Genomic DNA, 72089 nt, shown 5'->3' with positions numbered 1-72089 from the left:
CTTAATTGATTTTTTTTTAAAAATGAATTGCCCTTGTAAACATAGTGAAATAGTTAGTGTACGATTGACATGCCAATAGGGATTAGTGTACACATATTGCGTTAAAAGACAAAATTTTGTTTGAAGACAACAAGTTATGCCTTATGGCATAGCATTTATTAGCATAATCAGGGCCTTGTTCGGTGTGATGGTTGGATTGCACTTTTAGTGCAATAAATGTATGGTGTTTGGTTGGAATCCCAAGTATTTGAGTATTATTTTGCTAGCGTTTACTAAGTGTTAAAATTAATAATAATTGAACTTATAAATTGCAATATGTGTGTCAAATGCACATGAATAAAGTGGCATAATTTAAAGAAAAGTGATGAAGTGTATAATTGACTAAGAATGGACCTAAGTGTGAAAGTGATGTTCCAAATAAGTGAAGTTAGTGAAATAAGAACTTAACATTGAAGTGCTTTATGATTAACAAGTGAAATGAAGTTGAATGAAAAGTTTATAGGATCATAACCAGAGAAATTTGTAAGCATTAGTGAATAAAATGCTTAATCTGACTAAAGGGACTAATGATTAAATGATTTTTGTAGAATACTTAAAAGTGAGAAAATGAGCTATCAAATGGTAGTTACCTTAAGACTGTAAAGTGATTAACTTAACGGATGCACCCTTGAGTCTTAAAGAATGAACCAATAAGTGAAAAGAACCATACTCTCATTAATGAGTTGCTTATACAAAGTGAAGATATTGATTTATATAAGACTCAACACTAAGTGTAAGGGATGAAAATGTAGGATGTCCTAATGTACTTACTAAACTCTTCAAGCTTAACTTGTTAGTGGTTTATATGCTAAAGTGGAAGCCCTTTTTAGAGACCATGTCAATGAAGGATTACATTCCTACACAAGATTTGAAGAGAATAAAGAATTTAGTTTTGTATCATTTGCATTAGAAGAGTTTGAAATGGTATGTACATAGAATAAGTGTATTGTCTACTAAATTTGCAAGTTTTATGATGTGTATTAATGCTTTTTGTAATGGCCCAATATTGCCCGACCCAATAAATAATAAAAAAACCAAATACCACAGTTTATTAAACAGTACAAATTACAAACAATTTCACCAAACCCAATTTGCCTAGACTCTAGCCCAAACCTAAACCTGATTCTAAGCCCAGCAAACCACTTAGCCCAACAAGCCCAAACCCAATTAAAGCCTAAACTAAACGACCCGAATCCCAGAAACCCCTAGGGTTTCTAAAATGCTTTCGCGCCTCAGCTGCAGCAGCTTTCTGCCCTCGCGTCGCAACAAAGTCAGATCCTCGCGCGTGCTGTGCCTTCGCGCCAGGTCCACGCGCGCCTTCTCCAGCTATACTTGTAACCGATTCACATGAACAAACAGCAAACAATAGCAGCGAAATAACAGAAAAAAAGAACGGATTGGGTTTTTATTTTTCTATTTTGATTATTTTATTTATTTATTATTTTCTTCTGTAAATCTGGATATAAAAGAGCCATTGGAATACTATAAATGGGTACACATGCGAACCTAGAGATTATTGAATACATATACCATAATAAAAGCAGAAAGTTTGAGCGAAAGGTGATTTCCTTTGTTTTTTTCTTTTATTTCTTTGATTTTTTTTTGGTTCTCTTCTTTTGGATATCAAAAGAAAATAAAAAGAGGGAAAGAAGAAGCGTCTTACCAAAATAGACGCCATTGGAACCTGGTTTGCTCCGTCTAAATCGGAGATCAGATCGGGTTCGCGACTGGAGATCAGCGGGGAGAAAAAGATTAGGTTGCTGGTCTGTTTTAGGATAGCAGAGCAGCTTATTAGGGTTTTTTATTTAGTTTTTTTCTAATAACGAAATGGTGTCGTTTAAGCCTGATTTAATGGCTTCAAAATGTCACCGAATTGGTCAACCCGATGATCCGATTTGATTCGGGGAGGATCCGCGTTTTAAATGAAGGGGAAATTTTCGCAATAGATCATTCGGCATTGATTTTCATTTCAATTGAGTTTTCTTTCAAATCTTTTAAATTGTTATCACATTTCTATTTTGATTTCCAATTTGGTCCACAGTTGGACGGCGTCGTTTCCGTTTTGTGAGTTTGAATGCTTGCATTTGTGTGTTTAATTGCAGCTTTAGTCCTTTGGTTTTGAATTGGCTGCGAATTTAATCCTTCGAACATTGCAATCTTTAAATAATTTTTTTCTTATTTTTAGTTATTCTTACTATTTTTTAGTATTTCTTTTAATCTTGTAATTTTATTGTTTTAAATTATACCTGTTATCATTTTTTATTTATTATTATATCTCACGATTTCAAATCTTTTGTAGATGATAATACTCAATTTTGTTTATATATTTCTATTTGTATATTAAAATTCATTGCCTTAGTATTTTAAATTTATTATCATACATTTGTTTTTTTTTAATTTATTATATATTATTGCTAAATTGTGGTTTTATTGTAATACATTTTTTTCTTTTTTATGTATTTGTATGGTATAATATTATTTTTATAATACTTTATTTTGTAAAATCTATCAATAATTTTAAATTATATTCTTGTACACCAATTTCTATATATATTCTACGTATTCGAAATATTCCAATGATGCGTTCATTCCTATATATATTATTACATATTATTATTTACGATACGTTCATGAAATGTTTATTCTAGATCCATGCTTATACATCTTTTAATCATCGTTTCAAATTTCATTAAAATAACTTATTTTTATTTAACATTTTTTATTTTTATTTTTAATCTATTTCCAAGCACATATCTATATAACTATATATATATATTTTTAAACCATTGTAGAGATAATATTTTTAGGTTATTTTTTTACCTTAATGTGTCTTTTGAAATTGATTACCAATTCTTTTAACTTTCAATTATTTATATTGGTATTTGTATAATGTGATTAAAATTATTGTTGCCATTTATTTATTTTTTATTTATTTTTTACATTTGGTATTGCTATTCAATCACATTTTACTTGTAAAAATGGTATTTCGTTAAAACACCAAAATCATTTTTAGTTCATAATTTCCAAAAGGGCCCGGTATTCATAGTTCTCGAGAGAATTGTGCCCTAACTTACCGGGCTTCAATTTTTTCTCGATGAATTTGGATAGCCAAGTGTTTATTTTGGTAAAACCATACCACTTTAAGATAAAGCTTTTGAGACTTCAAAATGTTGAATCCTAACTTACTGGATACGGAATTTTGTTATCTCGATTTTGAAATAAAGGCAATGTTTGATGTTTATGAATTTTGAGAAATTGAACCCTAACTTACGAGATTCTAATTTCTCAATTGACTTAAATAATCGAATAACCTTCTTAAAACATATGATTTTCCTAAAAAAGGGACAACTCTAATTTCAAAGATTGAATTGCTGCACCCTAACTCACTGAGTGTGGCAATTTATTTCTGTGAAATAAGTGCGTCTTATCATTCAATGTAGTTTATTCAAGTTTTCTCACCAAAGGATCGTATTTTAAAATCTTTTCAAAATTTTGACATTAAGACATCAAACAATTAATTCGGTACCAATTTTGGGCGTGCGAGGGTGCTAACCCTTCCTCGTGCGTAATTGACTCCCGAATCTATTTTCTCGAAATTTAACAGACCAAATTCATTTTTTAACGGTGAACCGGTCACACCTTAATAAAAGATCGGTGGCGACTCCAATTTTCATTTTCAAAATCGATCCTTTTTTTGAAATAAAAAAAATGGTTTCGACACTTTTAACTCTATCAAAGTAGCCTTGAGTATGATTATGATTTTGATAATGTTTTACGATGATTTTGTGCTCAAATGTGTTTTAATATTATTCTAAAATAAATTGAAACTTATTGGTATGTTTTGCTGATGTTTGGTATTGATTTAAAGTGTTTTGGGCTATTACTCTACAACGTCTCAACATCGTTCATCGCCATGTCGCAACATTAGGCACGCAGAGAGTGAAGTCGTGATGGCAGACAATAAAATTTCGTGGCATTATACAATGTTACAATGTTAAAATGTTATGCAACACAATGTCAACCACTACATTGTTTTAGGCTTTTTAAGCCCTCCAAGTCCCATTCTTGGCCCACAGCACCTCCAATCTCTCGCATTTGATTACTAAATGTGTTTTAAATTATTTTAAAGCTTGTAAATTAATTTTTACTTGTTCCAAAATTATTTATTATGTATAAGATTAAAAGAATATATTAACATAATTACGATAAATTAATGAGGTAATATTTTTAAAGGTAAACTAACATCAGTAGAATTTATAATTATCTTTTATTGAATATTTTTATATTAATATAAAAATATAAGAAGTTTAATTCAATTTCTATTGATTTGACTAATTATCAATTATTTTAGATTCAATGAGTATAGTTTAGGAGTAGATGGTAAAATTTTTCTTAAAAAATATTGTCAAACATATTATTTTTCAAACAATAAAAAAATGTTTCCATTGTTGTAAAAAATAGGAATTACAATTTTCTTTATAAGAAATACAAATTTGTAGGCTGTCAAATTAAAATTGAAAAAAGAATTCGCATATACATTTACTTTATACCAAAAATAAAGCAAACAAAATTATTGTTAAAAATTTATATACATCGATAACTAGTAGTATACCTGTGGATTATTTTAATATTAATAGCGATGACATCATAACTTGAGGTCTCTACATAGGATTGTTTCCAAAAATACTTGTGTAACGTTACTTTATAATATATATGATTTGATAAAAGATATTGATGCAAGCATCAAGGTCATTCGGGTGCCTAACATAGTCATTGACTTAATCTCCTTAAAAGGTCCAATCATTTACACAATATCGAAGTAGATTAGAGTGAAGATGAGTTTGATCATACAAGAGTTTATGATAAAAAAAATTAACAAGTTTCAAAGAGATAAGATTGAGCTTAAAGAAAATCATAAATTCGTTTTTGAGATTTTAGTTTGAAATTGAGAAGCGTGATGTGAACATACTTGAAAGATTTTATTCAGCGTCATATACGAATGGAGAGAAATTAATTCAATTCAAATTGTTATTTATCTTGTTTATGCTCATACGAGTCCTTTTTCTAATGCCTTATCTTCTTGAATAATTTCAGGTTTCAAGATGGCTCCAAGAACATTGTCTCCAATCAATATCCAACTCTCACCTACTCTAAATCATTCGGATCTTTATTTTTTACGTTCTTTAATTCCTTATTTTATTAGTTTTTCTTGCTGCTGATTCGCCCTAATCTCCCTTGGCTTCTCTTTGCATTTCAGGTGACTCGGTTGCTACGATAGGGTTCAATCCACTTCGATTTGGTTTCTCTTGCCTCGAATAAATTAAATTCGATCCTATCTTCTGGACTTACGAGGTTCACCTCTTATCAGATATACAATAAACATTTGCTAACTAAAGATATTTCTAGTTTAATTAAGTACTTGAATTTGATTTTAAGGTTTAATTTGGTAGTTAAAATTTATTTTGATCCAATACCTGGACTTGACTTTTGATCCAAATTAGTAAATACAATAAATGACTTATTTAAACCAATTTAAACTATAAAACCAAGTTCAAGTACTAATTTAAACAAAAAAAAATTAAACTCAGTACCGAAATCGATAAAAAAGAAAAGTAATACTTAACATAAACATATTCAAACTTTGATATATAAAAATTAAATTTTTTTTAAATTACTCTTTCTAAACAAAACTACTTATAAAATTCAAATGAATATGTAACAAGGTATTTATATTGGCTTAAACATTTTAAATTTGATCCTCATAAATTTCTAAATACATATAAATCGATTTAGATTTAAAATATTTAAATTTAAATAATATTAAACTCTAAATACAACCAAGTAGATGTTAATTTGGTTATAAGTTTGAGGGCATGAGAATTTACTATCTTTAAGTTCAAGTATACATTCTAATCATCAATCCAATTGTACTTTGTAGTTATAATTAATTTGATATTTGTAATTGAATTTATAACCTCTTAAAAAACTAAATGCATTTGAGTGAAAGTCTAAATTTGTAAATAATTAAATTCATATAAATTAAAATTAAATCCAATTTTTAATATGAGAGTATTAAAATAAAAATTAATTAATACAAATCAGACGATTAAATGTCCAATTTATTACGGAGGTTTGTAATTGTCAACGTCCATTTTAAATAAAAATATAAATAAAGATAAAATTCAATGATGGTGATTTCATCAACTTTAGCCTTTTTCAATTTTCCTAGGCTCTGCAGTCATAAACCAACCATGACTCTTGTCATCACTTCCCATTTTCTCCTAACTTACTAAGAAAATTTGGCAGATATAGTTAATTAAATTCCTTATGAAAATCGCTGCAGTCATAAATTTTCTTCTAATATAAATTCATTTAAGTTTGATTTATTATATTATATTTTAACTTCGTGATTTAATTACGGTCACAAGTTAATTGAACACCAAATTAATTAGAGTATGATTAAAAATTCATTCTTTTTACAAAACAACAAATATTATAATAAAAATGTTTTTATCTTTTTTATATTTTTATATAAAATCCATATTAAATATTTAAATATGTTATACCTATATCTTGCAAGCCTATCTCACATCCTGCTGACCTTGCAAGCCCATAACCCCATGAGCACAATATATTGTGAGCTCGTACCATGTAGAGCTATTCAAGGGTTGGGCTACCTAGCCAAGCTCGAAGGTCCACTTGAAATTTGAAAGGGTTTGGTAAAAAAATTAAGCTCGAAAAAGAGGTTTCAGGAAAACAAACAATTTAAAATATGGATTGGGTTCAAGCTTGAACATCTAAGACCTGACAAACTTTGGCTCATTTTTAAAGTTTGTAATATATTAATTATGTTATGTTATTTTTACATATTACGTAACTTATAACAAATAAATTTTAAATTACAGTAATATATAAAACTATAATATAAACATTAAAAATATATAAAATTACCTATATAAAGTTTTAATAAATGAAAAATATATAATATTATTAAATTGATAGGTGCTAAAAGTAACATGTTTTTAGCCTCATTCTTAATGCATTTTTTGGAGATTATTCGATGTTAATGGTGAATTTTATGCTCCTAATCCTTTAAATTCGTGTTTTTATACTTATGAGAGCATTTGGGGAGCAAAATGAGCGAAAAAAGCGAGCGAAAGTTGGAAAACCAAAGCAAGGTATAGGGGCTACACGGCTAGGCCACATGGGCTGCTACATGGCCATGTGGCAGGTTGTGTCAATTTTGCAAATTTGGACCCCAAGCAACAGAAAAATATGATTTTTAGGTTTTTCGAGCATTCTAAGACCTATATATGACAAAAATAAGAAGATAGGAGTGAGCCGTCATAGAATAGTCAATAAAACAACTCGAAAAACACCATTGAAGCCGACTCTAAAGCAGATTTTCATCAAGATTGAAGATTGCCATTTGATTTCTGTTGAGATTGTAAAGTTAATTTAGCTTATTGTTAACTTTGTCACATTAGGGACCAAATTGAATAAATGTAAAACTTGGTATGAAATTATTATAGAAATAGATAAAATAAGGTCCCTAATGGGGATATATGAAATCAAATTTAATCCGAATCTAGGAATTGAAATTTCAATTGATCCTGAGTTTAGGGACTAAATAAAATAAAATATAAATATAAGAGGAATTGAAAAATAGAATTTCATGAAATCATGCATATCATGGTATAGTATGGAAATATTTGATATTAATTGTTGACATCAAATAATTGTATAGATCAAGAATCAGATCGAAGTGGAGTTGATTGGGGAAAAGCAGAATTTATCGATTAGCCCCTAAAGAGTCAACTCGTTTTGGTGTTTCCAATAGGTAAGTTCATATGAAACTTACTATTTCATTTTATATCGGGTGTAATTTGTGTTGATTATATATGTATACATAATTAGACATAACTTGAGAACTAATTATATTGACATGTAATGGGCTAAATTGTAATGTTATATGATTATTGGTTATTATGTATTAGTACATGGTATAAATGTGAAAGTTGTTTGATTATAAGGCAAGTGAATGAAAATGTGATATTCTACAGGATATGATTGATTTGTGAATATTTAGAGAGATCGATAATGACATATATACGGAAATGATGCCCGTGTGAACTTAGTAAAATGTTAGGATACATATAGCATGTCATTAGGGTTATACGTGTGCTTGATCAGGGGTTTTACATGTTATAACAAGGTCTAGTATTTGTTGTAGATTCTCGAGTTATATATATATCGTAGGTTTAGCCTGGATGGGTAATCTCGATATAATGTCAGCTTATGTAAGCAACTCTGTTACAATGTCAGCTTGTGTGAGCAACCCTGAAATATTGTCAGCTTGTGTGAGCAACTTATTCTCGTGTATCCAAGTCCGTTTTACTATAGTTCTTTGGACGATAATCAATTGAATGGAAAATAAAATTTTAAATGTGAATTGGAAATGAGATAGCATGCATTGATATTTGATATGTAATAGGTATGAAATTGCATTTAAGTAGTGATCTTATTCATGATATGAGAAGATGAGTAACACATTTGTTTGGTAAATTTTGACATATGAATAGTTATTCCATTATGTGCCAAGGATAGCCATGTTAAATGCCACCATGAATAGTTTAATTATGCTTTAAATAATCAAGGTATGTTCAATGTTTCCATTTGAACTTACTAAGCATTTCTAATGCTTACTCTAGTTGATTTCCTTCCTTGTAGATTGTCATCTTGTGGAACTTGCCAAGCCAAATCAATGAAGGAGAACACAATATCTAAGACAATAGTTATACGTTCAATTTGGTGTCTAGCCTATGTGGCATGTACATAAGGGCTCTTAGTGTGCAAATGGTCATTTTTTGGAGATGATAATCTTATGCAATTTGTGGTGATGTTTGGTTATAGATATACCATTTGGTATAAAACTTAGTAGTGCATATTTTGATTAAGCTTGATGTTATGTGATTGTTCATGTTGCTCTTGAATGGTTTGGTATGTTTAGCCTATAATCTAGTCTATATGAATTGGTTAAATTGAGTTTATGATTTGGAAAGGGTAAGTTAAATGTTAAACATGCTAATTGGCTTAGAGTATGCTTAGTTTGAATTATATTAATCCTATTGTTTTGTTTTGTTTCCAGTTGGTGTAATGGATATGTTTTGAGACTGAAATTGAAAGCATTTGGCATGGATAGGTAAAATGGAGTTGAATATGTTTAAATGTCGAAGTCTTAGGGTATGTTTTGGCAGATCCGTTTATCCAATAAGTATATATATAGTCTTAGGGTGTGTTTTGTAACACCCCTTACCTGAGACCGTTGCTGGAGTCGAGCATGAGGCATTACTTGACTTAACTTAAAAGTTCGGGGCATAAAAATTTACTTTTAAAAGTTATTTCACTGTTCATAACAAATCTGTCCACCTGCGCAGCAGTTACTAAATTAATTATAACTTGAGATAAAAAAACTCAAAATTTATATCCGTAATTTTTTCCTGAAACTAGACTCATATATATTTTTACCATAAATTTTTCATAATTTTTGGTTTAGTCAATTAGTACATTTTATTAGTTAAAGTCTCCCCTATTTCACTAATTGACTGTCCTGACCTCTTGTCACTAAAATTTAATTATCTCATTGTAAATAATTCATATGGTGTTCTCACTTGTTTCTACAGAAAATAGACTCAATAAGAAATCTATACATATAAATTACAACTCATAAATATTTTTCACAATTTTTAATGATTTTCCAAAGTCAGAACAGGGGATTCCGAAAACCACATTGACCTTGTCTAACTAAAATGCAAATATCTCAGAATACATAATTCCTTTGTCTACACTATTATTTTTCTATGAAAATAGACTCAATAATATTTAATTCTATATCTCATCCACCCTCTAATTCATTTTCTACTATCCTTGGTGATTTTTAAAAATCACGTCACTACTGTTGTCTCAAAACTGATTCACTACCAATTTTTACTTTTTCATGATTTCTAGGCATAATTTATCACCTAGACTTTTATAACAACAAACACCTTCATACTTAGCCATTTTAATAACTATTCATCATCAAATATTTACATATCATCTTTTGGTCATAATTTAAGAATATACATTCAAAATGACTAAGTCCCTATACATGCCATAGTTCAACATTGATCATCATAAAATATCGAGCTGTTGTGGTTGATAGTGTGGACGCTCTCCGACGTCTTTAAGATCCCTGAAGTAGCTTTACAATACCATAAAGGAAAAAAATAAAAGAGGTAAGCATAAAACTTAGTAAGTTTACAAGTAAATAAATAACAACATTTATCATAAACCATCATACTCATAAATTTTCATCAAGCACTAGGATCTTTACTTTCTTCTTTACTTACTCACTTACTTGTTTACTTATTTGCTTGTTTAAATAACTCAAGATTATAACTTACTCTTCACTTACTGAAATTTTTTGTTCTCAACTGATAACTGAGATACTCTTAATCTTATTAACTCACCTGAACTTGTCTATTAGGCTTTTACCTGAACTTTCATGTAACATCGTCTATTTACTAGCCCGTTGAATCACTTGGAATACTAAGGATACTCGGGTCTCCTGTCTGAATATAACATGCCAAAGCTATGTCCCAGACATAGTCTTACATGGGATGTTTCTTGTACTGCTAATGTCATATCCCAGATATGGTCTTACATGGGAGTTCTCATATAGGTGTCCATGCCATATCCCATACATGGTCTTACGGGGGACCTCTCATCTCGGTGCCAACGCCATGTCCCAGACATGGTCTTACATGAGACTTCTCATCTCGGTGCCAATGTCATGTCCCAAACATGGTCTTACATGGGACCTCTCATAATCTTAATGATGCCAATGCCATATCCCAAACATGGTCTTACATGGGAGTTCTCATATAGGTGCCTATGCCATGTCCCAGACATAGTCTTACGGGAGACCTCTCATCTCAGTGCCAACGCCATGTCCTAGACATGGTCTTACATGAGACCTCTCATCTCGGTGCCAACGCCATGTCCCAGACATGGTCTTACATGGGACCTTTCATAATCTCAATGATGCCAATGCCATGTCCCAGACATGGTCTTACATGGTATCTCATCCTCTTAATGTCATGACATTTGTATCCGATACATTCCTCATGTTTCAACGGGGCCTTTTAACACAAATTCTCTGTCATCTCATACTTGAGTTAACATTAGATATTTTCATGAAATAAATACATAGTTTCTGAAAAATAACAGCATTAATAATAATTATCAAAATATTGTATTTATTTACTGTAAACTTACCTCGGTACAAAATTTGACCAAATCTAGCAACTTAGTCCTCTATCTTTTTCTTTCCCCGGTCTAACTTCAAATTTCGTTCTTCTTGATCTATAATAGAAAATTTAGTTTATTTAATACTCAAATTCATCAAAACAATCATTGACTCGAACTTTGGAAAAATTACAATTTTGCCCTTAAACTTTTGCATAATTACACTTTTGCCCCAAAGCTCAGAAATTAAACTTCATCTCTTATTCTTATGTTTTATGACATGCTGAACATTTTTTCCTTCTATGACAATATCAAATTCCCACTCTAGCGTGTACTTATGAACATTAGGTATTTTTACCGATTATGTCGTTTTACTCGTTTTCACTTAAAATCGCTTAGCAAAAGTTGTTTAACATAATTTAAAGCTTCATATTCTACCATAAAACATCAAAATAAACACATTTTACCTATGGGTATTTTTCCAAATATAAACCCTAGGTTAAATTATTGCTAGAATAAGCTAAATCAAGTTACCGGGACTACAAAAACGTAAAGAACATTAAAAATGGGGCTTGGAATCACTTATTATGGAGCTTGGAAGCTTGAAAACCCTAAATATGGCTTCCCCCTTGCTATTTTCGTTCACCATGAAGAAGATGAGCACATTTTTCCATCTTTTTCCCTTTTTAATTCTTTTTATTACTAAATTACCAAATTGTCCCTAACTCAAAAATTTCCTATTTCACTTATCTCATGTTCATTTTTGTCTAAAAACTTAACCAATGGTTTAATTACCATATAAGGACCTCCAATTTAAATTTTCATAACAATTGGACACCTCTAACATGTAGAACTCAACTTTTGCACTTTTTACAATTTAGTTCTTTTGACTAAATTGAGTGCCCAAACGTCGAAATTTTTGAACGAAATTTTCATAAAATCATTTCGTGAAATCGTAGACCATAAAAATATAAGAAAAATAAAATTTTCCTCATCGGATTTGTGGTCCCAAAACCACTGTTCTGACTAGACCCAAAATCGGGATGTTACATGTTTTGGGAGATCCATTTATCAAATGAGTATACTATTTAATTGTTTCCTTTTCACGAATTCCCAATATATCACTAAAATAAACGGGGTTGATTATATGTGAACTAATGACATGCGAACTGATTGTATGCAAATCACTTGCATGTAAAATTGTTTATGTGCAGATTGTTATATGTGATATGTCTGTAAGTCAGTTGTTTAGTATGTGAATTATTGATGTGTTTTCTTGTGTTGTACGCATGTGTATTCACTGAACTTTCCCAAGCTCATCCTTTTATTTTCTTTCCCCTTTCAGATAAGTAGTGCGCGAAATAGCGAGGAGGGTGGTAGTTTAGTGATCCATCACACAAACTTTCTTTCTACAGTATGTGCATTGAGCTTATAAAACCCCTCAAGAAGGCAAGGTGGGACATTCCCGGGCTAGAGACTTAGAATGGGACTTAGATAGTTTTGGAAAATTTATAAATATTTTTTTTCAAGGGTTGTAAATGGACTTTTTGGACTGTTTAATTTTTGAGACTTTTTTTTAATCTCCGTGTTTGTTTGTTTGGTTGGTTGAAACAGCTGCTTGAATTATATAATACTACTTATATTAACTAACAAGACATTTTACAGCTAATAGAGCCTGCAGTTATTGCTTGATTTAGAAAAGTATGCTCTTAGGACTATTTGCTTGCATGAATTCTTCTGTATATGTATGGTGAGTATGATTGGTTCGTGTGGTTTGTGGTAGTTTTTCGGAGAGTTACCTCGGTGGCTAATGTGTCACTAGAAATTCGGGTTGGACCATCCCGGTTGGGTTTGAGGTGTCACAACTCTTTCAACGAGTCTAGCTCATCGGTGTGTCCCTTAACTACCTCCATTGTTTTCCTTCACACAAACCATGGATTCCTTAAGATTAATCACTCGAATTTCCAAAGCCAACAACATATCCCTCAATTTACTTGTTTTCTTGTCCCCTATATATCTCCCTAGTCTCAATATGGTTGTTTACTCTTTTCATCATCTCAACTAGAGGCTTGCCGAACATTGGTTCAAATACCAATTGTCACGAAGCTAGAACTTTAGTTTAACAAGCCATGTAGCCTTAGGCGATTCCTTTGCTTCAAATCTGCCTAAGTCAAACATCTCTTAAAAAAGTGAGATTTTCAAGGGAAATTTTCTAAGGCATTGAAAATAAAACGGAAGCAAACTCTCAAGCGAAAAGCAAACAGAAAAGTCATAAGAAAACTAAGCACACCAAGTGTTTGAGTAAATGCTCTCGAAGTATTCTATTACTTTGAAGAATTACAACTAAGTGAGATGATTAAAATAGAGGGGAAATGTCTCTATTTATAGTTGAGCTCCCCCAAATTCAACGATACAGTTTAAATTACATCGACGATCAGGATTAAAGTTTATCTACAAAATGAGAGTCCTAAGGGGATTAAACTCTATACAATCTTATTATTTAGGATTTACAATATTCACCATGGTAACTCTAGCTTTACTAAAGTATTTCATTAGGTTACCAAGGCTTCATATAAACGAGACTCTCCATGTGTTCCACAAATCAAGCCAATTCAAGTGGGTTAAATAAGCCCTATTTAATCAGTTAACCTTCATGGGACGTTTTGTGTGAATTCGTCATGGGCTTCGATCCACAACCTATGATATTAGGGCTTTTCTTATGACATGTGTACACCCACTTCTCTTTTTTTGTCCTTTAAATATAAACAGTAAAATTTTAGTACTAATACCTCTACTATAATCATGTTTGGGATTTAATCCTTACATGTTAATATATTAATTTTATTTAATTTGGTCATTTACTTTTACAATCTATATAACTATATATTAAAGGAAGGCCCTTAAGGTCGTCCTTTTGTTAACATGTGTAAGATTCTCTCTTTTTTTATTTACATTGTAAGAAAATTTTAAATTTCATTTTCTCTCTAATATACATAAATTCGAAATTTAATTTTTAATATTATTTAGTCCCTATATTTTTATAATTTTATTAGTTAGTGCAAATAGTTAATATCATTACCTAAAAATATGGTTAATATCATTAGCATTTAAATTAAAATGTTTTGTGGTTATGTATAATTTGAATGCCCTAATGGTCTTACACATTTTTTGGGGTTTGCCTTGCTTTTTTTATAAGACAGGCCAAATTTTAATTTTTGCCTTATACTATGCTGAAACTTGGATTAACTTTATATACTTTAATTTTTTTACATAATTTGGTCCATCTACTTTGAATGTCATTAACTAGTCTAAATAGTTAATATTTTTAATTATTTCAATTACAATCTTGAAATCATTTTTTCTTAAGAACACTATTTTAACAAAAAATATTTTATCATGATGAGTTCGAATTAATTTTTTATGAAACAAAATTCACCTTAGCATTTTCATGGTACATTTTTTGGTTACATCACAACTAAGTGATCTTTTTTAAATTTAAAATCTCACACTTATAAATTTAATAGAAGAATTTTAATGGTGGTAACAACTGAATCTAATTTTTTAAATTTGAAAAATATAGGGACTAAATTCGTGAAAATAAAAGTAGGAAACTTAATTTAAAATGTATTAAATGTATAAAGACTTAGAGCATATTTTAATATTCAATTTTTTTTACTTTATAATTTAGTACAAACAAATAATTAACTCAATGCAAAGCATGAGAAACATACTAATACCTATAAAAGGAAGGTCGGACCTTCCTTTGTTGACATGCGTCAATGGTTTATCGTCTCTTTTTTTCTTTCTTTTTACATTTTAGATTAAAATATTAATATATATATACTTTAATTTCTACATAATTTAGTTATTATATTTTGTATAATGTTATTAATTAGTCCAAATAGTTAATAAAGTTAACTTTTAGATTAAAATATTACGTGGTTGTATATAATTTGAATGTCCTTAGAGTCTTAGAGATTGACATGTGATTTCCCATTTCTTTTAAGTCTGTATTGCTTCTTTTTTTACATTACAAGACAATGGTCATATTTCAATTTTGTCCCCTAAACTATGCTAGAACTTGATTTTTTTCTTAATTGGTATTTTAAATGTTATTTTTATTATTATACGACTACAAAGTGACTATGTATTTTTTTTTAATTTCAAAATGTTACACCAAAGAATTTAATAGTAATAACAATTGGATCTAAATTTTTAAATTCAAAAAGTAGAAAAATTACATTCCTGAAATTTAAAGTAAGAGACTAAATTTCAAATGTACAAAGTGTACAAAGACTTACTATATATTTTAACATTCAACTTTTTACTCTACAATTTTACACAGTATGAATAAACAACCCAACAGAAAGGCTTGGACCGGAAGTCATACTAGTACCTACATATTAAAGTAGCATCCATGGCATTCTCTACGAGACACCTGTACTTTTTTTTAGAAAGTATATGATTTTTTCCCTTACATTACAGAAAAATGTTAAATTTTAATTTTAGCCCTTGTTTTAATTTGATATTTAATCTTTATACTTTGATTTCTAACATATTTTAGTTCTTATATTTTTATAATATTATTATCTAACCCAAATAGTTAATATCATTAATTTTTTTATTAAAATGTTATGTAGTTATCTATAATTTGAATGCCCTAAAGGGACATATCTTTTGGGTTTCCCTTAATTTTTTTTACATTATATGTCATCGGTCAAATTTTAGTTTTGACCCCTATACTATGTTAAAATTTGGATTTAATCTGTATACTTTAATTTTTGACATAATTTGATCCCTACATTTATAATGTCATTAGTTAATCTAAATAGTTAATGTTGTTAACTATTTAATTACAATGATGATGTCATTTTTGTTCTCAAGAACACTATTTCAACCAAAAAAATTATTCTGACATAACGAGTTCAAATGGGTGATTTCAAGAAAAAAAAATCCACATTAGCATTTTCAACGTTATTTTTTACATCACTGCCAAGTGAATTTTTAAAAAAAAATTTAAAATGTTGGACTAGTGAATTTAACAGAAAAATTTTAGTATTTATAACAATTGAACCTGAATTTTTAAATTTGAAAAGTAAATAAACTAAATTCCTAATATTAAAATTAGGAAGACTAAATTTTAAATGTACGAAGTGTACAAAGACTTAAAGTATATTTTAACCTTCAAATTTTTACTCTATAATTTGATTAGAAGAAACAAATAATTAACCCAATCCAATACTAATATATGAAGGAAGACCCTAAAGCATTCTTACATTGACACATGTGACAACAATTTTTTGCCTTAGATAGGAAAATGGTCATATTTCATTTATGGCCCTTCTACCATGCCTAAAATTTAAGCTTTATATTTTTATTGATAACATAGTTCGGTCCTATATTTTTTAATATTATTAATTAGTTCAAATAGTTAATATTGTTGACTACCCTGATTGAATATTTGACGTGGACTTTTTAAAAAACTATTTTGACAAAAAAATTATTTTAACATGATGAGTTAAAATAAATGTTTTTTTAAATCCACATCATCCATTGAAATTATTAAGGATATTAAATATTTTGACTAATTAATTACGCAACTCCTTTTTTTTCCTTTTCTTTAAAGTAACTATAAAATAATGATAAAATTACAATTTTGATCTCTCTATCATCCTCACATTTGGGATTTAGTCTTTATATTTTAATTTGAAATAATTTGATTCTCTACTTTTAAAATAACATTAGTTAGTCCAAATAATTAACATCCTTAGCTATTTCGATTAAAATGATGATGTGAATTTCTCTTGAAAACTTTTCTAACACAAAAAATATATATCTCAGAATGATACGTTGGAATGGGTATTTTTAACAAAAAAAATTCAGCTTTGACACTTTAACTAGAATGATTAAAGGTGTCAGCTATTTCGACTAACTAATAATATTATGTAAAGGAATCAAATTATGTCAAATTAAAGTTTAGATACCAAATCCTAAATTTAAACATAGTTAAGAGATCATAACCATAATTTGACCTAAAATAATCTATGTCTAGTACAAATTTGTGATTTGATTTAATAAAAAAGTTATATTTTAATAAAATTTATTTTGAATTTAATTTAATTGATATAACTAATCATATATTTACCCAAAGCGAAGCAACTGTATTAATTATTTTGTTTTTAATTTAATTTGGATAATGTATAATTTAAAAAGTTTTGTAATCATTTATAAAAATAAGTTACCCAAGGTACTCAACACTAGGAAGTTATAAAAGGAAATGGAAAAGAGCCAGTTGGGTGTATATCACATCAAAAATATAAAATAAAAATAAAATAAAATAACCTTAATGCTCATAGATGCGTGAGGCAATGTATAATATTATATTAAAATTTTATTTATTTTATTTGTTGGCATCTCTTATGTCACAAATACTTTTTTCAATAAGCTACAGGTAATACCAAAAAAAAAAAATACAAGTATCTGCTATAACAATGCTTTTTGATGAATTTGGTGTTAGTAATTAATCAGGTCTCAATTCGGTTGAAATTTTATTAAAAAGTAAAAGTATGTTTGATAAATTAAAAATTTATGCGTTTAAAAATTAGATGTAGAATTTTTACTGTTAAATTTTACAAGTGCTGAATTTATATTATAAAAATGTTTATTTGGTAAATTAGTAAATATAAGTACGGAATATAATTATGTGGTTTGATAAAAGTAAATATTAATTTTAAAAAGTTATTTATTTTTTAATTTAATCTTATTAATATAATATTTTATATCATTTTGGATAGTTTTGAATAAAATATTCCTACAGTGATTTGAATATTTTTTTAAAAGGATAATTTATTTTAGTATTTAAAGAAAGTAAAATCTAATTAATATTTTCTACATTTATCAACTACCTACTTATTTTATTCTAATTGGTTTTGTTGAAAATATTATATTAAGTAAAAAATTAAAATGATTATTAAACACATTTAAAATATTAAAATTTCATTTTCAATGGTCATCAAAACACACCCTTAGTCTTTTTATAAAGTAAATTACATTATTACGAAGGTATCTTTGTTTTTCTTTCATAATTTATCATAAATAAACAAAAACTTATTCATATAAGATTTGAACTAAGAATACTATATATTTAAAATCTTAAATTTTACAATTTCAACCAAAACTATCAACTTTTAATAAATATATTTATTACATAAATTTTTTCCTTCCCTCATCAAGTCATGATTAATATATTCAAATAATTAAATTCATACATAACCTACCCAAAATAAAACTAAAAATTTAGATCAAAACCATTTTGGCCCTTATGCGATAGAACTCAAATTCATAAATTAATGCTACTCATCTTATTCTAATACCTTCTTGTTAATCTTTAAAAATTATTTCGTTAAAATTAAGAAATTAAAATATTAAATATTCTTTAAATATAAAGTTGATTAGCAAAACCTTTTCTAATCAAAGATTAACGAACCCAATAAGTTTGTAATTGATGCGCATTTACTACAACCACCCTTTCCACCATTAATGTTGAGGCTGGGACATTTCTAAGTTGTATAGGAACATAGCTGAGGCTGGCTGCCACCCTTTTTCTTTAACAAATATTTGTAGGGTATGTTTGATTTTAGAAAATAATTTTTTTATTTTTTAAAAAAATATGAAAAAAATTTTAAAAAAATTCTTAAAAATTATAAATTAAATTTTAAAAAATAAAAATACATATAGGAAAATTAATTGCTACTCCTTAAATGTTGTTTGATAAATTTAAATTATAAAATATGTTTGATATATTTTTAAAAAAAATTAAGTATAGAATATTATTAGACTATTTGATAAATTTATTTTTTACAATTTTTAAGGCAAAGTATTTAAATGGTACGTTAAGTGATAAGTAGCTCTTATTATTTTTTTCATTGAAAAAAATTCAATCATTTGCATTTTAATATGGATTATCAAACGTCCATAAAAAATAAATCGCTAAAAATATTAATTTTAAATTTTATTTAATTATCAAAAATATTCTTAATGACATTAACACAATTAAAAAAATACATAAAATCAAATTATAAAAATAAATGCATTATATTTATAATATTTTATTAATAATTTAATTTTTTAAATGAATAAAAACCTTCCTCCTTCGTTAACTCTCTTCTCCTATTTTCAATCTTCTAAAAAATTATAAAGTGCATCTTACTATTATGTGAGTTTTTAAGGCTCCGTTTATTTCACTGAAAATGATTTTCGGAAAATGATTTCAAGAAAATGACTTATTTTTCTTTAAAAGTTAATATTTTTTGGTGTTTGGATGAATCTGTGTAAAATATTTTCTGTTGTTTGGCAGATTTCTTGAAAGCATTTCATAAAAGTTGTTTTCAATGAAACAAATATACCTTTGAGATTTATGATAAAAAGTTTAAATGAAGTAGTGAATTGATTACAAAATGATGTTAAGGTGAAATTATAGTAAATAATGAATCTTCATGATGCTAAGGATTAAATCGTAAACTTGGTGAAATTTATAATTGAAACAAGAGAAGTGACATGCATGAAAATTTGTTGTATGAAATAAGACATTACAATGAATTATTTAATTAAAGTGTTTATATGGTGAAAAATAAATTACATGGCAATAGGGACTAAATTGAAAAATGTACAAAAATTTAAGTGTGAAACAATCTAAAATGTGAATAAGAAAATTATGATAAAATTTTAATGAATGTGCTATGAAATGATGAAATATGCATAAAGTATTGTAAAAGTGAAATTGTAGAAAAATATGAATTTTTTATGATGAAAATGACTAAATTGTTAAACTTGAGAAAATATGTGGATAAAATAATAGAAGTGAAATACATGGAAATTTGATATGTGAAACAAGATATTGAGATAAATTATGTGATTAAAGTGTAATAAGAAAGAAAATTGATTTAATATGATTAATTAGTGAATATTGAATTTTTATGAAAAAATGGACTAAATTGAAAATTTATAAGAAAAAAAATTGATAAGTGAAGAATGTAGTAGAGAATGTAACATCCGAGTGCTTTGACCCAATGTTTGGGTCGGGTATGAGGGTTTATCAGTTTGGAAAATGTCGCGGAAAATAATTTGGTAAAACAATTTACAAGAATAAGGGGGTAATTTTACGTTGACTGAAAAACCATTTACGTTGATCATCCTATTTTACATAAAACAAACACCGAAAAAGGCTAAAAATATTTTACGTAAAAGCTTTTATGTTGAAATAAATGGAGCCTTAAGTGAGCTTGTGTCATAAATCAATCGGGCATCAACTCAACTCGAAAAAATATTTTTTTCATAATTAAAACAAGTTATATTTTTTTAGGGTACTTTGATCTTTTTATTTCTTAACAAAAAGGAATAAATAATTTATATGTGGTGTGATTTGAACTTACGCTATTTATATCAATAAAACATTAATTATACTATTGAACCAAAGCTTTATATAATATAATATTTATATTTTAATTGTATTATGCATACTTTATTATCTCCATCAATCGTATATCTATATTTTTATACTATTATTTAAGTTCTCACTGAGTTAGTGTCACGAGTCAATCATGTACCAATTCAATTAGAGAAATTATGAAAATAACTTTCTATATTTAAAATAAATTATATTATTCAAGAATACTTTTTTTTTTCAAAAAAAACCAATAAAAAATTGGATATGGTGGGATTTGAAGTTTGAACCCATATCATTTGCTTTGATACAAAGTCAATTTTACTCTCAACCAAAGCTTTATTTTAATTTATATCATACATTTTAATTTTATTATGCATATTTTATTATCTCCATCAATGGTATTTCTATACTATTATTTAAACTCTTGACCGAGTTAACCGGATACCATCTCAATTAGAGAAATTATGAAATTATCCTTTGATATTTAAAATAAGTTACATCATTTGAGGGTACTTTTGTATTTTTAACCAATAAATATTTTGCATATGGTGGAATTTGAAGCCCTAGCATTTGCATTAATAAACTTTATTTGCATTAATAGAACTTTAATTTTACCACTCAACCAAAGCTTTATCCTGAAATATTTTTAAAATTTTATTTTTATTATATACACTTTATTACCTCTATCAATTGTGTTTATATATATCTACCTTTCTTTTTCATTTTAATCCAGCAAACATTTTGCATGTATTGTTATTAATTAGTTTTAAACCATATATTTCATTATTTATCGTATATTATTTTTAAATACACTTTGTATTTTAAATATATTATTATTAGCTTTTTTCTATTCTAATTATCTCATTTTATTCTTTTATAAACATGTAAATAATTAATTTCACTCACTCACTCATGAATTTATTTTATTTTATAAATAATAAAAATTATATTACTTTTATTAAGTTGGATTGGACTAACAAATATAAATTTAATTGTGATACGAATATAAAAAAAAACATGATACAATAATATTTACAATTAATAAAACTCAAAATAGCTCTTTTGTCTGCTAAAGAGTTTTAGCACGTCTCTTTTCTCATTTTCGTCTGCTATAAGCACATTTCCCTTATCGTAGGGTTTTTGGGTTGGCAAATTTAGAGTGCGATTGTTCGAGATTTTTGTTAGTAATGAAGGAAGAGCTTGCAAATCTAAATCTTGACGATGAAGAGGAGGAACTGATTCTTTGTGAAAATGATCTGAATGGTTTAGAAGATGATTATCAATTTTGCTTGGTAGGAAAAGCTTTAATGGAGTGTATGGTTCATTTTCCCTCTCTGAAAAGAACTCTGGCTAATCTTTGGCATCCGTTGGGGGAGTTACAATCATAGATCTAAGGGAAAAAAGGTATTTGTTCCATTTTTTCTATAAGGTTGATATAAAAAGGGTTTTGGATGGTATACCCTGATCATTCAATAGGCACCTTATTGTTTTCCATCGATTGAATAATGGGGAAGACCTGATGAAAGTCCCATTGGTTTATATTAATTTCTGGGTTCAGATCTATCTGGCGTTTAGGGTTATATCGGAGGGATTGGCAAGACATCTAGGTAATTTTATTGGGCAGTCCATCCGCTACTTCAATTACGAGAGGGGAACATTGGTATATGCATTTTTGAACTAGAGTTGATGCAAGACTAGCCTTGAAGCGTAAGAAAAAATTGGCATTGGGACAAGGGCGAGAGGGATATGCTTTTTTCCAATATGAAAGACTAACACTTTTTTGTTACTTATGTGGGAAATTAGGGCATGGGGAAGGGTTTTTCCTTGTCAGGTTAACAATCGGGACTCAAGAAGTAAGTTTTGGATGGGACATATCTTTAAGGGCACATTTACAAAAAAAAGGTTCCAAACGAGAGTAAGTGGTTAAGGGAAGATGGGGCAAAAGGTTTTCAAGGAGGTAGTAATCACCAAAGTATGGATATGGATGATCAAAATGTTATGGGTAAGGAAGGAAATGCAATTGTTCAAGGGGCGTGGAAGATGGATTAAAGAGAAACTATAATGGAGAACAAGCTAATTGGAGGTTGTGAAGGGAAAAAGAGACAAAGACCAAGGGATGATTAGTCAAATGGGTCTGGTATTAATGGTTTACTGATTGAATTTAATAAGAGATTGGCGGCCGTTGGTAAGCGAGCCAACCAGGAGCAATGCAAATCCTAAATTGGAATGTTTATGGCTTGAGGCATCCACGGGTGATTAATCGTCTCAAAAACATGGTGAGGCATATACAGCCCCAAATTTTGTTTCTAATTGAAACAAAGTTGAGTGGAAAAAGAATGGAAAAGGTTCAATTGAAGTGTTGTTTTGTTAACGGAATTGATGTTGGTACACATGGATCAAAAAGGGTTTACCAATTGGGTGCAAAGGGGATTATGTTGTACAGTTGAAAAGCTTTTCAACTAACCATATTGATCTGGAAGTAAAGGATGGAGAGAGTATGCCATCGTGGAGGTTTACAAGATTCTATGGTGCAGCAGAAGAACATAAAAGAAGAGAATAATAGAATCTCCTAAGAAGGTTTGGGTCTTATCGAGATTTACCATGGATGGTTGTGAGAGATTTTAATGAAATTATGTTCTCGTTTGAGAAAAAGGGGCGCTGACTACGAAACGAAAGAAATATGGCTTGCTTTAGGAAAGTATTGGAGGACTGTGAACTTAGCGATATGGGATTTACGGGAAGATGGTACACTTGGGAGAGAGGCTGATTACCAGAAAACAATATTCAAGAGAGAATTTATAGATGGGTGGCAAATTTGGCATGGCGGGAGAGTTTTCCAAAGTATTCTTTAAAACATTTGTCGCATGCTATGTCAGATCATTATTCAATTCTAATTAATTTGGGGATTGAAACTAGAAAGCACAAGCCGATTTGGACAAACCAACGAAAAAAGAGGAACACTGTGGAAAAGCTAAAAAGGCTAAACAGAGATTGGGTCAAAGGAGAGGAGGAGAAGATACAAGTGGCAAATGACTATTTCAAGGAATTATTCACAACTTCATATACGAGCAGTAATGAGACAGTGTTGTTGGGGATAACGAGATGTATTCATGAAGATATGAACACTAAGCTGATTGAACAGTTTAGATCCGAAGAAGTGAGGGAAGCAATGAAGAATATAGCACCTTCAAAGGTATTATGTATAGATGATTATCCTGCACTTTTTTATCAAAAATATTGGCATATTGTTGGAGATGAGATTACTAAATATTGTTTAGACGTTTTAACTAGAAGAAAGGAGATTGGCATTTTAAACATCACTAGCATTGCGCTTATGCCAAAAGAGAGCTCTCAACCCTGTATGTCAAAACTTAGGCCAATTAGCATATGTAATGTGCTGTATAAATTATATCTAAAGTGGTTCTAAATAGATTTAGAACAGTGCTTGATAAATGTATTGATGATGCACAGGCAACATTTGTCCTTGGCAGACAAATTACGGATAATGCGTTAATTGCATATGATGTGCTACAATCGCTGAAACAAAAAAGGAGTGGTGTACGGGGCCATTTTGCCATGAAATTAGACATGATAGGTTGAAATGGAGTTTCATTGAATAAGTTATGAGGCGTATGGGTTTTTGCGAAAATTGGTTAAGCTTAGTTATGGAGTGTGTTAGAACGGTGGAATATCTGTGCAAGGGAAAAATTTGAAATCTTCAAGAGGATTGAGGCAATGCGACCCACTTATCCCGTATTTATTTCTAATATGTGCCTAATGTTTTTCTTCCCTTATTAAATTGGCAAAATCTGAAGGAGCTATCAAAGGAGTAAGAGTCGGGAGAAGTGGGCTTTCCTCAACTCACCTATTTTTTGCAGATGACAGCACCTCGTTTGCGGCTGCTATTAAAGTTTAATGACCGATTATGGAGGAGTTTCAGGGCAATTGATAAATTGACTTTATTTTTTAGCAATAATGTGTCGAGCATCAAGAAGAAACAAATTGGGACAACTATGGGAGTAAGGGTCTCTAGTAACCTTGAAAAATACCTCGGGTTATCAACTATGATTGGAAAGCGAAAGAAAAAGGCATTTGCAAGTTTCAAAGATAGATTCAGGAAACGTATTGAAAATTGGAGTATACGTCAATTGTCACTTGGAAGGTAAAGAACAAATTTTACAAGCCATCCCAGTCTATACGATGTAACGTTTTTTGTTGCTTGTTACGTTATGTCGTGAACTAGAAAGCATTACTAGTAAATTTTGGTGGCAAAATTCTAAAACAGGAAAGGGAATTTATCAGTGCGATTGGAGGGGGATGTGCTAGCCGAAAGCACAAGAGGGGTTGGGATTTAGGGAATTAACCAAGTTCAATATAGCGATACTTGCTAAACAAGGATGGCGGTTAATTATGAAACCAGATTGTTTGTTTGCTCACGTCATGAAAGGAAAGGATTATCCACATTGTGACTTTATGAGTGCCAGTTTAGGCTCTCACCCATCTTTTACCTGGAGGAGCATATGGGGAGCCAGAAGACTTCTGGAGCTAGGCATGGGCTAGAGGGTTGGAAACGGCAGATCAATAAACATCTGGAATGATGTCTGGTTACCAAGACCTGGACATGGAAAAGTTAGAATTCAGAATATTGATATTAATTACATTGTAGCAGATCTTATTAATAGAGAGACAGCTACCCAGAAGTTGGAGGTCCTAAGGAAGCTTTTTGTCGAGGAGCAGGTAAACAAAATTTTGACAATCCCAGCTGCTGAAGTTGATCTTGATGATGAAAGAGTGTGGAGGGGAGACAGTATAGGTGTGTTCTCGGCAAAAAGTGGCTATAAATGGCTGCTTAGTGAAGAAGTGACAGCAGCGCAGGGGGAAATGTTACAACAAGCTACGCTATTACAGAACTTCTACAACAAATTATGGAAGTTACAAGTTGCAAGCAAAATAAAAATTAAACATGGAAAATTGATAATAACTATATCCCCATGTTTGACAATTTACAAGTGAGGAATCTGCAGGTGGTGAACATTTGTCCTCTCTGTCGTACAATAGAGGAATCGGTGAGCCATATATTCCGGGATTGCATGTTTATTGAAAGTGTTCTGCAAGGGTTGGGGTAAATGTCTCGCCCAGCATTCAAGGACAAAGTTGGAAATTGTGGCCAGCAAATATATTTTCTTGTACAGGAGAGGAGAAATGCAAATGGCTAACTATTGTGTTATGGGCAGTCTGGTACCACAGAAATAAGGTATATCATCAGGGTGAAAAACGGAACATAGTGGGTCTGGTTACGTTTATTAAAGCATATTATTCAGATAGCACATTTACAGAATCCGTGATTTCAACACCTATGAACCAGATGAATAGTATATGGACGCCACCAGGAATTAATGAAGTTAAATGCAATTTTGATGCGACTTTCAACAAGTGCATGTTTAGTTCGGTATTTAGGATAATCTTTAGATATAGTGAGGGGCACATTTTGGCGACTTGTGCTTACCCAAATAGTTTTGTGGCCGATGCCACCACGGTTGAGGCGAAGACTTGTTTACAAGCGGTGACGGTGGCCGAAGAGTTGGGATTCCGACGACTAGTGGTGGAAGGGGATTCCTTAATAGTTATTAAGAAAATCCGTTCATCAGAGAATAACAGATCAAGCATTTCTATGATTATCAAAGAAATAAAAAAGAGGGCCCAAGGATATGAGAGTTTTACTCGTCATTTTGTGGGCAGAGCGGTGAACCGAGCGGCGCATACGATTGCGAAGGAAGGAAATCAATGGCCATCGGCGATGATTTGGGTTAAGGAGGCACCTTCAAGAGTTGAAGCGGTGGCCGAAGAAGATAGAAGGGCTCTGTTTTGAGGATGAAATGGGTCGTAGGAAGGGGATTTTTGCGGACTCCGACGGTTTCAGGTTCTTTAAGGATCCATCGTTGGACGTTAACAATAATGTTTTTTTGGAGATAGACGATGGTAATAGAACAGACGGAGAGGAATGCCAATCAGTTTAGGCTGCAATTTTTTCTGATTTGTTTGGTTTGTTTCTTTGTTTTTCTGGTAGTCTTTCTAAGGTTTCTTGAAGGCTACTGTTGTTTTTAATGCGTCTGTTCAGTTTTTTAGGAATCTAGAAAGTTAAATCCTGCTTTTAGGTTATTTTAGGGGTGTCACCGACGGTTTGGGGGCAGCTGTTAGGCTACACGTGTTTTACATGTAGTCATGTAATTGTTTATTTTATTAATGACATCCTTTCAGTTTTCTTTTAGAAAAAAAAAAACACGATGCAGATATTCAAATATGTAAAAAACTATATATGGAATTATAAATATATAAATTCATATGAATATATAATTTTTAAAACACATGTAAGACAGAAATTGCCAAATGTAGATTAAAAGAAAATATTTCTCCTGGGCTCAGGGCTTTATTTTGGACGACCAGCTTCAAAATAACAGGCTTTATTATAGTGGGCAAGAAGTTGAGCAAGTCCATATATCATTGTAAAGAGTAAACCAACATGCAGCACCCAATTTTAAATTTTGGCATCTTCTCTTCTAATGTCATATGTCTTGAAGATTTTATATATTTAATATTTAATTAATTTTTAATTACAATTTTTTCTATACATTTTCTATTCAAATAACGAATCTATTTTAAAATTAGCATAGTTTTTTAATTAATAATTATAATTATTTTTAAATATATGATTATCACTATTTTTATTTTATTTCAACTTTTTAACTAATAAGTGTAGATTAAATATTATAATTATTTTTTAATTGTGAATTTAGTAATATAGTGAAAAATAAAAAAAAAATATTTTTTTCAGTTTTTCTAATTTTATATATAATATTAGATATTAATTTTGTACAGTAATGTGCAATTTTAATATTTTAAAAAAACATTGCCACATTGGAAAACCAAAATTGCGCAAATAATTTTTTATTATATAAATATATTTAGTATTATCTATTAATAATTTATTGTTGTCAATGGAATTGAAAAATGGGCAAAATGGTCCCTAGAGTTAAAAAGTGTGTTGATATAGGGTTATTTTGGACTTTTACATATAAGGTAAATAATAAATTTAAAATCGACCAATTTAAAAAATATATGAATTAAAATTAACTAAATTAAAATATAGAAATGAAATCTATAACTCAACTTAGGCATAGTATATGGAGTAATAATAGAATTTCTCGTATATATAAATAGTTTAACAAACAAATAACAATAAAATTGGTAAAGTGTCATAGTAGTCCCTATACATACATGACATTACATTTTGGTCCCTCTATTGAATTGAAAAATGGGTAAAATGGTCTCTATAGTTAAAAGTGTCTGTTGAATGTTTATTTTGGTGTTATATATATAAGATAAATAATAAATTTAGCCTTCGACCTTGGTACCTTTATTCAATTTGGTCTTTACTCTTTTCTTCAAAATAAATTAATCATTAATCTTTCATTATTGGCCTGGCACTAATTTTATTTTATTTGACATATGAAAAATACTTTAAAATTTTTTTAAAAATTTCCAAAAGTCTTAACAAAAAAGTTAAAAATTATAATTCCAAAAATTATGAAAAAATTGCTCTTTAGAATTAAAAAAAACAAAAAAATTATAAAATTCAAAATATAAAAAAAAATCTAAAAGTTTTCTAAAAAAAATTAGAAAAGCAAAAGATTTTCAAATTTTTTTTATATTTATCTCTCTTTTTATAGAAATGTAAAAAAAATTATAAATAACTCAACTTATCAAAAATTTATTTAAGATAATTGGTGGTAATATATAAAGTAAGTTGGATTCAAATATCTTAATGATTAATCAAGGAGCACGTGAGCTTAACTAATTTTTTTATTGACAAATTAGAATTTGAACCTTGTTGATAGGGGATCGGCTTTTTTGGGAGAAGTTTTCGAAGTGTCGTCTTCTCTGCAACCGATCCAAATCGTCTAAAATCAAAGGTATTGTCCCTGTGGTTAGGGTTTTATCCTTCGAGCTTTGCGGAGAACCGTGTATGGTTCACGGAGGGGCACCTTGGTTGGTGAAGTCTGGTACCTGCAAGATTTGAGTTACCTATTAGTATTAGGTGCGTGAATACTTATAAGGGCACTAGGTTTGTTTATAAGGTTCATATAAGGCCTTGATTGGTGCTTCAATCTACAGTGCACCTAAATAACCCTATAATTATTCACACGCCTAACGGTAACACGTATCCCGAGTCTTGCATATACCAATCTCACTAACTAAGATAACCCCCTTCGTAAATCGTACACGACTCTCTGCAAAAGCTAGGGTGCTCAAGTAGCATCAGGTTTGCTTATAAGGTTCATATAAGGCATTGCTTGGTGGTTCGATCCACGGCGTGCCCAAGTACCCCTATAATTATTCACACACCCAATACTAACACGTATTTTGAGTCTTGAAAGTATCGATCTCCACCAATCGAAGTGCCCCTTCCATGAATCATACATGGCTCTCCATGGAGGCAGGGGAACAAAACTCCATCTATGGGGATAATACTTTCTATTGTTGATGGTTTGGGTTGACTACCTGACGGATGACACTTCAAAGACTTCTCCCAAAAAAGTCAACCACCACTCAACAAAAAAAAGCACCTTTTATTGTTACATGGAATCAACTTTCAACTCCTCTGGGAGAAGTCTCCAAAGTGTTGTTTTCTGGGTAGCCACCCCTGGCCTCCTCAAAGAGGTAGCTCAAGTGGTACCAGGTTTGCTTATAAGTCCTATAACGCCTTGGTTGGTAGTTTGATCCATGGCATGCCCAAGTATCCCTATAATTATACGTACGTCCGATACTAAAACGTATCCCAAGTCTTATAGGTATCAATCTCCAACAATTGAGGCTAGCCCCTCTATGAACCTACATGGCTCTCTACGAAGGCCGGGGGACAAAATCATGATATGAGGACAATATTTTTAATTGTTGATGGTCTAGATTAACTGCCCAAAAAGTGACACTTCAAAAACTTATCCTAAAGGAACCATTTCCCATCAACAAACCCAAATTGAAATTCAAGCTTTTATGGCAAATTAGAGAAGCTACGCATCACGTAAAATTAGGAACATCTTTTCTTTTCTTTTTAAAATAAAATTAGGAACATCTTTATCTTACCTTTGAAATTAAACAAATTCATCTTAAGAAAATTTAGAGTTATTTATAATTTTAGACATGTAAAAGAATTTTTTTAAAAAAATCAAAATTAAATGTTAGAGTTGTGTGACCCAAATTCTAAGAGATTGCTTGCAAGTCAAATTAAACAAAAATATATTTTCTTTCTAGAAGATTTAGTATTTATTAGTATAATATATTTGACATTTATTAGTATAGTTTATTTGACTTACTAATTTAGCCTATAAATAGGCTCTTTTACAATCTTAGAAATAATACCCATTAGATTATAACTCATAACACATTCAGAGAATTTTGTGTTTACGTTTTGAGGGTTCTTTGTTTTTTTCGAGTTTTCGGGGTTTAGTTTTATCTCCATTTTTTGTACTCTTCATTCTTTTACCATTATAGTAAAATTATCTTTGCCCGTGGCTTTTTATCCTCTTTGGAAGGGTTTTTCCACGTTAAATTTGTGTGTTCATCTTCTCAATTTCTTCTGCTATTTTTATTTGTTTGTTGCTTAATCGGGACGATCCTAACAAGTGGTATCAGAGCTAGTTCAATTTTCATAGATTAGGCCGTACAAAGATGGCAGCAACAAGGTTTGAAATTGAGAAGTTCAATGGTGAGACAAATTTCAATCTGTGTCAAGTTCGGATGATGGCAATTCTAGTTCAAAACGGCTTGAAAAAGGTTGTTACAGGGAAAAAGCCTAAAAATCTAAATCAAACAGAATGGGAAGAGCTTGATGAAAGGCCTTGTCTGCAATCCAGTTGTGCCTCACGAATATAGTATTGCAGGAGGTATTGATGGAGAAGACCTCATTCACCTTGTGGAAAAAGTTAGAAACTCTTTATGCGACTAAGTCTCTAGCTAACCGTTTAGTGTTGAAACAACGTCTATTTACGTTTCGCATGAACGAAGGTGAGCTTTTTAGAGATCACATCAGTCAATTCATTACTATTTTAAATGATTTAAAGAACGTTGAGGTTCATATTAACGATGAAGATCAAGCTATTTTATTATTGTGCTCTTTACCCTCTTCATACAAGTTTTTCAGGGAGACCTTGATTTATGGCAGAGACAAACTCTCGTTCGAAGATGTGAAGGGTTATTTGTTGAGTAGAGACAAACTCAACAATGAGTTTGGTTTGAATAGCAAAGCAGATAGGCAAGCTTCTGTTTTGGTAGCATCAAAGAAACGAGACAAAAGGTGTCGCTATTGTAAAAAGTTAGGTCATGTCAAAGCAGATTGTTATAAACTGCGAAATAAAAGAGCTGCTGAGAGTAACGAGGAACATGTAGTTGGTGCTAATTTGGTCGATGAAGGTGGTGATGATTTCTTGTTAGTGTCAACGAGTGATAACTCCAAGCTTACGTCTGAGTGGATCCTAGATTTAGGATGTTCTTTCCACATGTGTCCTAATAAAGAATGGTTCTCCACATACAGTTCAATTGAAGGGGGAGTTGTGCACAAGGGAAACGATTCATCTAGTAAGATAATCGGTTTGGTACTATTAAAATTTGGATACACGATGGGACGATTAGGACACTCTCAGATGTCAGGTATGTACCTGATTTACGAAAGAATCTCATCTCCTTAAGTATTTTAGACTTGAAAGGATGTAGAATCAACATCGAGTCGAGCGACATTAAAGTATCTCGTGGAGCTCTCGTTTTGTTAAAAGGTAAAAGAATTGGCAGTCTTTATATTCTGGAAGGTTCTACAGTGACCGATGAAATCTGACATCCCTCGTCCGTTACGGAGTCAAAGTCAACTCATTTGGAGCGGAGGCAACTTGGTCATAGGAGGGAAAAAGGTATGACCGTTTCGTTGAAGAGAGGTTCTCTTTTGGATACAGGTTTTGAAAAGTTAGGGCACTGTATTCGTGAAAATCATGCCCGGGTTAGTATTGATTTGGTAGTGCATAAGTCGAAGGCTAGAAGTCTTCTAGCTTCTAAGCATAGATGCGACTCAATTAATTCCCTGCATAGTTCAAGATAGGCCCATGGCGGGTTTTGGCAAAGATGGCATTGAAAGAATTCGTGTCAAGGTGGAGATTGTTAGAGTTGTGCGACTCAAATTCTAAGAGATTGCTTGCAAGTCAAGTTAAACAAAAATATATTTTCTTTCTAGAAGATTTAGTATTTATTAGTATAATATATTTGACATTTATTAGTATAGTTTATTTGACTTACTAATTTAGCCTATAAATAGGCTCTTTTACAATCTTAGAAATAATACCCATTAGATTAGAACTCATAACACATTCAGAGAATTTTGTGTTTATGTTTTGAGGGTTCTTTGTTTTTCGGGTTTTCGGGGTTTAGTTTTATCTCCATTTGTACTCTTCATTCTTTTGCCATTATAGTAAAATTATCTTTGCCCATGGTTTTTTATCCTCTTTGGAGGGGTTTTTCTATGTTAAATTTGTGTGTTCATCTTCTCAATTTCGTCTACTATTTTTACTTGTTTGTTGCTTAATCGGGACGATCCTAACATTAAAAAAGTTTAGAATTTTTTATTTAAAATTTGAGAAATTTTTATAATTTTTTAGATTTTTTAAATTTTTACGTCATATTTTTTAAAATTATAACTTTTATTTATGTTTTTTTTTCAAAATTATTTTTAAACTTTTATAAATTTAAATTATTTCTTGGTGTCACATATTAAATGTTTATTATCACATTAACAATTAAAGATGAAGAGTCAATTTGTGTAAAATAAAAAAGTACAGATGAAATCAAATATAAGTGTAAAGATAAAAGATTCAAGCTATCATTATGCTTTTTGTATAAAACATCAATTAAGCATTTAGCCACAATTTTAATTGTGAAGCTATTTTACTCCCTCTAGCTGCATGAATCGGTTTGTCCAATTTTTTTCAATAAAGAGCCCTAATACAATCTGAAATAAAATAAAAGGATTACCATAATACTTTTATCCTAATATAATCAGATAATCCTTAGAAAAAAATAAAAATAAATTAACACACAAATAACAATATAATAGGATAATCATAGGAAAATACAAAATGAAAATCTCATTGTATATTCTGTGATCTTCATTTTCATTTTTTTGCAACATTAAAATGAAAATGAGAATCTACCTAAGCTAAGCTAGGTTCTTAGACGAAACATTAACTTTTCCAACACAACATTCTATTAAGTGATAAAATTCTTATGTTACAGGAATCCTCTCTCCTCCTTGCTTATCAATGGCCTTAAGAATAGCTTGAGTAACATCTTTGGTTTTAGTAGTTTGTTGGTCTTGAGCCACAACAATGGCTTCCATGGCAAAGAAATGGTTGCAAGAAACTCTAGCTCGAACAACATTAAGACCCAGTTCTTCAAACGCCTCTACAATTGACACCAACTTATCCCCTCCTCTGTTGCACCTCACTTTAACCACAAACTGATCTTCCCCAAGCTTCTCCACTTTCACTTCCTACTAAAACATCACGAATGCATAAATCCAAAAGAAGTACTTATATATATATAATTTGTATATATATATGTGTATATATGAAGGAAAACACGGATCACCTTTGGGATTTGTATATGCTTCAACAGATTGAAGTATTCGTTTCTGATTGCCATAAGGTTTTGGTACTCTCTTTGTATTTCTTCCAACTTGACTTTAAGCTTGTGAAAATGGAGAAGAACATTTAAGATGATGGACCTCCTTCTAACCTTCAAAAAAAGTGAAAAAAAAGGCGGGGTTAACATCATGAACCAGAAAAGCTTTTTGAATCCAAACCAAGACTAGTTTTTGTATTACAGATTTGGAATTGGTGAGAGTTCGCAGAAGCTGAAGCTTTCTACGAGATGCTGCTCTTCTTTGAACCTTTTTTGCCATCTCTTCTCTCTTTTCACCGTTTGGTGATTTCTATGTAGTAGTTGTTGAAAGATTTGAATGGAGTGGCTTGGCTTTTATAGGATGGGAAAAGGGATTTGAGTTTTTGAGATAAAGGGCATGTCTTGGGATCCATAAAAGGCTAGTTACCATGTGCTTGTCTTACATGAAAACAGAATTAAGCAAGTACTTGGCCAACTTTAGTTGATTTGGCATTGCTTTTTTCGAATAATTAAATGGAAAAGTTGTCGAATTTTGTACTTATTCTTTGTTTATAAGTTTGGGGTTTCTAGTTAAACGATTTTAAGCTATTTAATTAGGCAGTTCAATCATGTGACATCCTAAAATGGTTTGCCACTAATAATTTAAAGGGTATATGTATCATTCTTCAATTTGATTAGATTATTAATTAATCAACAATAAGGTATGAACCAGCAAATACCCAGCAAATACCAAGACAAGAAGCCTTATGACAAAATGATAATGTTAATAAACATGGCAGCTAAAGGGCTAACAAGAAATGCCAAAAAGATGTGGCTAATTTGAAATGATAGATAAAATGTTGGATTATTTGGTTGTCATTATTCTGTGTTTCACAGTTTAGCAATATGTGCATGGGAAGGGATGTGGGAAGTGAGTCAGATGGATTGAAGACTGAGGGTGGTCATAGTCAGAATCAGAATCAGAATCAGAATCAGGCAATCAATCAAGCTATAGGGGACACAGAGTCAGTCGTTGTTTGTATACATCTATGCTAATGCCATGCTGGTTGAAGCATATTTCAGTGTTTCATGGGCCATTCTTTAATGGTTTTCTTTTTACTATTTGTTTGTCACCCCGCAGGCAAGGCCCTTTGCCTGCTGCCTGCTAGCCTACAGTTGTGTGGCCATTGTAGGTCACATGACAAGCCTGCCACTCCCACTCACACTGTGTTTTATTCTTTATCGTTCTTTCCTCTTCTGATGTCTTATAATCCTTGGTATCCATTTCATTTTCAAACCTATTAAGGAAATATAGATTTATATATATAATATTTGTATACATATCTTTGATAAATGACTAACAATGGATACAAAGTAAAAGTTTGATTCTTAACAATAATCCATAACCTACTATGACAAAACATGAAATTAAATACTAAATGCATCCATTAATCACAGCATAAAGATTATATATAAATATTGATAATAAGTTAATTGGTTATTCTGCATCGAAGTGAAAGGGGCAAAGAAATAATATTTGATAGCATAAAACTGTTGGATATAAACAGTGAGCGGTACACCACAGAAAAGGCCAAGTATAGAACATTGTAATTGCCTGTTTTGAATGACAGGAGTTTGTCCACTTCTCAAAATCGTATCATTCCTTCACAAAAGCATGCAGCTGCCTCAAACGCATAATGGCAAAAAGGGCATTCGCCTTTGGATTTTAGTGGGGATGGAGCGGGATAGATATTTTTATTTTTATATATTTTTAACTAGTTTTAATTCTCTTACCTATGAAAGATGTCATACAAAATATTTCAACTAATCAAAACAATAGAAATATTAAAAACTCATTTTTCGCCAACAACTTTTTAATTTAATGACAAGAATATTATATTGTAAGCATAAGAGCATGAGTTTCTCTCCTCCAATTATAAAAAACTGGTTTTCCCTTTTTTTTATCTTAATTATTTGGTTCACTCTAGTACTTTATGCCCACATTATGTTTTCTAATCCCTATTTTAATAGATATTGGGCAAAAAAAAAGTTTAGACAATTTTAGCCAATGAAAAAGCGTTATTTAACATTTCTTTATAAAATATATAAATTTTAAAAAATGTAAAAAAGTAAATGTATAAAAATTCAAGAAATATATGTATAATCTAAATATATATATCAATTGTAAATATATAAAATGAAAGAAATTATAAATATATATAAATTTTAAAAAATATATGAAGTAATTATGTAACACCCTTAAGCCTGGCCGGACAACTGACAAACTGATAACTCTCGAAAAGAGTTATATTTCATGCCTTTAGACCTAGCTAATTGCTTGTACTTGGGTACATTTAGTGGCATTTTAGGATATTTTATTAGTATTTATCATTTGCATTAGGAGCTTGGACGGTGTTTACATGTTAAATACTTTTAATTGCGTGTGAAAGGGTTGTGTTTGGTGGTTTGGCAGGTCCAAGCTGTGGAGAAAGAAATAAAGGAGTGAAGATTTGCTGGGGTAAAAAGTTGGATAGTTTGCCATTTTGTACGTTGTGGCAATCCAGGAAGATGACTGGGTCAACATTCAGCGCATACCAGTCTCAGCCCAACTCTACTTGTACCGAAAAAATCTGCCTAGAAAAGAGGAGAAGATATCATAGGCTGTTGGAGTTATCCTAGAGCGACATTATTATAAAAAGCCAAAGGAGGAAGCCCTAGGTGTAGAGATCCGGAGGCAACAATAAAGGGTAGCAACTGAGTAGAGACGAAAAGAGGAGACCAAAGGCAGTCCATCTTAACCACCACAAGACACTGTGCTACTGGATTACGGATTGGTTTGGCGACAACCATCTTCCTAAGTTTTTCCATTATTTCTTAATCCGTTCTCCCTTGAATTGAACTGATTGAAACGATGTTGGTTGTTATATTGAACTTGAATTTTAATTGCCAACCCATGGGTTGAATATCATAGGATTGAGATTACAAGATGAAAACTTTTATTCTCTTTAATGATTGAAACATATATTTAATTTAATCTAATGTTTCATTCAATTGTTTTTATTTCCCAATTGTATGTGTAAATTCCCTCAACATAGATGAGTGTGCAATATGCCCCTAAATTGAATTTAATTATGAAAAGGTTGGATTAGTTGGACCGAAATTGAATGGTGCAATTGAGTATTCGATCGAATACTTGTAGCAAACTCTAGACATAGAACAGCGTTTGTATAGAATGAAAACAAAACATTTCAGGGTACCGTGCTAAGGCTTATAGACACAAGCCAGGTAACTTGAGATCTAGCTCTTGAAAGAAACAAGTCACTTTAGGTCTTTTCTGAGTAATAGATTGAGTACGATTATGCTGAGGCTTTACTGAAAGTAAGGGCTGATTCTTAGTAATCCTAGCATTCCAAATCAACATCATAGACTTTCAAACCGTTGTCGCAGCTTCTTTGCCATAGAAGTCTTAGTTATTTATTTATTCACTCACGTTTTGTTCACGTAAATATTCTCGTAATTGCCATTGCATTTTTACTCTTTCTTTGCCTTAGCATTTTCCAATATTAGTCAATATATATTCCGCACTCATCATTATTATTTTAATTTATCACTGTGTACTTAACTCAACTTTGTCATAACATTAATCATTATCATAATTTGACCATTTCTATACCTAATCCGATCCTTGTGGAGACGATCTCACTTATCATTTTATTACTTGATTCGATGTGTATACTTGCACAATTCGCATATCATATTCACACACGACACAAAATAGGGTGGAAACTAGAATAATTGACTATGTTAACAATTAAAGTTTGCAAATTTTTTTATACTAGAGCAATGCCAAGATTGCAGATAAATAATTCCAATCAACACATTTATATTTTCTTCATAATACAATCCACCAACTTAATTATAACCTATCTGGATTTAAGAAAGTTCAACAAAATAAGGCTATTACAACTCGAACATATGAACTACCTCGAGTTCAACAAAATAAGGCTATTACAACTCGAACATATGAACTACCTCGACATATACATGTTAAAAGAAAAATAGAGATAAGCTCACAAAAGGCCGGGAGATTATGGTTGCGTCCCTCCTAGAAGTCTAAGAAATAATTTTTTTAAGATACCTCAAAGGCAGGAAAAGAAAACAAGGTAAGTTCGCATAAAACTCAGCAAGTTCCTAGTTTAACCATTGAATTAGGATTACACGATGCATCACAAAGTCAATAAACATCGCTACAATTCATAATTTAGTACAACTCGTATTATGCTATAACTCGCACCATTATACGACTTGTATAACAATTCAGCTTGCATAGAGATAGTTCACTTAATCATACAGTTCGTATTATCGTATAGCTTGCATAGATACACTTCGTGTAACACCCCTAACTTGTCTCTGTCGTCGAATTAGGGTTACAAAAGATTACCATACAAATTCAAATAATTAATATCAAAACGTATCAATACTTTTGGTTAAAAAAGATTCCTAAAACTTTTGGACCAATTAATATCAAAACATATTAAAATGTATCAATTGTAAAAGGAGATTCCTCCCCTTACCAATACTTTTGGTTAAGTCCTATATAAACGATTTCTAAAACTTTACTGAAATTGTGGTTAAAGGAGGACTTAAGAAAGTTACCAGTAACTGCTTGGAAAAGAACAACTTCTAAGCAAGCTAAGATCACGATTTCCTCCCACAAGTAACGAAGTTATAATCGCCAACTTCTCAATGAAGGAACAAAGGAAAGACACATGAAAAGAAGAAGAAATTGAAGTCTTCTCCCTTTATTTTTCTTTCACTGTCCCCTATTCTCTTCTTCAAATAATTTAGGATTAAAAGTAATTTAACTAGACAATGCCTTTGGGCAGCCACCAATAGCAACATATATACCCGTAATTCCACTAACCACTAACTGTTAGAGTATGCCCAAAGACCAATCATGAGATGGTTGTAATAACATACTTGATTTATCATGTTTATTAATATAAGGCGTTACCATTATTATTTTCGTTTCTTTTCTGTGTGTATAAATAAGCTGTTTTATAATAATGTCCTAAGAATAATATGATTATTCTTAAAAGATCCTTAGTCAAGTATTATTGTTGGATAGGACAACGATAATGCATTAATACTAACATGTAGTTGATTGATGATAAAGAGTTGTCATTGATATGGAATGTCAGAATATCGATGCATGAATATGTGTGTTAGAGAACAACATATTGGATTGACCCATTATGAGTATGTCTCTTGGATTATTATGTAATTGTCACGACATTACTAATAGTGATTAATATGTATATGATCCTTAGACTTGAGATCATCATAATCCCAACATCGTGAGTAGTATATTTTGATACAGTTAAACGTACACCGTAACTGGTTGTTCTATAAAGGCTGATGTTGGATATATCACAATTGATGTAGAGGGATATGGTTGGTCGATATAGAATAAGTCCCTCCTACATAATGAGAGTAATATCTTAGGCCACTTGATTAAGTGAGACTAGAAATGCATGGCCATGCTCAAATAAGTTGATATGAGATGTCATACTTATTTGTATATCGTAGTCTGCTTAAGATATCAAGGAACATGGAATGTACTATACAAGTGTGACTATTCCATGACTTATGTCCAATCCAGAGATAAAGGACTTAAGGATTATTGCATAAAAGGTTAATCATAAAAGATTATGTCGAATCATGCTCTTTTGTGACTTAGGTAGCAATGATGCATTGCTAGATGCCACTCATTGTTTGTAACATTGGAATCGTTCTAGTATTACTGCTAACGTTACAGGAACCTACAGGGTCACACCCTATAGTTGAAATGAACGGAATAAACCATAGTTGGTTTTATTTTTGGGTGTCACTTGAATTAAATTAATTATAGAATTAATTTAATTTAGTAATCAAATTTTCAACACATTATGTACAAGGTTGTTGTACGCATAATGAGGACATGAATTTGATTAGCATATGAATTTAAATAAATATATGGTTTACCAAAATTATATTATAATTAATGTAATTATAATTTTTGGTTTAAAATATTATTATATTTATTTAATTCCAAAAAAACCCTAAAAATAAAAGGGATATATTAGAATCCCTTTTTCCATTATTTTAAGGTCTAGCAGCCGTCAAAGAAATATAACTCTCAAAACTGTTTTAGGGATTTTCTTCCGTTCGTAGTCAATTGGGTGGATTACGTAGAGGTCGGAGTCTCGATAGATTGCGGCTTGGTTTGACTGTAGATCAGACTACACATTGTCGAGAAGTTACTGTCTTCTCAATTGAAATATTAGGTAATTTCGTAATCTTTTCACCCCGATTCATTCTTCACACATGGATCCATGGTTAGGGTCGTCGATTTTAATTTTTTCCATTGCGCCATAGGGGTGCCGGCGATCCAACACTAACAATTTCCAAGGCCAATACATGCCATGCACGATGACATGTTCCTTTCCCCAAGCTTAACACGTCCCTTAATATGTGTCATACACATTGTGAGGTGTCAAGGTAACAAAAGATCTCGCAAACTAATGAGCTTTCTGACTAAAGTGATTGTGGAGCGACAAACTCGCTAATTGACGAGCTCACAAGGTAGCAAAGACAGCTCACCACATACTAGGTGGAGGTTCTTGAGATGGCAAGACAATAATAAGCAGCTTGTGAAGGGATGCTCAAAGATAAAACCAATCTAATTCTCACGAACTAGACGAGCTCAAACAAGTTCCTTACTATTCTCACTTAGTCAACATTCCATAATACAATTCCAAAAATTTGAGGTGTGACAACTCTCTCACCCTTAAATATAATTTTGTCCCCGAAATTTCTTACCTATTGAAAATATTAGGGTATTGATCTTTCATAACACTTTCTCTTTCCCAAGCAGTCTCCTCCACTTGTGATTTCTTCAAAGGACCTTTATCAAAGGAATCTTTTTATTCCAAAGCTCTTTTACTTCTCCAACTAAGATAATAACTGGATCTTCTTCATAGGATAGGTTCGGCTCCACCTCTAAAATCTCCAATTGCACTATGTGATTTGGATCTAAGTGGTACTGCCTTAACATCGAAACATGGAAGATGTTATGAATCATTGACAGCTCTAGTGGTAATGCCAAATGGTACGCTACATGTCCCACAAGTTTTAGGATTCCATAAGGTCCGACGAATCTCGGACTAAGCTTGCCCTTCAAGCTAAAATGAACGATTTTTTTCTAATGTGAGACCTTAAGGAACACTTTATCACCCAATTCATAGGAAACATCCTTCCTTTTTTGATTAGCATAAGCGTTTTGGTGATCTTGAGCAGCTTTCAAATGGTTGCGACCAACTAGAACTTTTTCCTCTGTATCATAAACCAAATCAGAGCCAACAAATTTAACTTCACTAAGTTCAACCTAACAAACTAGGGATCTACACTTTCTTCAATGCAAAACTACAAAAGGAGACATGTCAAAATTAGTGTGATAACTATTACTGTATGCAAACTCAACCAAAGGTAGATACTTTTCCCAATTCATTCCAAAATTGATTATATAACTTCTAAGCATATCTTCTAAAACTTATATCACCCTTTCGAATTAACCATCAATTTAAGGGTGAAAAGTTGTGCTGAAACAGAGTTTAGTCCCAAAGGACTCTTGTAACTATTTCCAAAATCTAGATGTGAACCTCAGCTTTCAAGGCAATGCAATGGATGAAGGAATGCCATGCAATTTTACTATTTTGGTAATGTATAGTTTAGCGAGCTTCTCCAATGAGTAGTTCACACGAACATCAACAAAATGTGTTGATTTAGTTAACCTATCCAAAATTACCCAAACTACATTCTTTCTTGAAGGAGTGTTTGAGCTCTTTAGATCGCAATACATCTTGACGTTTCCCAAGTGTAATAAAAAAGGTCCTTGATGAGTTTCCTTTAAAATTTCTTGTCTTAAGCCGTTACCCTTCGGAACATAAAGTCTGCAAATAAAATGTAGCTTGCCATCCTTCTTAAGGCTAAAGTTATTCGAGCCACCAGACTCTAATCACTTTTTCAATTCATTGCATTTCAAATCTCTCAACTTGGCTTCAATAATTTGAGGAAGGAAAATAGGTCGCACCTTAAATTTTACCAGAAAGGACCCATCACTCTCTTGGCGAACTTGATCTCGCAACGAAGCCAAAGCTTCCACGAATTTCCTACTTAAAGCATCGGTCACAACATTTTCTTTCCCTAGGTGGTAGTCAATTGTCAAGTAATAATCTTTTAACAATTCTAGCCAACACCGTTGATGTAGATTTAGTTCTTTTTTAGAGTAGATACTTCAAGCTCTTATGGTCTAAAAATTTATGACACAACTCTTCGTACAGGTAGTGCCTCCAACTCTTTAAGGCGAGCAAAATTGCGGCCAATTCTAGATCATACGCTAGGTAATTCTTTTCATGTGGTTTAAGTTGATGGGACACATAAGCTATAACCTTTCCATACTGCATAAGGATGCAACCAAAGCCATTTAAGGACACATTGGTGAAAATCGCAAATTCAATTCCTGAAATAGGTTAGGAAAAAATTGGGGCTTCAGTTAGTATGATTTTCAGCTTTTCGAAACTCTTTTGGCATACGTCTATCCACAAAAAATTTTTATCCCGTCGCAAATGAGAAAACTGATTGAAAGACTAATATGCCACCTATTAAGTCCAATTGGGGAGATGTTTTGTGTTGAGCATAAAAACGGATGACTCCCAAAAGATAGAGACATAAATGTGACAGGTTGGATTAACAGTACTTTGGGCAGGACCCAAGTAGAATAGATCTTGAATCCATTTATAAATTTATTCACTTGTGACATTCATAGTGTGACATAACTTAATCCTGATTAGATGATGGACTATGTATGTATGACTCATATACTTTGACATAAGTAAAAGCTTGAGTTCAAATAGATAATGAATCGAAAGTTGGTGCATTAGGTATACAACTTTTGCAGTATGTAGCATCACTCACAATAGTGGAATTCATAGCCTAAGAAATGGGTAAATGATATCATCTCATCGGCATTACATGATAAATGAAAGTAAATGTGGTCACAATTCGTTTGTCTTTGTGATAAATGACTTAATTACTATTTGATGGTAATCGATTTTTCATGAAGGAAGATGTAATGGTTACCATGAGATAAAATAGAATCATTTTAGGAGAACAAATTTATCCCAAGGAGATTAAAAATATCCTATAAGGTTAACACATTTATGAGAAGGTCATTGGACGAGCACTCATTGAGTAAAATTTGTAATGATATGTAATTAGGGAGAGCTTAGACATGATACTATAGTGGAATGACTGTGTCTAAATGAGTTTATAATTAATAAGCAAAAAGCTAAAACTTACTTGTAAATCATTTGAGCCTAATTATATATGTCCCTCTGCTAGCTCGTTGAAAGCAGAAATGAATTGCATAAAGAATCAAATGAACATAAATGGATGAAAATAATAAAGTTAGAGAAATGAGTCACATTCGAAAATGAATGTGTTTTCTCATTAAGTATGGAAATGACTTGAGAATTAATTTAAGTTTTTCGGATTATTATTTAATAAAATAATTGAAGTTCTTAAATAGAATTAAATTAATTTATTATTGTGAATATGTTGAATATGAAAATTAAATATATTTTATCACATATTCTTTCACGGTAAAGTTGTCATGACTTTAACGGGATTAGAATTGGGTTGAGAAAATTATTTAATTAGAAAAATTAATTTATCTAATTAAATTAATTTAATAGATAATATTTATTTTGAGAAATAGAAAAACATGTATTGTGTTGAATTAAATTATAAACTATTGGGTTAAAAGTTCAAAAAGCACATATAATTGGACCCAATACAAGAGAGGGCCCAAAACTCCTCATAATACATATGATGGGTGACAACCCTAGTATATTTAACTAGGGTGTGCCACCCCCTTCCCCTAGTTAAACTAGGAGACCTTTCTATCAAATAAGAATTAGTTGTGTTCTACTAATTCAACTAAGATTTTTTTATCTTTCCCTATAAATAGATGACACTAGTAGAGCTAAAAATAGACAACTTTGGGATATTGTTATTCTGCCCGAAAATAGTGAGAATTTATTTTCTAATTATAAATTATATTTTTTAGGAATAACAATTCTATCGGTTTCTATTGAGAGAGAATTACTTTGCTACCAAAAGTAATAGATTGTTTCTGGTTCTATGTTTGATTTGTGATTGTTCGAGCCCACACTCGAAGCAATTCATGGTACGAGAATAGCGGAGAAGGTCATCTGGTTGAAAGTCGGAAACATTTTGGATCTGTCTCACCCAAAACACATATACTTTTTAGGAAAATTTTATTGCTATAAATATTACAAACCGACTCAATTTTCAAATTTTTGATTTCTTTTTATGATAGAAAACCATTTTAAACCGTTTTTTTTCCAGCAACAAGCACATGGTCATAATAATGTCCTCGGATACTATGCATTGATTGGTGCTAAAATCATTGTGTGAGATGTTTTCAGTTAATCAAAATAAATAGTTGGTTCAAAGCATAGTCTACCATGCAACTTCAATTAACTTTAACATCTTTTCACTAAGTGAAGGTTTAATATTTAGACACTTTTATTTATGCAATTGATATCCAAGGTTATCAAATTCTAAAATAATTTAAAAATGAGGAGAGATTGTTGTAATATTTTCAAAACATATAATATTCTAATAGTTGCAAATGAAATGTTATAAATAACCAATAGTTAAAAAACAAACTTATATGATTTGGTTTTTAACCAAGAATTATAACTATTCAAGTCATATTCATTAGTGTAAAACATAAACAATCATTGGACTTTATTGTATCCTCTAGGTTCATTTTTTAGTAACTCTTTTGCACCCCAAAATATAAGTGGAGGTGAATAAAACCTTGACATAGTTGCACGCCTTGAAACTTTTGGTTAATTTCTCATAAGTTTATTTTTATCCCCACAAACAGGCACTTGCCTCCTTGATGCTAAAGAATTTTACAATAGAATTTACACCTTTGAACGAGTTTTTTTTGTAAAAAAAAATATCTAATACTTTACTATTTCTTTGAAAAATATCATTGAACCATCTTGATGTAGAATCTCAGACCAAAATACTGAATTATACGAGTGAAAATAGTTTTGGTATGATTAGATTGAATCTTGAGAGAAAACTAATCAAAACTAATTTAAAGTAAATAACAATAAAATAAAGAGTTAAAATGAAATGAACTGATCGATTGAGTGAACCAAAATATTGATGGTAGATGAACAATGAATAATTGAATGTTTTTATTCCTGCTTTGAAATCAATTGAATTTAACAAGAGCAATTACTTGATTTTAACCAACCCTCTAAGATAGAAATCCTAGCAAATAGGAGGGAAAGAATAAAAGACCACAATTCTTGAAGATTTAAGATGTCGCCACATTCAAAGAAAGAACAAGATTTGAATCTTGAATGAAATTTGCTATAAAGTAATCTATTAATTAAAAATCAAGTAAGTATCAATCTAACAATCAACCTTTTTTTTTAAATATGCGAAGTCTAAGAATTCTAATTAAAGTAAATTAAAAAAAATCATAGTTTTTATTAAAGAATTACCAACTAAAATCCTTTTACAAATATCCCATGTTGTTTGTACGTAAAAGAAAACATTAAGAAAATAATTTGCTTCTTAATCTAAAATTCTCCAAGAGAACTGACCTTAATGAACTACTAAAAGAGATAAATTTTTTTCTCCAAGAAAATAATTTTCTTCTTAATCAATAAAACTAGTGCGAAATCAAATATAAAATCTTCAAATAATAAATAGACTAATCCCAAACAGATAAACTAGATCCTAACTTAAAATAAAATTTTGTATTGAGGTCCAATAGTAAGGCATGCACTTGTCTTATGAAAAGAGTGCTACTACCCAATTGAAAGTGAGTTATGAGTATAAGTCATAGGCATACCTTATGGAGAAATGTTATTACCTAATTGAAGTGTAAATTGTTTTAAATTTGTAAATGCTTCCAATCTTAATCCTTGTCATCCAAAAAGTGTTCTTAATTGTCTCGGAATAGTTTAATAACTATAATTTAAATAAATTTCTACAATTTAGCTCATAATTGCTTGGATTTGCTTATCACAATTGGACCAAGAGAGAAATTCAAATCTGATCTTAAGCTTGAACCTTATTTTGGTTTGAAGTGTGCATCATATCTCCAAAGGGTATTTGATGACAAATTGTTGACACAAATAGTATAGAACAAAACTTGTTAATTGTCTTCTAAATCACCATTTTAGAATCTATGAACTTTTTATTTTAATTCAATTCAATTATCTAAAAATGTTTTCAATTCATTTTCATACTATTTATATAATATACAAGAAGTAAACTTCTTGTATTATGATTATAAGCATGAATTATTTATTTAAAATAGTAAAAATATATAAATAAAGTCTAAATCAAATTTTCTAACTCAATTTTTCCTTTGACATACATTATTCATACATAAAATTTTCCAATATATAAAATTTTGTTAAATATGCTAATGGTGAGGCAAGATGTGAAGAATGAAGTTGAGTAACAGTCGGCAGTGCCTACTATAGGTTGCCACTAAGGTAGTTTAATTACTTGTCTTATTTGAGTTGAAAATTTAATGAAGAAAATCTTTGAACCTGTTAATGTGTTATTATATGGAAGATACTATGGTTCATCTATGGAAACCAATCTTGTCTTTTAAAGATTGGATTGGATATGAATTAATCAATTCAACCCTTGGAGTGTGGAGATTCGATCGAGATTACATTGCTGAATTTGGAGAACATCTCTTTAATTAATTATGCTTTTAATGTTTATGTTGTAATAGTTATTTTAAAGGAATTACCTTGTATTCACTTAGATTCTATGTTAGCAAGCCAAAATTAATATATTCTTTGAGGCTTGTCTAGATTAGGTATGAGAGCTTATTTAAAGCACTTTAATATGTTCATTAAGGAACTATTTTTGTGAGAGAGTGCATACTATATTGTAAACATTGTTAAGTGTTTACTACCCAAGTTTTTAGAGGTAGGATTTAGAGGTGAGTGTTTTAGTCTTTAGGTACAAATGTGAGATCTCTATACTTAGTGAGTGATAGAGTGTTAATCAGTTATTGTATTGGTAATTAAAAATAGTAAAATTATTCACTAAGGTAGGCTTTGCAGACGTAGGAAAATCGAACTGCGTAAACAAATCCTTTGTGTCCTTTGCTTTTGTTTACACAGTTTTTCACAATGTCAAGATGTAGTGGCCATTACAGTTAAACACTTCCATTAATTGTTTTCATATTAAGCAAACAACATTGTAGGTAGCATCAATTGGTATCAGAACTTAACACTTAACACTTAACGTATTTAATGGTGAATCCTAGTGTTGTTGTTTGTTGACAATGGAAGATGGTTCTCTATTACTTGTCTCCTTATGATTGAGAATGGTAACTATCCTTACTAGAAGGCTAGGATGAAAGCCTACATAAAGTCTATTGACGAAAAGGCATGACATTCTATACTCACTGGCTAGCAAGATCCTATTATCGATTTTGATGCTGGAAAGGTTTCAAAACCTTAAGTTGAGTGAACTACTGAAGAAGATAGAGTAGCTAATGCAAACTCTAAGGCTTTGTATGCCATATTTTGTGGTATCAATATGTAAGATTTCAACTGTATTTCCAAGTGCACTATTGCAAAGAAAGCTTAAAAAATTTTCCAAACTATTCACAAGGGAACTAATATTGTCAAGCAATCTAAGATACAGATCTAACCACCAAATTTGAGACTTTGAGAATGCAAGATTTTGGGACAACTGGTGAGTTTTATGCTACGTTGTGTGACCTATCTAATCACAAATTTATCCTTGGTGAAGAGTTCTCCAACTCTAAATTGGTGAGAAAGGTTTTAAGGTCACTACCTAAAAGGTTTTCAATCAAAGTGACTATTGAAGAGGCTAAAGATCTGGAGAGCTTGAAGATTGATGAGTTGATAGGCTCCCTACAAAATTTTGAGCTAAACTTGGATGAGCCCAAGAGGGTTAAATCAAAGAGAGAAATAAGCATAGCACTCTAATTTGTTGATGAAGTGATAATTCCCAATGCCACTTAATAAAACTTCAAGAGCAGATTGCTCTACTTACTCAAAACTTTAATAAAGCTTTTAAGAAGTAAACTAGAAGGTTTAAGAAGTTTGAGACGTCAAATAATACTCCTAAGAACAAGAGCAAAGGTAATACTATCAAGAAGTATAATGAGATAGAAAAGAAAAAGAGCATTTAGTGTCATAAATGCCTTGGCTATGGTCATATTCAAGTTGAGTGTTTTAACACTCTTAAGAAGAAGAAAAAAGTGTTGTGTGCTTCGTAGAGTGATAAAGAAACTTCAAGAAATTTTGAGTTTGATGAGGATAAAGTGAATAACTATGTAGATTTTACTTAATGTATGGTTTCTGGTTCTGAAACTGAGATAGATAATGACTTTGATGGATGTTCTGAAATAGAGTTTCTGACTAATTACAAGATAATGTTGGGTAAATGGGAGCAAGTGTGTGATTTGAACACTCAATGGAACAAGAGAATGCTCAATTGAAGGAAGAAAATAGGAAGTTGATCAAGAAGTTTGAGGCTAAAGAGTCTTTGTTGACCAAATAGTTGGACAATCTTGTTAACACTAAGGAGTTGGATGAAACTAAGTTGCTTCTAAAGAAGTTCAATACTGGGAGTAACAAACTGGATGAAATACTTTCTTTTCAGAGAAGAGGTACAAGAAGAGGAGGATTAGGATTTGTTAACAAAGGGAAATTTGTTATTGAAAGTCTAGCTATGTTTGTAAAAACATTTAAGCAAAATAAAACTGGTGAATGTTTAACCAAGGCTGTGATGATCAAGACTGACAAGAAGGTACATGTCTATTCTGAAATAGTATGCCATTATTGTGATAAGTTGGGGCATATCAGGCAAAGGTGTTTTAAGATAGTACATGATTTGAGGTAGAAACATTCAATGCCAATTGAAGCCCGCTACATGCACCCACTCAAATGCTAGATGGTAGAAACAACAATGGAGGAAGAAGGAAGTAAAGTGTTTTGCTTGTAGTTCATGAATCCTTAAATGTTTCTCATAAAGATGTTTGGTGTCTCAATAATGGTTATTCTAAACACATGAATGGTAATAAGAATTTCCTTGTTGAATTTGAAGACTGTGCAGGTGGTCAAGTTACTTTTGGTATTGGAAAGAAGATAAATATCCTTGGGAAAGGTACTCTAGATACTCTTGGTTTACCTAGACTGAAGAATGTACTGTTGGTTGAAGGTTTGAAAGAAAATTTTGTGAGTATAAGTTAGTTGTATGATCAAGGTGTATTGGCTGGTTTTACCAAAGATGGATGTGAAGTTCTTTCTAGACAAAATAGAAGATCAAGGAAGGACTCGGGACATTTGATGAATACTACAAGGTGATTTAGTTAATAAAGTGTGACAAAGCAAGTGTCTCGAAGTTAGAACTATGGCATGAGAAACTTGGACATGTGCACTACAAATGACTTCAAAGACTAATTCGGTTTGAGGCTATCAAAGGTATTCCTAAATTAAGTGGTGATGTTTTTAAAGTTTGCAGTAGTTGTTTGAAGGGTAAACAACATAGAGAGAAATATTAAAGTCTTACAAGTTCAGACATCCAAGTCACTAGAGTTACTTCACATGGATTTGATAGGTCCCATGCAAACAAAGAGTATTAATGGTAAGTAATATGTATTACTGTGTATGGATGACTACTCGAGATACGCATGAATGAGATTCCTTAGAGACAAGTTTGACACCTTTGAAGCCTTCATGAAGTTGTGTAAAACCTTGATGAATGAAAACGATCGAGTAATTGGCATAATAAGAAGAATAAGAAGTGACCATGGAAAGGAGTTTGAAAATGAGGATTTTACTGATAATAGTGAAGATGAAGGGATCAAACATGAGTTTTTTACTCCAAAAACTCTACAGTAGAATAGAGTTGTCGATTCAAGAACAGAACAATTCAAGAGATGGCTAGAGTGATGCTCAGTAGTAAGGGTATTTCTCACAAGTTCTAGGTTAAATTTGTTACCACTACTACCTATGTTATCAATAGGGTACATCTGAGGCTAAAGACTCAAGTGACACCCTATGAGTTGTGGAAAGACAGAAAATCAAGTGTGAAGTACATTCACGTAGTTAGAAGTACCTACTTTATTTTGAAGGATCAGGAGCATCAATGGAAATTTGACTCCAAGTATAATGAAAGTATTTTTTAGGGTGTACCACAAATAGCAGAATGTATAGAGTTTACAATAAAATGACACAAAATAGAATAGAGTCCATTAATGTGGTGATTGATGTTGAAGGTTCCTGTGGAAGCAATCAAATAGAATATGATCGTTAAAAATCCTCAGTGGAAGTTGTAGTGATCACTCCCAATGAACTTTCAAAGGTGGATGGAAAACTTGATGAAATTAAGAAAGATGAAGATGACCTGAGATAGAAAAGCATTGTTGATACGAGTCACAAAGGCCCAACTTAAGCTCAAGAACGTGATGGGATGAAATTACCACAAGGCCTAATAACGAGGTCAAAGGCCAGGCAAATGCGTACGAAACTAAATGGAACCATTCAAGACTTCATTAGCAAGGCCTTAGATGCATATACAAAGGAAAAAGAATATCAAGATTCACTTTCTTATTTTCAAGAAAATCAAGAAACCGAATCTTGGTCCAATCTTGCTGTTTTGAGCGAATTCAAGAATCAAGAAAATCAAGATTTCAAATCTTGGAAATCTTGGCCCAAGAAATCGAATCTTGTAGCTAAGGCGCAGTGGATCTCAGTTACGAGTATCAACGAACCAATTTCGGAAGAGATCGGATTACAAGCCCAAATGCTTGAAGAAACGGCCCAATAAGATGTTCCAATCCCAATCAAGAACTTTAAATTAGACTTAGTTGAAAATCAGGTCAAATTGTCAAAGTGTCCCAATTTGTAAAATTTTATTTTTTTAAATACTTAGTTTAATTTTTAGACTTTATGATTAAATTCCTATGTAAAAAATTTCAGCCCAAGAAGCCCATTAAAAGCTTTGGCCGAATTTCCCTTGAAGTTAATAATTAGGGTTTTTTTTTTAGTTTTCCTAATAGGGTTAGGAAAATAGATAGAAGACCTATAATAAGGCTTGGCCGGCCACCTTATAGACAATTACATTGAATTACACATTGAAATCAGATTTTTGTTGAGTGAAAATTCTCTTTGAGTTTCTCCAAGAATTTTCTCTTGAGTTTTCTTTGGAATTAGTTTTAACAATCTTTTTGATTGTGAGAGCCATCTTCAGCCTTCTTCTTGCCATTGTCCTACATTGGAGGGGAGATTAGAGCCGTTTGAAGGGAGTTGGGAAATCTTTCTCGATTTCAAGGCTTCTTAGGACTTTTCTTTATTTTCTTGTTGTTTATTCCTCTTTAATTTTTCTGCTTGTGCCGATTCACTGATTAAATTGTTTTAATCTCTCTTGTTACGTTTCCAGCCCTTTCAATCTTTAAGAATCTGTTCAGCACTAGTCTTGGACATCAAGAATCGTTCTTGATTCATAATTCTTCTTTTTCTTGTCGCACAAAACCTAGTTCTACTTCAATTTAGGGTTTCGTGATCTGTTGAGTCTAATTTTTCTGTTTTGTGTTTACTTGTCAGATTCGGTTGATTGGAGACTTTTCTTGAAGTTCAATTTCGTGTTCTTGGCTTTCAAGAATCCCTATTAATAAGTGTTTCAATTCTTGGCTGATTCTTTATTGTTTTGGGTGTTTCGTTTCAGATCTGTTGATTCTAAGTTTAATTTTCTATTTCGTTTCAAATCCAAGTGTCTAGTGTTTTCATAGGAGTTTTCCGTGACTTGGCAACTCGATATTGGTCCGCGCGCGGTCCTCTATCAATTGTGATGATTTTCACCAATCTCAACCTCTTCTAGAGTTAGAAATAATCACTCTACTAGTGATATCATTAGTGGCATCCATGATATTGTTCGAACAAGAGGGAAACCTTGATAGAATTATCGAGACATGATGAGGATTGCATACTATATATCTCAATTTGAGCCTAGACATACTGAAGAAGCATTTAAAGATGTAGATTGGATCCAAGCCATGCAGGATGAACTTCAACAATTCAAAGGAATGAAGTGTGGCAACTTGTGCCTGCCCCTGTTGGTTGCAATATAATTGGTACTAAGTGGATCTTAAAAAAAAGACTAAGGAGTAGAGGAACATAATGAGAAACAAATCAAGGCTGGTTGCATAGGGATAAACACAAGTAGAAGGAATTGATTTCGATGAAACTTTTACACTGGCGGTAAGACTTGAAGCCATCAGGATGCTACTTGTTGTGGCCACTCACCTTGATAAAGGGTTTGAGAAAGGTTTAGTTGATAAAGTGTTGTTCATTAAAAGGCGAAGAGGGACAACTACTTTGGCTCAAATCTATATGATGATATCATATTTGGAGCCACCTTAAAAATAGTAAAAGAAAGCTTTGTGAAGCTTATGGAGGGAGAATTCTAGATGAGTATGGTTGGTAAATTGATATATTTATTTTAATTCTAGATTAAGCAGATGAAGGATGAAATTTTTCTTTCATAAGAGAAGTATGCAAAGAATTTGGTTAAAATGTTCGAGCTAAAGAATGCTAAAACAACTAAGACACTTATGGAAATTGGTGAGAAACTATCCAAAGATAAAAAGGGAGTGCCCACTTCAGAGGCCACTTACAGGAGTAAGATTGGTAGTCTCTTGTACCTTACTACTAGTAGACCTGATGTTTCATTTAGTGTAAGAGTGTGTGCTAGGTACCAAGCAAGTCTGGAAGAGTCCTATGTGAAAATTGTGAAGAGGATAATTTGATATGTCCATGGAACTACTAATTTGGGGAATTTAGTTCTCGAAAGATAGCATGATGAGTCTGGTTAGTTACAGAGATGTTGATTAGGCAAGAAACATTGATGATAGAAAGATTACACTTAGTTATAGAGATGTTGATTAGGCAAGAAGCATTGATGATAGGATGAGTACATTTAGTGGTTGCTTCTATGGATCGAATTTGGTATCATAGTACAATAGATGCAACCTTCTATCCTATTGTCTATGATGGAGCTGAGTACATTGCTGCATGGAGTTGTTGTGCTCAATTAGTATCGATGAAGCAAATGACGAAGAATTTTGGTGTTGAATTAAACATGGCTACTTCTTTTTGTGATAAAACAAGTGTGTTAGGATCAATAATCACTAAGAGATGGGTGAATTGGTGCTTAAAATTTTAAGAAAAGATGGAAAACAGTGGAGACTCAATAACTTATAGTAGTTTGGCCCTAATTTCCTACCTCCACTACATTAGCTTACCACAACTAAAGATTCCTATATTCATAAGATTTGAACCTTTCAAGGACAAAGTTTAACCTTTATAATCTTTATCTTTTCAAAATGTAAGATAAGACTAGTTCCCGTTAAGGTTTTCTTCCCAAAACCTTAAGTAAATCCTTACAAAAATGAGAAATAAAGTTTGAAAGGATTATCACCTCTAGAAGGTTAATATGTAACAATTAAGCACTTTCACACAATAATACAACACATGAAAGAATGAATCAAAATTAACCCCACGAGTGTGTACAAGAGAAAATGAGAATAATAATGAAAAGGATTGGATTTTTGCTCTTGATTTTTGTAAGTTTGTTCTTGACCTGTTTTGATGTTCTTGCACTCCATTTATTCATTCAAAAATGTTAGAAAGAACTTGAAGCCATTGGAGTCTTTAATTGCAACATTAAATGCTTCTATAGGCCTTTAAGTATTGGTACCCAAGCCATATGGGTCTGGTTCCTTTGCTAAAAAAGTGTCCACTGGGGCTACGATTACTGCACCTTCGCTGGGAGGGGTACGGTACCTCTTCATTTTTGGTGTGGTACTTGGAAAATGGAGTGCTTTAATATAAAAGGTAGGATGCGGTTCCTTTGAAGAAGTGGTGTGGTACCTCTGCATCCAGATTACTTACTGACTCTTAGGTACAACACCTTTTTGGTCAGGGTACCGCACCTAACCTAGTGCAACTGAAAATTTATGTTTTTCGTTTTAAACATTAAGTTGAAAATAATTTCTTAAAAATCTATTTTAAAAATTTTATGTAGAGACAGATTTTTATATCAAAACATTAGAAAATCAAACTTAACAAAGTGTCATTAATATTTAAAAAATCTAGTACAACACTCAAGGACCAAACATATAAACATAAGGCATCATTTTATAAGGGAGTTGATTGAAAATGGTGCTATCGAGCTTAAATTTGTGTTTACACAAGATCAACTAGCTGACCTATTCATTGCACCATTAGATGCAACTAGGTTTGAACACTTGAGGACCTCAATTGGTGTGTGTCGAGTCTAAATGACTCGTGTTGGTATTGGAAGGCATCCAAATACAGAATCCTAATCTTGTTTTAAGGAAGGATATCTTTGGGTCAAAAAATTTGTTGAAAAGTATATTTTTTGATTCATTTCTCTCACCAAATCTTGAAGGGAAAAGGTGTTTTGATAGTGGTGACATTGTGCAATTTCATTAATGAGGGATTGAAAATTGATCTAATTTTTTTCCAGAAAGCCTTTAAAGGGCTATGTAGTGGCCTCTCACCGATTCATATTTTTTATAAGTTGTTATTGAGCTAACCTTTATTCTCTCTTTACTATTCATCTTTTAATTTTTTCACATTCTAATGGAAAGGTTGAAAATGACCTCTCAAGATATTTTGAAAGGTTTTAGGTGGAACAGAGGGTCGAAGGAGAAGGCACATTGAACCCTCAACCAGAGGCTCAAAATGAAGGAGGCTTAGTGGAGGCAGTAGTGCCCACAATTGTTGGCCCTTCAAAGGCTCGAGGAGCCAAACAGAGGAGAAAGGGGAAGGTACAGATATCTCTGCTCAAAAATACATTTTAGAGATTAATGATTTGTCAGAAATCTACTTGTTCTTGAGCATATAACATGCTAGAAGGGAAGATAGACACATTGATTAAAATAGTGATGTGACAGCCTAAAGTTGACCCTAGTCGGGAAGTGGTTTCGGGACCGCTAAACCGAGTCACCGAAATGTTTGAATGTGATACTTATTGTCTAGAATATGTAATTATGAATGTGTGAAAATTTCAAGCTTCAATTTGGTTGATTTCATGTGAATTTAGTCAATAGGACTTATGTGAGAAAATTCTAAAATGTGATAGGTCAATGCGTGAGGACCTATTAGTGCATGTGGACAAAGGGGGGACTTGCATGTCAAATTCCCCCCCTACTAGTAGTGGCCGGCCATGACAAGCATGGTAGACCAAGTTTGATGGCCAAGACATGTCATAGACATGTTTTGTTGGTGCATCATGGGTGGAAAAAAATAAAATAATAGGCATGGAAATTAAATAATGAAAAGGAGTATGATGAATACACAAAAAAAAATGTGTAGTTGATTCTTTTCCCCCCCATTGCCGTGAGCTAAAGAAAAGAGAGGAGAAGATCTTTGTTCATCCTTTTCTCACCTTCATTTAGCCTAAATTAGAAAGAAAAACAAAGAAAAAAATTTTCTCATCCTTTGGTTCATCCTTGGCCAAAAATTTTAAGGAGGAAAGAAGAAGAAAGGTGAAGAGATTCGGCCATGCATGTAGCTAGGCTAAGGTATGTTTGATGATGTTCCATGAGATGCATGCATGTTTTAGTTGTTAGCTTGAGTTCTACCTAGCCCATGGTCTAAATCTTGCTATGTGATGGAATTGGCACTTGACCATGGATGCATCATTCTTGGTTGGTGTTTGATGTTGTGGTGATGAGGCATGAGGATGAGTTAAGATTCGGCCTAGGTGGAGGTTGTGTTAATGCCATTGCATGCAAAAAATGAAGCTTGTTAATGATGCATGTGATGATGGCTTGATGATTCTTGAACCTCCTTTTTAGCATTTTTGTGTGAGCACATATGTGCATTGGTTGCTAAATGGAGAAGAATCGGCTAGCAAGATGTGTGCTAAGGCCGAATGTAACTTTGCATGTTAATGAGCAATGCATGTGTTAAATTGATGAAAAGGGGGAGGATGCTTTACTAGTGTGTATATGTGTGTATTAAGTGTTGAAATCGACCCCAAAAATAGACATGCATATTCGGCCAAGGGGAAAGAAATTAGCTAATATGTTGTGTTGATGCATGATTTTTGCATGTATGAGACTTTAATGTCTAATGTATAAATATGGGCTAAGTGCCTTGTGTTCATCTTTTTGATGCCTAAATGATGAAATCAATTTATTTGTTTAATTAAGCTCAAGAGCAAAGGGGAAATAAATCCGATAAAGGGAAGGAAAAAGTGGTTGAATAGCTAGCGGAATCGTTCGACAACACCCGAGGTAAGTTCTTGAGTAAGAGAGCTTAAATTACGATGTGATTAAATCATGCTCTATGTGTGGCTATTGAGCCGAATGTGCAAGGACGATATGTGCCTTGTGTTTGAGTTTCGCAAATGAAAATGAAATATGAATGTGCCATGAATTATTGTTAGATGTGCATGATTAATTGAATGCTGTCCGGGCTAAGTCCCGAAGGCTTTGTGCTAAGTGAATATATCCGGACTAAGATCCGAAGGCATTTGTGCGAGATACAAATTCTGGGTTAAGCCCCGAAGGCCTTTGTGCGAGATACTAAATCCGGGTTAAGTCCCGAAGGCATTCGTGCGAGTTATTAAATCCGGGTTATGTCCCGAAGGCATTGTGTGAGTTACTAAAACCGGGCTATGTCCCGAAGGCATTTGAACGAGGAGCTATATCCGGTTAAATCCCGAAGGTACGTGATTTGGTAATGAATGAGCTTGCTGTAAAATTCCAGCGAATACTCGAAAAACATCCCAATATGGGGATATGTTACGTATGTGTTGAATTTAATCGAGCCCTTATAAATAAATGTTCGCTCAGTTGATAAACGAGCTACCGGCCTTCGGCTAAGTTAGTCTATTGTGTATGTACATAAGGGTTGTTAATGTTGTGAAGCAAGTTTGATATCGGTAAATTGCGTATTATGAAATATTCCGTTTAGCTAAATGTGTGTTATTCTTTGTTTATGCTGGAATTCCTTGCTCAAAACTTACTAAGCATAAATTGCTTACTCGTTACACTGCTCCTCTGTTTTATAGATTTTTGGTTCTCCAGCTATCGGACTCGGGATCTTGAAGTCGAAGTTGCCCACACTATCAAAGGCTCTTTTGGGTACTATTTTGGTTGAATTTTGATATGGCATGTATAGGACTACCCATTGTTGTTTTTCGAGTACTTTATGAAATGTATAAGTGTACAGCCATGCGAAAATGGCTTGTAGAAGTGGAGTATGGCATTAGACCATTCGTGTTTATGAATGTATAGATGGTTTCATGATGTAACTATAGTTGGAATGGAAGTGTTGAGCAAATGATCAGCCATTGGAATGGCTAAGTATGATCATATGTGGGCATATGTATGACAAGGCCCTAGTTGGTCCATGAAACCCCGAAAATAGGTAAGGTTTACTTTGAAAACAGAGGCTGACAGCAGCAGTGGTGTGGATTGGAAAAATCACAAGAATTCGTAGGAGTGGAATTAAATAGTGAATAAATTATGTAATCGAACCTTGATGAATCTACTTTCATATGAAAGTAACGAAACAATCATATGAACAGTACAGTAAGAGATATCCGGGTTCTTGTGGAACAGGGCCAGAACAGTTTCTGGATTCCCTGTTCCGACTTTGGAAATTCACTATAAATTAACCAGAGATAATTAGGGGTCATACCATATATGTATGGATTCCTCTCTGAGTCTAGTTTCCAAAGAAACAAACGGCATCAGTATTGAAGCTCTGTGCAGAGAGATATCCAAGTCGTAATGGGAAAAGGTCAGTGTAGTCGACCCCTGTAACATGGGAGACTTTGACTAATAAAATGTACTAATTTGCCCGACCAAAAATTCTAGAAAAAAATACATAGGTGGGGACATGAGTCTAGTTTCAGGGAAAAATCACAAAACTGATTTTCGAGTTGTGAAACTCAAGATATGATTTTTGAAGCGACTAGTACTCAGACTGGGCAGTGTCTGGAAAAATTTTTCAAAGTTTGTTAACATCTCGTGTCCGACTCCGGTGTCGGTCTCGGGTTCGGGGTGTTACAAGTGATCTCTCAAGGTGTTGTTCTTGATATTGATGAAACCTTTGTGAATACTGCTCTTAATTTTGATGCTATTATTGGTGATAAATCTAAGTTTGTGACTAATATTGTGGTGCATGAAGCTCTTATGATTGAAAATTTATCTAGTTCTATGATTCGAGAGGCTTCGCTGGATGATGTGGTGGTTACCAAAGTGACTAAATTAATGGCCACATCCTCTACCCCTTTAAGTAGAAGAACAAGATCTATGGCAAATCGAGATTTGGAAGCTTTATCAGAGTTAAAGAAGAAGGAGAAAAGGGAAGGCTATTGTTGCCCCCAAACTATCCCAAAAATAGAAAAAGGAAAAGAAGAGTTCAATAGAAGATGATTCTGACTTGTCAATAAGTCATACTCTGGTTCTAGTTCAGGTGCTAAGTCGAATTTTAAGGAAAATGTTCCGCTTAAGGAGATTATATCATCCAAGGTCAAGGTTAAAAAGCCTATTGTAACAAAGTCTGCCATTTAAAGAAATAAGAGGCTAATGGAGAGAGGTGTTCCTTCTATGTTGGTTGATGCAGTTGAAAATGCTAGAGCAATAAAGGATATCCTATTGGCCTTGAGAACCAAGGAATTCGTTCATAAAACCATTGAGGATGCATGTTTTTCTAAACATAGGATTGACACCATGTTGATTAATAATGCCTTACTTGGCAATATGGCATTTGTAAAGCCATATGTAAGAGAGTTGGAGTTGGAGTATATGCCAATTTATTGCTCTCTATCACTGATATCAGAAGAAAACTATTTCAAAAAGTGTATGTTCGAGGGCATTGGTATGAGATCAACCCTGTGCTTATCTAGAAGGTGCTTAAATGCTACAATAGAAACATGATTCAACTAGATGAATCCCTGGATGAAACTGCTACTGCCATTACCAACAACATCTACCGATCATGGCCAAAGCAAAAAAGAATTGGAGCTTATTCATTATCCATTGTAGTTGTTTCCTTATTTGATACCGCAACAAGGAATTAAGTCTCAATCAGTCAAAAGGATTTAGTGGCTCTAAGGGCTTCTATGTTGATTAGAAAGGCAGTGAAGATGATTAAGTTTGATGCGGCTTAACTGGTATTCGATCAGGGAGTTGGACATGTTGAGAAGGTACATGTTAGACATCTCTTATCATTTCCATCTTTAATTTCCCAAATACTTACATTGCAAAATCCTAAGATAGTGAAAAGTAATTACATTGTAAAATTCAAATATTGTGACAATTACTGAAAGCTATGGGAAGATTGTTCCTAAGCTTAAGTTTTCTCTTAAGTGGTTAAAGGGTAAGCATGTTACAATAGAGACAATTGAGCAATCAGTTGAAGAGGAAGCTAATCAAGTAGACCAAGCAGAATATGATGCAACATCTATTGCAATGGAGTATGAAGTGCCCACTCCACCGGCATCTTGAGTAATATTACAGGATTTAATAGAAGGATGATTGATCATCTGACATGTTCTATAGAGTCTTATAATTATGTGATTGCTAGGATGCGTTCTGAGATAAGGATCATACAATAGATCCATGACAGGAAGATAATTGAGGAATGATTTGTAATACAAGTGATCCTTGGAAAGTTGTTCACTCAATCCAGTAATCTTATACTCCTAATTAGATGGATGGACTTTCTCTTGATTAGATGGATTGTTTTAATCATCATATTCTCCAACATTTGTTTTTTCTTGGTCCGTCAAAAGAGCAGGGGTCTTTAGCATTTTGATTGGTATGTTTCTTGAACAAAAAATGGCTATTAGATAGATGAGATGATAGATGCTAAACTATGTTAAGTGGTGAATTTTTACTTCGTTAGACTTTACCCTAACTGCTTCTTACTTAGATATAATCTAGTATTTTGATTGTTAGTGCAAATTCTAGGCATAACATTGATGGTTAAAATTACTATGTTATGTTCTAAAATGAGTTTGGTAGAGTGATGTTTGTGTCGAAGAGGAGTTATTGATTCCTGTGATGTTTACCTTCATATATTATGTGATTTTGTTCAATAAATTGCCAAAGGGGGAGATCGTTGATGCAAGATGTGAAGAATGAAGCTGAGTGGCACTCGGTAGTCCCCATTGTAGGTTGCCACTAAGGCAGTTTAATTACTTGCCTTATGTGAGTTGGAAATTTAATGAAGAAAATCTTGGACCTGTTAATGTGATGTTATATTAAAGATACTATGATCCATCTATGGAAACCAATTCTTGGCTTTTGAAGATTGGATTGGATACAAATTAATAATTTAACCCTTGAAATATAGAGATTTGATCAAGATTATAGTGCTGAATTTGGATAAAATATCTTTAATTGATTATGCTTTTAATGTTTATGGTGCAATAGCTATTTTCAAGGAGTTTTTTGTATTAACTTAGATTCTATGTTAGCAAGCTGAAATTAATATATTCTTTGAGCATTGTCTAGGTTAGGTATGAAAGCTTAATGAGAGCTTATTGAGAGCACTTTAATCCGTTCATTGAGGAATTGTTTTTGTGAGAGAGCGCAAACTATATTGTAAACATTGTTGAGTGTTTACTGCCCAAGTTCTTAAGGGAAGAATTTGGTGGTGAGTGTTCTAATATTTAAATACAAACATGAAACCTTTATACTTAGAGAGTGATGGAGTGTGAATCACTTGTTGTATTGGTGATTAAAGATAGTGAAATTACTCACTGAGCTAGGATCCACAGATGTAAGAAAATAGCACTACGTAAACAAATCCTTTTGTGTTCTTTGTTTTAGTTTTTTTTTTGCACTATTTTTCATAGTCTCAAACCGTAGTGCTCACTGTAGTCTTTTCAATTAATTGTTTCATATTAAGCAAATAATAATTGTAAACATCAACAGTTAATATATGTAATAATTTATTTATATTTATTTTACATTATAATTCTTTATTAAAATGCTTAAAAGAATGACATTCTTCTTATTTGAATGAGTTGTTCAATAATCCATTTGAGGATAGATGCTTATTTTCAAACAATTAATTCTAATGATATTTTATTTCACTAAAATATTAAATTTAAAAAATAATAGATAACATACTAACAAAAACTCATTAGTGAAATTTGAAATAATAAACATTTTATTAAAATATATATTTATTTTGTTTTATCACAATACAATTTATTTATACATCGATTTAAATATAAAATATCAGTCTATAATTGATCTAATAAAATGATCATGCAATAATTGGTGAATTTTATGCTGTTAATCCTTTGAATTCATGTTTCTATACTTAGGTGAGCATTTGGGAACCAAATGAGTGAAAAACAAGCGAAAATCAGACAAAAATAGCAGATTTCAGAAGCCACATGGGCTGGGCCTTCCCATACGGGTTGGACACATAGCCATGTGAGCCACACGGGCTGGACATACGCCATGTGCCAGACCGTGTCAATTTCGCAACTTGCTTCCCAAACACGCTGAAAAGGTAATTTTGAGGCTTTCTGAGCATTCTAAAGTCTATAAATACCAAATAGAAGAAGAGAGAAAGTAGTCATCAGAGAATATTGAAGAAAACAACTCGAAGAACACCATTGGTGCCAACTCTGAAGCAAATTTCCATCAAGATTGAAGACCTCTTTTTAATTTTCTTTCAAGTTTTTATGAGTTTCTTTATTTCTTGTGGTTATTCTGACTTTGAGATGTTTTTATTCAAAATTATGAACTAATTCTTTAGATACCTAGGGAGGATGAAACCTATGATGAATTTTATTATTTGATTTATTTTTTACGCGATAAATACTTGATTCTTGTTCTCAATTATGTGTGCTTATTTCTTGTTTTAATATTTTCGGGATATTAATTCATGTTTAATGTGCTTAAATCAGAGGAGGAAAAGTCCCTGTTTAAGAGTAGATCTAACATAATTGAGTGGAGTTGCATGCAATCCTAGAAATAGGACGACATAAATCTACCGGATTGTAGTCAAATCTAATAGGGGAATCCATAGATCGAGTTAATGTGACGATAAAGGTTTTAATGAGAAAGAAATTTCAATCAACCTAGAATCAATTACTCTTACTCTCGAAAGAGATATTAGCATAATTTAGGGATTTCTACGGATCAAGATACCAAGTGAATAAATCGTTTAATTCAGATTCATAATAATATATGAAGTCTAGGTGGATTCTTTTCATGGGTATTGTCACTCTCATAGGTTATTATTCAGCTATTTTCTTGACTTATTTTCTGTTGAGTACTTAGTTATATTAATTTAGTAATTTTAGTTTAAAACCAATCACTCCAATTTGTCGGCTAAATAATAGGAAAACGGCAATTACTAATACTTTTAGTTCTTATGGATACGATATCTCTACTCACCATAGCTATACTATTTATCGATAGGTGCACTTGCCTTCGTCGTATTTTTAGTTAGTCACGTGAACACACATCAGAACTGCAACTTTGATGTTAATTATTCTGGATTTTATTGAATTAATTAGTACCTATTGCTAGATTTTATGTTTCTTAAGCTTGGTTATTTGGATTTGGATGTTTAGTGTTGATCCAATTGTTTAGTTTCTAAGCAACAATATATTTTCATGTGTTATCCATTACATGTTATATTTGCATAATTGAAGAAGTTTTTTTTTGGGGGGGGAGGTTTATAAATTTAAAGATATGGGATGCCTCTATTTTAAAAGCTGAAAGCTTCGGTTAGTAAATTTAAGGATCAAATTGATAGAATATACAAGTATTGAGGACTAAATGTATTTTTATGCCAGTTAGAAAAAGGTCATATCATTATTTCCGTTATCAATTTAATAGCGGATGACCAAAATAAAAATTAATATAAAATTTAATACCTAAAATGAAAATTTTTAAAATTAACTTAAAAAAAAAAGTGAACATAATTGGGTGATCATTTGTATAGTTTAGGTTTATTTTAGTAGCTCCACAACTTCCCAAATCCATCCCCCTTTAAATCACACATATATTTAGCTTTTATTGGCGTATACCCTAGTGACACACCAGCTCTGTTTTGAAACCTCTAAGGGGGGTCTCTCTATCTGTCCCAATAATCTTCTGATATTTGGATATGTTTTTAAACCCATCAGTTTTATCTGTTTCCTTTGTCCATTTGTGCATGACATCTCCCTCTCAGTTTGTGAAAGGAGGCTCTACTTTCTACCCATTTTGTCTATATGTTGAAGCTGTTTTTCCCTTTTTTATCTTCCCGTCCAGTGAATCCGGACTCACATGACCAAACTATCTTCCTTGCTTGCATCTTGCCAAACACTATGCTTTAAGTTTTACTTTGGAAATAAACAATTGTTTTACCCAAAACAAGAGGCTAAAGGCAATATGTAAATGTATGTCTCATTTGGGTTTAGGTTTTCTTTCTACTATTTTCATGTCGAAAACCAGTATTAGCAAATATATTTTATATATCTATAGATCAGATTTATGATGTAAATATATATTTTTTCTTTCTTAAAGTTTGTCATTGATTACTGGGATGTAGTACAAGCCTTATGGGGATACCCAATCTGTTGTTTTGCAAGGAAATGAAGAATCTCAAACTCTGTAAAATTATCAGAAAGCTGAAATACTCTTCAGCTCTGCATCGTAACAGCGTCTACAGTCCTATAAATAACACAGGGCAAAGTTACAAATTCCAAAAACAGCGAATGTAAATCCAAGTTATCCCTTTGATTGCAGTGTAACCCCTCTAACAAGCCTGAAAAAGAACAAAGAAAGAACAAACCATTTATGGGCCATAAATCCATATAAATCATATGTCGGGCTTGACATTTGGCCCAAAAGAACATGCCTTTAGAAAATGCAGCTTCGAGCTTCTGCATAAATCAGAAGTTTTAGGTTCATTTGGCTGGTTGACTAATGGGGACATCCACACCAGATATAGAAAATAGAGAACATTCTTTGGATCTTCCATGCCAAAGGTATTCTCCAAAACTCCCTTTTTTTTCTCTCTATTTGTGAAAATACAGTTGGGTGCTGATGAAAACATTCAAGGAAGCATATTGGTTTATATTGGCGATTATTCACTGGAATTCTTAAATATGAACAATCAGGTGGCAGTCAATGTCATTCATTCAAGAATAAAAAGCAACATTTAGGCATTGTTCCATTGAATATGCTTGTTTCCAGGACAGCATAAATAAGGGAGAATTAAGGCAGTGTGGCAAACCCAACCAAGGGCGATGACTTAAGGTGCAACTGCATTACAGGGCAATTTCTCCATTGGCAGAATGTCACTTTAAAGCTCATTCTTTTTTTTTTTGGTGAAATTTAAAGCTCATTCTTTGATGTAGTGTAGTGTGCACTCTGCCAAAGGAGATTTGTCCGGCTATTCTTTTGCACTACAAACTCAATGAATTACTCTATTGAGATTCAAAGAAGACAATGTTTCCTTTCCTTTTTTCTTTGTAGCAAACCCTTGTTTTGTTTGTTAATATGGCTTATATAAATGCTTAATCATTATTTATTTTCCTGATATTTTGCCTCTCCAAATTCTAGAGTTTGAGACCATCATGAATTCGAAATTATTTTCTGATTCAGACACTAAAATTCTTTTGCTTTCCCTCTCCAGGTATAATTCGGAAGTGAAGTACTGATATTTCTAGTTGAACATAGGTCTGCTCTTCTATTTAATGGGAGATTCGAAACAAATTTCTGATAAACTGGATGAACCAATTTCTCCAAACATGTCCAAATTTGATGTCCGGTTGGGACATGTTCTAAGGATAATGAAATGGACAGAGAAAGGCTTAGCGAAGAGAGTTGATTCTTAGGTGGAGTCTAGATATTAATAACCAACGTTATTTATCTGTGTCGATGATATCCTAAAGAAATATATGCAGTCGCCTTTGTGTTTTTTATTACGAGTTATGACCACTTTTGTTGCTTTGTGAAGCCGGTTTTATATCTTCTTTTTCCATATGGAAATTTGAAAATTATGTTTTTAAAATATATCAATGTGTTTATAAATAATATACAATAGATAATAAAATGTAAATTTTAAAATTAATAATAACACATATGTAATATTAATGAAATTAAAAAAATTAAATTATAAATAAAAATAACTTTAAATAAGAAAATTCATCATATTAAGAATATTAAATGCACTTCAATTGTTTATTATAACATTTTCATTTTTTTTTAAGTTGATATCGAATTAACTTGTAATACTAACTCAATTGACGACATTATCAATAAAATTATGACGTACCTATGATATGAGTAAAAATAATCATATAATATATTTATAAAGATTTCATATAAAAACTCTGAACTGACAAAATTTGGATAGCATATGTTTGGTGTTTTGAGTTCAAGTCTAATCTTAATCATGGATTCCTTTCTAGATTTTATATAAAAAGAAAAAAATACCTTTAAACTAATATTTATTACTTTGTTAAAATAAAGAATATTTGGTAATTTAATAATTGAGCTAAGATCCTATTATGAGTGTCACAAATTCAATAAGAATCTTTGTATATAGTATAGATATACAATTGATAGAAGTAATAAAGTGTGCATAATAAAATTAAAATTTATTTAAAAATCAAAATAAAGTTTTGATTCGATAGCAAATTTATAATTTTACTAATACAATTAGTGTGAGTTCAAATCCCATCATATTCATTTTTTATATTTTTAAATTAAAAATATTAAAGTACCCCCGAACAATATAACTTATTTTAAATACGAAAGGAAATTATAATAATTCCCCTAACCGAGTTGGTGTTCTATTGACTCGTGACAACAACTCAGCCAGAGACTTAAATATATATATAATATATATGGAAAATATTTGGTACACTGTCAATGGAGTTTTTAGACTTTATAAGTAATGTCAGGGGTTGATAAGTATCCTATAAGGGTATAGTAAAATATTAAAAAAAGAAGAAGAGATATATAATAATTTTTTAAGACTAATTGTGGAATAAAAAAATAATTTCTTAGTGTACCAAATACTAGCCCATATATATACATGTGTGATACACAATCAATTAACCGCAACATGCCACTTCATTAATGAACAAAATAATCATATAATTAAATACTTATAAATAAATATTGATAAATTAATTTAAACTTAATTAAAAAATAATTACAACGATTCCTTTGTCATCTATTTATATATTTATCGACCATTTATCTACAGTGATTTTTACCTTTGGTTCACATCCCTTGCTGCTTTTTCATTTTAAACCTGATATCTTGAAATCTTCAAGTTTTATGGTTTTAATCTTTTAAATTAACACACAATCTAGAGAATGTAACTCTCTCTTTTCTAAATATGAAATATTAGAAAAATTATATTATGTGTAATTTGAGGACCATAACCCTAATATATATAACTTTTACACATTAACCCTATTTTCTAATCAGTCCATCATCAATTACAAATTAGTTACTAGACTATCTACACATATTTGACTCATACTTTATTTAATAACTAAAGCCCAATAACCTTAAACTAAATTAGATCATTTTAAATTTGGGTTAGCATTTTATGATAGCAAATAATAACATGTAATTACCCTTATTATATATATGATGTTCATATTTTCCAACACAAAATTCAGAAATTTAGATTTTGAGGTCAATTTTTTTGTAAATTAAAGTGTTTATAAAAGTTATATAAATTAATGTATAATTTATTTTTGTTGTTTTTCCTCTACTTCACTAATATACTTTCTTTTAAAATATATATTTTTATTTTTATTAAACATTTAGAATAGATAAGTCTAAGCTTCAAACACATAAAGATGTTCACAAAATTAACACACAACTAATAATTTTCTTTCACAAAAATAAAAATCACTTAATCGTTTTGTTGGTGCCTTTAGAATGTAATATATCAATTTTTTTCTAACACAATTTTTATAATAATCACACTAACAACAACTATTTTTAAATAAAAATACTAAACTTCTTATAAGTACATTTAAAAGAATTCAAAATTTAAAATAGAATAAATATTAATATATTCAAGAATTTGTATTAATTAACTAGGATAGTGGTATCCTTAGACATTTTTATCCCGACTAAGCCTTCATAAAGTGCCGACATTCAGCATCCCGGCATGAGAAGTGGTCAATCTCCTTCATAAAACCAGCTAACCAGTTCCCTTCCCGATCCCTAGTCAGCCCCGCCCCCTACAAGTTGCAGTTAAAGATGAATGAATAACGGCCCCGTCTGTATTAAGCTTACACTAGCCCTCCAATGGCAGCTTCAATCTCATTCGTTTTCTCTCCTTTGTCACTGTCATCGGTATCTCAACCATAGCTTGTGTGACCTGTTTCGACCAAGCTAAACTTCTACTCACAATATCCATGGCACAGCAATTCTTCTCATTAGAGATCGATAGGTTTCTTTTTAAGATCCCAGACGTAGTACTCCATTGTAGACCATCCAAAAGAATATTGCCCATATTTTTAATATTCCACTTTATTATTGTTTGCTTTAAATCATAGAGATCAGATAGATGGGAAACGGAACGTGCCACTGAATCTTCCTTTTATTGTATGCTTTATTATGATTTTTTTTCATTTTTCTTCAACTATCAATTTTCTTTTTAAAATACATAAAGGAAGTACTTATATTCTATGCTTTCCTTTACAGTAAATCTGGTTCCCTGCAATTTCTAGTCTGCGACTCTTAGAGGACTGAAGGGTCCTTGAAATCAAGAACTACATGCATCACTCAGGTTTTTTTTTCTTAAATCAGGTGCCATTGCACTGACTAATAATCACCAGAAAGAAGAAAAAAAAGAATGACTATTTGAAGAAAAATACACGAAGAACTTGGAACAAAAACATTTAATGAGCTGTTGGAATTTCAATACTAAAGAATAAAGAATTGTAAAGAAGAAACAAGAAATTTAGCAACAAAATTATCTACCAAGGTTATTATTATTTTCATTCATATATTTTGAATAATGTAACAGAAGTATTTATAACAAGAAAACTGTTAAATATGGAAAGAAATAACTTAAGATTTTATGCTAATAAATGCTAAGTATATTATATTAATAAATATTAAATTTTCTAGAAAAAAATACAATCTGTAAACATAACTTGCAAGCAAACTCTTCAAATTCAATTCATATTCTTAATTTACCAAAGTAGATATTTCTACAGAATTGTTTTCTATGGATAACTTGATAAGATTTTTATCAATAGTAAAAGGTAAATATTGACATATAAAATTATTTCCTAATAATATATCTCCCTGCATTTTAGGAAAACATAAAATCTTAGGAATTACAAATCTAACATTGTTTATGTAGATTGGTATATTTTGGCTTTATAATTAATTATGGTTTTGTGAGATCGCCAATCTTGATGGGTTCGCTAAGTGTGTTCGCTGCATGAATGGTCATCTCCTAACACTCCTCATTGGCCTTCATGTTGCGAACACCAATTTCCTTTCTCAGTTTCTCAAACTTGGACTTTTCACGTGGTTTGGTCAAAATATCAGCAAGTTTGCATCTTGGCCAGCTCGCAAGCTTGTATATTGATGAACTCACATTCTGGTGAGTTCACACTTTTGCAGCTCGCATTTTATTCAGCTTGCGTTTTGCACTTTTCACAATTCGCACATTTGTCAACTCGCACTTTTTCTGAGTTCACAACATACATTTTGGTGAGCTCACAAGCTCACACTTCATCCTGTTACTTGCTACTGCATGAGTGGCCAATTTGGAACATTCATTCTTGACCATCTTGCAGCAACTCCAATGTTGTTTTCTTGTGCAACTTCTTCAAAAATTGTAGGCTCCAATATTGCTAAGTCATATCTGTGATAAGTTTCAAAAATCGGCCTGATGCTTTTAACAGGAAGATCATCAAAGCCTTCATCTTCATCTTTATCTTTATCTTTAGTCATATTCTTAATCAATTTTGACTTGCACACTTGACTAAGGGATTTATAGTTGACATGTCCCTGTCTTTTGTGCCAACTATCTGATTCATCCATTGAATTGGTATAGGCTCTTGAAGCCTCAAAGTCCCAATCCAACATAAAGCTTTTATTATTCATTGAGAGTATCACCACTTCCTGTTCCAATGAATCAAATATAGTGCAACATTTATTTTTAAAGACAACTGTGTATTTCTTCTCTATCAATTGACCAATGCTAAAGAGATTATGATCTATTTCAATAACTAAAAGAACATCTATAATTACTTTAGTACCTGTTGGAGTGTTGATCAACACCTCCCCTTTTCTTTTAGCTTCAATAAGCTGTCCATTTCCTATTCTAACTTTTGAAATGCAACTTCTGTCAATTCTCTTGAAGATGCTTTCATCTAAAGTCATGTAGTTTGTGCATCTGCTACCAACAAACTAGCCTTTTTTATTTTTGATGAAAGGTTCGCATGATGCAGCGAGTTGGGCTTCACAAGAGGGCTCGTAAGATTCGTGAACTGGGCTTCGCATGATGATATGAACATGAATTCTTCTTGACTTGCTTCAGCAATCTGAGCTTGAGTGTTTTGTTGTTGTGCGTGCCCCTTATTCTTACACACCCTTTCCATATGACCAAATTGTTTACAACTTCTACATTGAATATCTAGCCTAAACCAGCAATACCTCTCTGAGTGATTTGTCTTTTTGCAATGAGAGCATGGTTGATTTTCTTCCTTACCACTATCTCTCCATCTATCATTTTTCTTCTCTGTCCAACCTTTCTTACCCTTATGTTTCTGGGGGTTCGTATCATCAATACTCAAGGCTCACGGTACTTCTTATTCTGTGTGCTCCTAATGCCTTGATGCTCTTATTTTCTCTTGAGCATACATGGCATTTATCAATTCTGAAAGAGCGATCATTGATAGGTCCTTTAAGTCTTCAAGTGAGGAAATCTTAGATTCATACATTTTAGGAAGTGTTGTTACGACCTTCTCAACGATCCTACTATCTGTGAACTATTCCCCAAGTAACCTGATGTTATTAACTACCACTATAATCTTGTATGTGTACTGCTTAATAGTTTCAGCCTCCTTCATATTCAAATTCTCAAAATCTCTTGTGAGATTAATGAGTTCTTGTTGTCTGGTCTTTTTAAAACCTTAAAACTCCTCCTTTAGCTTATCCCAAGCTTCTTTTGGAGTCTTGCAAGCCACAATACGTGTGAATATTACATCCGAGACACCATTCTATATATAAGACATCACCTTATATCCTTTAGTTCACTCGTCACTGTGATGTTTGATTTGAGCGACTGCCGTATTGTCTCTCAATGGTGCGAGCTTGACATCAGCGTTCACAACCTCCCACAAGTCATAAGCTTGTAGGTAAGTCTTCATCTTAACAACCCGTATATGATAGTTTTCGCCATTGAAGACGAACAGTGAAGGTGGTGAAAAGCTCGTGGAAGCCATGTATAACTTATAAAGAATAATAACGACCCTTAAGAAGAAAGCTCTGATACTAATTTTTAAAATTTTGATACTAAGGAAGAAAAAATTATAGAGAAGAAACGAGAAATTTAGCAACAAAATTGTATGCTAAGGTTTTTATTATTTTCACTGATATATTTTGAACAATGTAACATGAGTATTTATAACAAGAAAAACTGCTAAATATGGAAGGAAATAACTTAAAATTTTATACTAATAAATACTAAATATATTATACTAATAAATACTAAATCTTTTAGAAAAAAATATAATTCGTAAACATAACTTGCAAGCAAGCTCTTCAAATTCAATTCGTATTCTTAGTTCACCAAAGTAATGAACTCACCAATCTTGATGGGTTCACCAAGTGTGTTTGCTGCATGAATGGTCATCTCCTAACATGAGCCTATAAGTTCATGTTTCCAATGACAGATGGGAACTCACAGAAACTGAAAAAATAAACAAGAAACACATGTAAAAGTATCATGTAGGTTTATGTACTAAGATTCATATTGTATTTTGCCTCTTCTATTAAAAAAATGGGTAAATTAAAGAGAAAATTGATCATTTTTGTTAAAAATTTCATCCATTCGTACTATTAAAAACTGGGTGATTGAAAGAATAACCAAACAATGACATGTGATATGCCATGTGTACCACATATTGACGTAAAAAGACCAATTTTTAACAAAAAGACTTACTTTTTGATCTAATATAAAGAGACTGATATGTCTACTTTTTTAAATAAAGAAGGTAAAATGCAATCTAAAATCTTCCATAATAATTTTACCAATAACACACCCTTTTCGAGCAAAAAATTCATAGAAATAATACGTGTATTGGGGCTTGATATTTACCCCACCTCATGGAGTTAGTATATACTATTAATATCTACCCAAATAATGTATCAATTATATGTTGGCCATATTAAACAATGGAGGTAAAAAGGAAACAAGCCTTTTAAAAAGTGCAGCTTCGAGTTTCTGCATAAATCAAAACTTTTGGGTCCATTTGGCTGGTTGACTACAGTCTTACGACACCACACGTAGAATATAGAGAAGATTCTTTGGATCTTCCATGCCAAAGCAACCTTACAGCTTATTCTACAAAACCTTTTTTGAAAATATTTTTGGGTCCTAATGAATTACATTCAAGGAAGCATATCGTTTAGATTTTCAAGTGATGCCAAAATCCTGGTGATTATTCACTGAAATTTTGTAAATAACTAAAATTTCAATAAATGAACAGTTAAGTGGCAGCCAATGTAATTCACCTAAGAAAAAAGAAAAAAGCAATATTAGGTATTGTTCCATTGAATATGCTTAGTTCCGGTAGAGCATAAAGGGAGAATTAAAGCCAAACAAAGGCAATAACTTAATGTGCAACTGGGTTACAGGGCAAAGTCTCCATTGGCAGGCAGACAACCACTTTAAACATGCATCTAAAGCTCATGCTTTGATGTAGTGTGCTCTCTGCCAAAGGAGATTTGCCCGGTAATTCTTTTGCACTATAATTTCCATGAATCAGTCCCCTTTATTAAAGGAAAAAAAATAGAAAATGGTAATCTATTGAGATTGAAAAACAATGTTTTTTTTCTTTATTCTGTTGCAAACCCAATTTTGTTTTATTTGTTAATATGCTTCCATCTTTCTATTTTGTGGATAAACAATGTGGCTTGTAGAAATGCTTAATCGTTATACATTTTTGTTGAATGATGGCCAGCTATGTTGGTGCTACTTAGTTGTATGCTTGTTCAAGTTTAGTTCCAATGTAGTTTCATTTTGCTTAAGTTTGAACTTTGATTAGCTTGTGCACTGACATTGCAAGTGTTGATTTAACATCTGTAGTTTATTTACTTGCCTACAAGTTACTTTTTGTAAGTTACAAGAAAGGTTGGTGGTAGTAGTTGTGTATTTGGTATTTGGTATTCATTTAACTT

At 31.7% G+C, this 72089-nt stretch overlaps 1 protein-coding gene, 1 long non-coding RNA gene and 1 other non-coding gene across 3 annotated transcripts; 1 reads left to right on the top strand and 2 right to left on the bottom strand.

Moving 5' to 3' along the window:
- Nucleotides 1-21766: 21766 nt before the first annotated feature.
- Nucleotides 21767-27040, top strand: LOC121218530 (uncharacterized). The gene is made up of 2 exons (XR_005914908.1): nt 21767-23966; nt 24245-27040. It is a non-coding gene; the product is annotated as an uncharacterized lncRNA (long non-coding RNA).
- On the bottom strand, nt 25178-26749 carry LOC107901702 (uncharacterized). Its single transcript, XR_001685378.2, has 4 exons — nt 26495-26749; nt 26280-26389; nt 25468-26008; nt 25178-25388 (listed from the first exon to the last, which is right to left on the bottom strand). It is a non-coding gene; the product is annotated as an uncharacterized protein (transcript).
- Nucleotides 27041-32898: 5858 nt separating the features above from the next.
- On the bottom strand, nt 32899-33835 carry LOC107900370 (uncharacterized). The gene is made up of 3 exons (XM_016825993.2): nt 33693-33835; nt 33458-33604; nt 32899-33359 (listed from the first exon to the last, which is right to left on the bottom strand). The coding sequence occupies exons 1-3, from the start codon at nt 33768-33770 to the stop codon at nt 33093-33095; spliced, it is 492 nt and encodes a 163-aa protein (XP_016681482.1). The 5' UTR covers nt 33771-33835; the 3' UTR covers nt 32899-33092.
- Nucleotides 33836-72089: the final 38254 nt, after the last annotated feature.

Source organism: Gossypium hirsutum, chromosome D06, assembly GCF_007990345.1.
Source record: "Gossypium hirsutum isolate 1008001.06 chromosome D06, Gossypium_hirsutum_v2.1, whole genome shotgun sequence".
NCBI lineage: Eukaryota > Viridiplantae > Streptophyta > Magnoliopsida > Malvales > Malvaceae > Gossypium > Gossypium hirsutum.
The sequence above is the reverse complement of the archived record's forward strand: the minus strand, read 5'-3'. Positions and strand labels throughout refer to the sequence as shown.

Bases quoted from the DNA above. Each gene is read 5' to 3' on its own strand.
- LOC107900370 (XM_016825993.2), bottom strand. From the start codon at position 33,770: ATGGCAAAAAAGGTTCAAAGAAGAGCAGCATCTCGTAGAAAGCTTCAG. The intron at 33,605-33,692 runs GTAATACAAAAA...CTTTTTTTGAAG, and splicing joins CTCTCACCAATTCCAAATCT to GTTAGAAGGAGGTCCATCAT. The intron at 33,360-33,457 runs GTGATCCGTGTT...ATGTTTTAGTAG, and splicing joins AGCATATACAAATCCCAAAG to GAAGTGAAAGTGGAGAAGCT.